The sequence below is a fragment of the Salvelinus namaycush genome, unplaced genomic scaffold, assembly GCF_016432855.1.
Source record: "Salvelinus namaycush isolate Seneca unplaced genomic scaffold, SaNama_1.0 Scaffold992, whole genome shotgun sequence".
NCBI classification, from domain to species: domain Eukaryota; kingdom Metazoa; phylum Chordata; class Actinopteri; order Salmoniformes; family Salmonidae; genus Salvelinus; species Salvelinus namaycush.
The window spans coordinates 17,417-89,505 of NW_024061744.1; the positions used below are offsets into that span (position 1 = coordinate 17,417).

General features: G+C 44.3%; 2 protein-coding genes across 2 annotated transcripts; both read left to right on the top strand.

Annotated features, from left to right (window-relative positions):
• The first annotated feature begins 14,696 nt into the window (after nt 1–14,696).
• Nucleotides 14,697–23,421, top strand: LOC120043674 (equistatin-like). The gene is made up of 10 exons (XM_038988229.1): nt 14,697–14,748; nt 15,415–15,546; nt 15,679–15,768; nt 17,319–17,450; nt 17,583–17,672; nt 19,222–19,353; nt 19,486–19,575; nt 21,126–21,257; nt 21,390–21,479; nt 23,285–23,421. The coding sequence occupies exons 1-10, from the start codon at nt 14,697–14,699 to the stop codon at nt 23,419–23,421; spliced, it is 1,077 nt and encodes a 358-aa protein (XP_038844157.1).
• Nucleotides 23,422–49,547: 26,126 nt separating this feature from the next.
• Nucleotides 49,548–56,571, top strand: LOC120043675 (equistatin-like; the record flags this gene model as incomplete). Its single annotated transcript, XM_038988230.1, has 7 exons — nt 49,548–49,599; nt 50,266–50,397; nt 50,519–50,608; nt 52,110–52,241; nt 52,374–52,463; nt 56,205–56,336; nt 56,469–56,571. Coding segments are annotated over exons 1-7 (731 nt in total), but the record flags the coding sequence as incomplete, so codon positions are not given.
• Between the last annotated feature and the right edge of the window lie 15,518 nt (nt 56,572–72,089).

Genomic DNA, 72,089 nt, shown 5'->3' on the forward strand with positions numbered 1-72,089 from the left:
TTTGCCGTGTTCTCCCCCGACCGTGTACACATTCTCCAAAACATGGACATTGTTCAGTTCCCCCAGTTCTATGATGGAGAAGAGGTTCCTTTGTTCTCCTGTGAAACCTCTCTGTCTATACAGCATGGCCCTGAGGAGAGAGACTCCTCTAGGAATGTATGACCTGCGATAACAGAGCCTGGGTGTAGGGGGAAGAGAGAGGTGGTGAGAGAGAGAGATGGTGCAGAGACAAGGGGATGGTACTCGCTATCCCCAAAGAGGGCCACGTCATGACACTGCAGTGAAGTCTAAAATGCTGTCCATTTCACCACCATAGATAGTAGACTACTAGGCCTACTATCTGTGTGTTCAGGGACCTCCTGATTTACAAATTAAACACTCTCTATAAGCGACTTTTTACCACTCATTCTATTAGAGTCGTTTTTTGTTTGTTTGAGGGATATCTGTAGACTATGCAGCAGTCTCAGGACGGTTTTAAAATTGCCTTTTCTCCGGCATCTCTCAAATACACTGAGTTGACTGCGAGCTGGTGTAGTTTGTTTCTCGGCCTGTTCCGCGAGAGGGTGGAGTTAGCCGTTTGAGAGAGTGGTGAAGATGCTGCTAAAGGTCAATCAGGAGGAGAACATAACACCACTGGTCAGGATTCACTAAGAGACAGGAGAACATAACACCATGGTCAGGATTCACTAAGAGACAGGAGAACATAACACCATGGTCAGGATTCACTAAGAGACAGGAGAACATAACACCATGGTCAGGATTCACTAAGAGACAGGAGAACATAACACCATGGTCAGGATTCACTAAGAGACAGGAGAACATAACACCACTGGTCAGGATTCACTAAGAGACAGGAGAACATAACACCACTGGTCAGGATTCACTAAGAGACAGGAGAACATAACACCACTGGTCAGGATTCACTAAGAGACAGGAGAACATAACACCATGGTCAGGATTCACTAAGAGACAGGAGAATATAACACCACTGGTCAGGATTCACTAAGAGACAGGAGAACATAACACCATGGTCAGGATTCACTAAGAGACAGGAGAACATAACACCACTGGTCAGGATTCACTAAGAGACAGGAGAATATAACACCACTGGTCAGGATTCACTAAGAGACAGGAGAACATAACACCACTGGTCAGGATTCACTAAGAGACAGGAGAACATAACACCACTGGTCAGGATTCACTAAGAGACAGGAGAACATAACACCACTGGTCAGGATTCACTAAGAGACAGGAGAATATAACACCACTGGTCAGGATTCACTAAGAGACAGGAGAACATAACACCACTGGTCAGGATTCACTAAGAGACAGGAGAACATAACACCACTGGTCAGGATTCACTAAGAGACAGGAGAACATAACACCACTGGTCAGGATTCACTAAGAGACAGGAGAACATAACACCATGGTCAGGATTCACTAAGAGACAGGAGAATATAACACCACTGGTCAGGATTCACTAAGAGACAGGAGAACATAACACCATGGTCAGGATTCACTAAGAGACAGGAGAACATAACACCACTGGTCAGGATTCACTAAGAGACAGGAGAACATAACACCACTGGTCAGGATTCACTAAGAGACAGGAGAACATAACACCACTGGTCAGGATTCACTAAGAGACAGGAGAACATAACACCACTGGTCAGGATTCACTAAGAGACAGGAGAACATAACACCATGGTCAGGATTCACTAAGAGACAGGAGAACATAACACCACTGGTCAGGATTCACTAAGAGACAGGAGAACATAACACCACTGGTCAGGATTCACTAAGAGACAGGAGAACATAACACCATGGTCAGGATTCACTAAGAGACAGGAGAACATAACACCACTGGTCAGGATTCACTAAGAGACAGGAGAACATAACACCATGGTCAGGATTCACTAAGAGACAGGAGAATATAACACCACTGGTCAGGATTCACTAAGAGACAGGAGAACATAACACCACTGGTCAGGATTCACTAAGAGGCAGGAGAACATAACACCATGGTCAGGATTCACTAAGAGACAGGAGAACATAACACCACTGGTCAGGATTCACTAAGAGACAGGAGAATATAACACCACTGGTCAGGATTCACTAAGAGACAGGAGAACATAACACCACTGGTCAGAATTCACTAAGAGACAGGAGAACATAACACCACTGGTCAGGATTCACTAAGAGACAGGAGAACATAACACCACTGGTCAGGATTCACTAAGAGACAGGAGAACATAACACCACTGGTCAGGATTCACTAAGAGACAGGAGAATATAACACCACTGGTCAGGATTCACTAAGAGACAGGAGAATATAACACCACTGGTCAGGATTCACTAAGAGACAGGAGAATATAACACCATGGTCAGGATTCACTAAGAGACAGGAGAACATAACACCACTGGTCAGGATTCACTAAGAGACAGGAGAACATAACACCACTGGTCAGGATTCACTAAGAGACAGGAGAATATAACACCACTGGTCAGGATTCACTAAGAGACAGGAGAATATAACACCACTGGTCAGGATTCACTAAGAGACAGGAGAACATAACACCACTGGTCAGGATTCACTAAGAGACAGGAGAACATAACACCACTGGTCAGGATTCACTAAGAGACAGGAGAATATAACACCACTGGTCAGGATTCACTAAGAGACAGGAGAACATAACACAATGGTCAGGATTCACTAAGAGACAGGAGAATATAACACCACTGGTCAGGATTCACTAAGAGACAGGAGAACATAACACCACTGGTCAGGATTCACTAAGAGACAGGAGAATATAACACCATGGTCAGGATTCACTAAGAGACAGGAGAATATAACACCATGGTCAGGATTCACTAAGAGACAGGAGAACATAACACCATGGTCAGGATTAACTAAGAGACAGGAGAACATAACACCACTGGTCAGGATTCACTAAGAGACAGGAGAATATAACACCACTGGTCAGGATTCACTAAGAGACAGGAGAACATAACACCACTGGTCAGGATTCACTAAGAGACAGGAGAATATAACACCACTGGTCAGGATTCACTAAGAGACAGGAGAACATAACACCACTGGTCAGGATTCACTAAGAGACAGGAGAACATAACACCACTGGTCAGGATTCACTAAGAGACAGGAGAGCATAACACCACTGGTCAGGATTCACTAAGAGACAGGAGAACATAACACCACTGGTCAGGATTCACTAAGAGACAGGAGAACATAAAACCATGGTCAGGATTCACTAATAGACAGGAGAACATAACACCACTGGTCAGGATTCACTAAGAGACAGGAGAACATAACACCACTGGTCAGGATTCACTAAGAGACAGGAGAATATAACACCATGGTCAGGATTCACTAAGAGACAGGAGAACATAACACCATGGTCAGGATTCACTAAGAGACAGGAGAACATAACACCATGGTCAGGATTCACTAAGAGACAGGAGAATATAACACCACTGGTCAGGATTCACTAAGAGACAGGAGAACATAACACCACTGGTCAGGATTCACTAAGAGACAGGAGAACATAACACCACTGGTCAGGATTCACTAAGAGACAGGAGAACATAACACCACTGGTCAGGATTCACTAAGAGACAGGAGAACATAACACCACTGGTCAGGATTCACTAAGAGACAGGAGAACATAACACCACTGGTCAGGATTCACTAAGAGACAGGAGAACATAACACCATGGTCAGGATTCACTAAGAGACAGGAGAACATAACACCACTGGTCAGGATTCACTAAGAGACAGGAGAACATAACACCACTGGTCAGGATTCACTAAGAGACAGGAGAACATAACACCACTGGTCAGGATTCACTAAGAGACAGGAGAACATAACACCACTGGTCAGGATTCACTAAGAGACAGGAGAACATAACACCACTGGTCAGGATTCACTAAGAGACAGGAGAACATAACACCACTGGTCAGGATTCACTAAGAGACAGGAGAACATAACACCACTGGTCAGGATTCACTAAGAGACAGGAGAACATAACACCACTGGTCAGGATTCACTAAGAGACAGGAGAACATAACACCACTGGTCAGGATTCACTAAGAGACAGGAGAATATAACACCACTGGTCAGGATTCACTAAGAGACAGGAGAACATAACACCACTGGTCAGGATTCACTAAGAGACAGGAGAATATAACACCATGGTCAGGATTCACTAAGAGACAGGAGAACATAACACCACTGGTCAGGATTCACTAAGAGACAGGAGAACATAACACCACTGGTCAGGATTCACTAAGAGACAGGAGAACATAACACCACTGGTCAGGATTCACTAAGAGACAGGAGAATATAACACCACTGGTCAGGATTCACTAAGAGACAGGAGAACATAAACACCACTGGTCAGGATTCACTAAGAGACAGGAGAACATAACACCATGGTCAGGATTCACTAAGAGACAGGAGAACATAACACCACTGGTCAGGATTCACTAAGAGACAGGAGAACATAACACCACTGGTCAGGATTCACTAAGAGACAGGAGAATATAACACCACTGGTCAGGATTCACTAAGAGACAGGAGAATATAACACCACTGGTCAGGATTCACTAAGAGACAGGAGAACATAACACCACTGGTCAGGATTCACTAAGAGACAGGAGAACATAACACCACTGGTCAGGATTCACTAAGAGACAGGAGAACATAACACCACTGGTCAGGATTCACTAAGAGACAGGAGAATATAACACCACTGGTCAGGATTCACTAAGAGACAGGAGAATATAACACCACTGGTCAGGATTCACTAAGAGACAGGAGAACATAACACCACTGGTCAGGATTCACTAAGAGACAGGAGAACATAACACCACTGGTCAGGATTCACTAAGAGACAGGAGAACATAACACCACTGGTCAGGATTCACTAAGAGACAGGAGAACATAACACCACTGGTCAGGATTCACTAAGAGACAGGAGAATATAACACCACTGGTCAGGATTCACTAAGAGACAGGAGAATATAACACCACTGGTCAGGATTCACTAAGAGACAGGAGAATATAACACCACTGGTCAGGATTCACTAAGAGACAGGAGAATATAACACCACTGGTCAGGATTCACTAAGAGACAGGAGAACATAACACCACTGGTCAGGATTCACTAAGAGACAGGAGAACATAACACCATGGTCAGGATTCACTAAGAGACAGGAGAATATAACACCACTGGTCAGGATTCACTAAGAGACAGGAGAATATAACACCACTGGTCAGGATTCACTAAGAGACAGGAGAATATAACACCACTGGTCAGGATTCACTAAGAGACAGGAGAACATAACACCACTGGTCAGGATTCACTAAGAGACAGGAGAACATAACACCACTGGTCAGGATTCACTAAGAGACAGGAGAACTATAACACCACTGGTCAGGATTCACTAAGAGACAGGAGAACATAACACCACTGGTCAGGATTCACTAAGAGACAGGAGAACATAACACCACTGGTCAGGATTCACTAAGAGACAGGAGAACTATAACACCATGGTCAGGATTCACTAAGAGACAGGAGAACATAACACCACTGGTCAGGATTCACTAAGAGACAGGAGAACATAACACCACTGGTCAGGATTCACTAAGAGACAGGAGAACATAACACCACTGGTCAGGATTCACTAAGAGACAGGAGAACATAACACCACTGGTCAGGATTCACTAAGAGACAGGAGAATATAACACCATGGTCAGGATTCACTAAGAGACAGGAGAACATAACACCACTGGTCAGGATTCACTAAGAGACAGGAGAACATAACACCACTGGTCAGGATTCACTAAGAGACAGGAGAATATAACACCACTGGTCAGGATTCACTAAGAGACAGGAGAATATAACACCACTGGTCAGGATTCACTAAGAGACAGGAGAATCATAACACCACTGGTCAGGATTCACTAAGAGACAGGAGAACATAACACCACTGGTCAGGATTCACTAAGAGACAGGAGAACTATAACACCACTGGTCAGGATTCACTAAGAGACAGGAGAATATAACACCACTGGTCAGGATTCACTAAGAGACAGGAGAATATAACACCACTGGTCAGGATTCACTAAGAGACAGGAGAACATAACACCACTGGTCAGGATTCACTAAGAGACAGGAGAACATAACACCATGGTCAGGATTCACTAAGAGACAGGAGAACATAACACCACTGGTCAGGATTCACTAAGAGACAGGAGAACATAACACCACTGGTCAGGATTCACTAAGAGACAGGAGAACATAACACCACTGGTCAGGATTCACTAAGAGACAGGAGAACATAACACCACTGGTCAGGATTCACTAAGAGACAGGAGAACTTAACACCATGGTCAGGATTCACTAAGAGACAGGAGAACATAACACCACTGGTCAGGATTCACTAAGAGACAGGAGAACATAACACCACTGGTCAGGATTCACTAAGAGACAGGAGAACATAACACCACTGGTCAGGATTCACTAAGAGACAGGAGAACATAACACCACTGGTCAGGATTCACTAAGAGACAGGAGAACATAACACCACTGGTCAGGATTCACTAAGAGACAGGAGAATATAACACCATGGTCAGGATTCACTAAGAGACAGGAGAACATAACACCACTGGTCAGGATTCACTAAGAGACAGGAGAACATAACACCATGGTCAGGATTCACTAAGAGACAGGAGAATATAACACCACTGGTCAGGATTCACTAAGAGACAGGAGAATATAACACCATGGTCAGGATTCACTAAGAGACAGGAGAATATAACACCACTGGTCAGGATTCACTAAGAGACAGGAGAATATAACACCATGGTCAGGATTCACTAAGAGACAGGAGAACATAACACCATGGTCAGGATTCACTAAGAGACAGGAGAACATAACACCACTGGTCAGGATTCACTAAGAGACAGGAGAACATAACACCATGGTCAGGATTCACTAAGAGACAGGAGAACATAACACCACTGGTCAGGATTCACTAAGAGACAGGAGAATATAACACCATGGTCAGGATTCACTAAGAGACAGGAGAACATAACACCACTGGTCAGGATTCACTAAGAGACAGGAGAATATAACACCACTGGTCAGGATTCACTAAGAGACAGGAGAACATAACACCATGGTCAGGATTCACTAAGAGACAGGAGAACATAACACCATGGTCAGGATTCACTAAGAGACAGGAGAACATAACACCACTGGTCAGGATTCACTAAGAGACAGGAGAATATAACACCACTGGTCAGGATTCACTAAGAGATCAGGAGAACATAACACCATGGTCAGGATTCACTAAGAGACAGGAGAACATAACACCACTGGTCAGGATTCACTAAGAGACAGGAGAACATAACACCACTGGTCAGGATTCACTAAGAGACAGGATAACATACACCATGGTCAGGATTCACTAAGAGACAGGAGAACATAACACCACTGGTCAGGATTCACTAAGAGACAGGAGAACATAACACCACTGGTCAGGATTCACTAAGAGACAGGAGAACATAACACCACTGGTCAGGATTCACTAAGAGACAGGAGAACATAACACCACTGGTCAGGATTCACTAAGAGACAGGAGAACATAACACCACTGGTCAGGATTCACTAAGAGACAGGAGAATATAACACCACTGGTCAGGATTCACTAAGAGACAGGAGAACATAACACCACTGGTCAGGATTCACTAAGAGACAGGAGAACATACACCACTGGTCAGGATTCACTAAGAGACAGGAGAACATAACACCACTGGTCAGGATTCACTAAGAGACAGGAGAACATAACACCACTGGTCAGGATTCACTAAGAGACAGGAGAATATAACACCACTGGTCAGGATTCACTAAGAGACAGGAGAATATAACACCACTGGTCAGGATTCACTAAGAGACAGGAGAACATAACACCACTGGTCAGGATTCACTAAGAGACAGGAGAACATAACACCACTGGTCAGGATTCACTAAGAGACAGGAGAACATAACACCATGGTCAGGATTCACTAAGAGACAGGAGAACATAACACCACTGGTCAGGATTCACTAAGAGACAGGAGAATATAACACCACTGGTCAGGATTCACTAAGAGACAGGAGAATATAACACCACTGGTCAGGATTCACTAAGAGACAGGAGAACTATAACACCACTGGTCAGGATTCACTAAGAGACAGGAGAACATAACACCACTGGTCAGGATTCACTAAGAGACAGGAGAACTTAACACCACTGGTCAGGATTCACTAAGAGACAGGAGAACATAACACCACTGGTCAGGATTCACTAAGAGGACAGGAGACATATAACACCACTGTCCAGGATTCACTAAGAGACAGGAGAATAGACACCACTGGTCAGGATTCACCTAAGAGACAGGAGAATATAACACCACTGGTCAGGATTCACTAAGAGACAGGAGAATATAACACCACTGGTCAGGATTCACTAAGAGACAGAGAGAACATAACACCACTGGTCAGGATTCACTAAGAGACAGGAGACACATAACACTAAGGAACACACCATGGTCAGGATTCACTAGAGACAGGAGAATATAACACCACTGGTCAGGATTCACTAAGAGACAGGAGAATATAACACCACTGGTCAGGATTCACTAAGAGACAGGAGAACATAACACCACTGGTCAGGATTCACTAAGAGACAGGAGAACATAACACCACTGGTCAGGATTCACTAAGAGACAGGGAGAACATAACACCACTGGTCAGGATCACTAAGAGACAGGAGAAATAACACCATGGTCAGGATTCACTAAGAGACAGGAGAACATAACACCACTGGTCAGGATTTCACTAAGAGACAGGAGAACACTAACACCACTGGTCAGGATTCACTAAGAGACAGGAGACATAACACCACTGGTCAGGATTCACTAGAGACAGGAGAACATAACACCACTGGTCAGGATTCACTAAGAGACAGGAGAACATAACACCACTGGTCAGGATTCACTAAGAGACAGGAGAACTAACACACCATGGTCAGGATTCACTAAGAGACAGGAGAACATAACACCACTGGTCAGGATTCACTAAGAGACAGGAGAATATAACACCACTGGTCAGGATTCACTAAGAGACAGGAGAATATAACACCATGGTCAGGATTCACTAAGAGACAGGAGAATATAACACCACTGGTCAGGATTCACTAAGAGACAGGAGAACATAACACCACTGGTCAGGATTCACTAAGAGACAGGAGAACATAACACCACTGGTCAGGATTCACTAAGAGACAGGAGAACATAACACCACTGGTCAGGATTCACTAAGAGACAGGAGAACATAACACCACTGGTCAGGATTCACTAAGAGACAGGAGAACATAACACCACTGGTCAGGATTCACTAAGAGACAGGAGACATAACACCACTGGTCAGGATTCACTAAGAGACAGGAGAACATAACACCACTGGTCAGGATTCACTAAGAGACAGGAGAACATAACACCACTGGTCAGGATTCACTAAGAGACAGGAGAACATAACACCACTGGTCAGGATTCACTAAGAGACAGGAGAATATAACACCACTGGTCAGGATTCACTAAGAGACAGGAGAATATAACACCACTGGTCAGGATTCACTAAGAGACAGGAGAACATAACACCACTGGTCAGGATTCACTAAGAGACAGGAGAACATAACACCACTGGTCAGGATTCACTAAGAGACAGGAGAACATAACACCACTGGTCAGATTCACTAAGAGAAGGAGAACATAACACCACTGGTCAGGATTCACTAAGAGACAGGAGAACATAACACCACTGGTCAGGATTCACTAAGAGACAGGAGAACATAACACCACTGGTCAGGATTCACTAAGAGACAGGAGAACATAACACCATGGTCAGGATTCACTAAGAGACAGGAGAACATAACACCACTGGTCAGGATTCACTAAGAGACAGGAGAACATAACACCACTGGTCAGGATTCACTAAGAGACAGGAGAACTATAACACCACTGGTCAGGATTCACTAAGAGACAGGAGAATATAACACCATGGTCAGGATTCACTAAGAGACAGGAGAATATAACACCACTGGTCAGGATTCACTAAGAGACAGGAGAATATAACACCATGGTCAGGATTCACTAAGAGACAGGAGAACATAACACCACTGGTCAGGATTCACTAAGAGACAGGAGAACATAACACCACTGGTCAGGATTCACTAAGAGACAGGAGAACATAACACCATGGTCAGGATTCACTAAGAGACAGGAGAACATAACACCACTGGTCAGGATTCACTAAGAGACAGGAGAAATAAGAGACAGGAGAACATAACACACTGGTCATGATTCACTAAGAGACAGGAGAATATAACACCACTGGTCAGGATTCACTAAGAGACAGGAGAACATAACACCACTGGTCAGGATTCACTAAGAGACAGGAGAACATAACACCACTGGTCAGGATTCACTAAGAGACAGGAGAATATAACACCACTGGTCAGGATTCACTAAGAGACAGGAGAATATAACACCACTGGTCAGGATTCACTAAGAGACAGGAGAACATAACACCACTGGTCAGGATTCACTAAGAGACAGGAGAACATAACACCATGGTCAGGATTCACTAAGAGACAGGAGAACATAACACCCTGGTCAGGATTCACTAAGAGACAGGAGAACATAACACCACTGGTCAGGATTCACTAAGAGACAGGAGAACATAACACCATGGTCAGGATTCACTAAGAGACAGGAGAACATAAACACCATGGTCAGGATTCACTAAGAGACACGAGAACATAACACCACTGGTCAGGATTCACTAAGAGACAGGAGAACATAACACCACTGGTCAGGATTCACTAAGAGACAGGAGAACATAACACCACTGGTCAGGATTCACTAAGAGACAGGAGAACATAACACCATGGTCAGGATTCACTACGAGACAGGAGAATATAACACCACTGGTCAGGATTCACTAAGAGACAGGAGAATATAACACCACTGGTCAGGATTCACTAAGAGACAGGAGAACATAACACCACTGGTCAGGATTCACTAAGAGACAGGAGAATATAACACCACTGGTCAGGATTCACTAAGAGACAGGAGAACATAACACCACTGGTCAGGATTCACTAAGAGACAGGAGAACATAACACCACTGGTCAGGATTCACTAAGAGACAGGAGAACATAACACCACTGGTCAGGATTCACTAAGAGACAGGAGAACATAACACCACTGGTCAGGATTCACTAAGAGACAGGAGAACATAACACCACTGGTCAGGATTCACTAAGAGACAGAAGAACATAACACCACTGGTCAGGATTCACTAAGAGACAGGAGAACATAACACCACTGGTCAGGATTCACTAAGAGACAGGAGAACATAACACCACTGGTCAGGATTCACTAAGAGACAGGAGAACATAACACCACTGGTCAGGATTCACTAAGAGACAAGAGAACATAACACCACTGGTCAGGATTCACTAAGAGACAGGAGAACATAACACCACTGGTCAGGATTCACTAAGAGACAGGAGAACATAACGAACAAACCACAAAATGTACATGTTGACCCATAATAGATTCGTTTAAAAACCCATCCATCTATTCCACTGTCCTGTTCTTCCATAAATACAGAAACTCCTTTCCCCTACCCTCTAACTCTCTTCTCTCCCCTCCACTCTCTCTTTCTCTCTCTCTTCTCCCTTCCCCCTCTCTCTCTTCTCTCCCCTCTTCTCATCCACACATTTGTCTCATATCTTATTTTCTTGTACCACGTCACTTCAGACTCCATCCATCTATTCCATTGTATTGTTCCTCCAGAAATACAGAAAGTCATTTTGATGACATGGTGTGGTGAGAGAGAGAGGCTTCACCTTCACAAAGAAAGGGATGCTAGCTAATCACCCTCCCCCCTTCTCTCCGCCTCACATCCCCTCATCTCCTCATAAAGGAATGCTGCTGGTCCTACAACATATTTCTCCTCCAATACATCAGCCTTAAGACATTGACCCATCACCTCTCCTCCTTCCCTCTCCTCTTCTCCTCTCCCCCCTCTCCTAACAACACAACCCTGGTCCTACTACATATCTCCCTTCCAGCCCTTCAGCCTTAAGACATTGACCCTTCACCTCACCTGTAATAGAATGAATAGAATGAAGACGTTGTAGAATTCGACAGTCATTCCTGTTCTATTTCAACGTTCCGTGCTGGCTGGACCGGACCGGCAGCCTTACAAGGTGTGATGTTAGGAATATCTATTTTATTGATGCATATTAGAAGCCTGGATAATACAAGTTACATTACGTTTTCTTCGATAGGTCCATTATGTAGTTTGGTGTATGACTGGACTCATTTCAGATAGAAAGTCACGTTATAGATCTGTCATTCCCATGGGAAGTGAGTCAATAAGTTGTAGATCTATTCTATTCTATGTGCACTATGGTCTCTCTAACCTTACTCTTTGACATTTTTGGTTATTGGAAATATACATTACAGTGGTTTAGATGGTACAGTGATTCTCTACATGTTACATTGATTGTTGTGTCACATCAACTGAAATCAGGAGGATATTTAAGAATATTAGAAACCAACCAACTTCCTACAAACTTCTGCTAACATTAGCCACCGCTACCCGAGAATGATTGGGAGTGGTGGGGCAGGCTGTGCCTGTACTCCTCTCCCTGTCTTGCATTTTCAACGGTCTGAAGGGTGCTGGAAATTATTATCTTGTTAATGCAAAGACCAGGAAACTCTGGAAAAAAATACAAGTCGATTCTTTAAATTCATTGTAAAATAAGGTTACAAACAGCAACACTGTAACACAGTAACATATGTTCTCAATTACATGGGTAGCATTACAAATCACAACTTCCTATCTTTATAGTGCCCTACTTTTGACCAAAGTCATATGGGCCCTGGTCAAAAGTAGGGCACAATATCATAGGCGATTGGGAGCCATTTGGGACAGCCTTGGTGGGTCCCTAAGGGGTGTAGTGGCCCATCTCTGATACAGTGATTTGGGGTGAATAAAGCTCATCATTAGCTAACAGACAGACAGCAGGGTTGGCACTTAATTCAAATAGAACACAGTTCATTCAAATGAATTAAAAATTCCAGAGTTAGCTGGTGACATCACAATGATGACAAGAGGTTTTCCTGCTCATTATTTATCTCCTTCTGAAATGTCATTGTGTTTCCAAGACATTGTAATGCACTTCAGACTACATCTTCATCAGCTTCAATTAGGTAGAATTAAGTATCTTCATAACCATATTGTGACCCAATATGCAGCACATGAATGTGTTACAAAAGTTCAATACCTTCTCTTTGAATTGACCCCAACCCTGTCAAACAAATAGATAGACAGGTCCAGCAGGTTTTGGGCTGGACAGAAAGTATGTGGAGGGTTGAAGGATGAGAGATTGAGAAAAATAGAGGGAGGGGTCTGACTGGACGGGTCCTTAAATAGGAGTTGAGGGAGAGGTAGAACTCAACTCACAGGCAGGACAGAGAGAGAGAGAGACCCAGTGAAGACCTTTGAAGATCTCTGAAGAAGTGAAGCTACAACTGAAGACTTCAGAAGGTGAGATTTCAACATCTGTTCATCTAATACTGTACCTGGCTGCGTCCCAACTGACCTCCTATTCCCTTTGTAGTGAGCTACTTTAGACAAGGGTCCATATTATCTTTGTGGCCCTGAGCTATTCTCTATTTAGTTCACTGTGGGCCCTGGTCCAAAGTAGTGCACTACATAGGGGATAAGAAGCCATTTGGGAAGCATCCATGTTCCTGTGTGCAAGGAGAATCTATTGTAAGTGGTTGAAGAGATGATACCTGGGATCACCAGGACCGAGTTGGGAAAATGCTGCCTTAGCAGTTGCATAAGTTTTGTAGCTTACACAGGGTTTCCTTAACCTCTCTGTCACGGATCCCTCCGGTACTGTTGCTCTTTCCGTGCACCGGCTTCGGAGGCCAACGTCACCGGCCTCTAGGAACTGAACTGTGTCATTACCCACACCTGGTCCACATATTCTCCCCTGAATAGTAATTGTATGTTTGTGCCCTTTGTTCTCAATTGGGCTGTCGATTTATTGTTCCAATGTCCGTCGGTTGTGTGAGTACCTGTGCCTTGTTGTGTTGGCTTTCGTGCCACTTGTATTGTGCATAGATGATTACGGGTCTCGTCCCGTGTTGTATCATTGTGCGCTTCTGTTTTCGGGTCTCCTCCTGTGTATTTATTCAAGGTACTCCTCGCTCTTTTGAATGGGTTTCAGCCCTGTGTTTTGTATATGTGATTTATGCTGCAGTAGTTTATGTGTCGGGGGGCTAGTGGTTAGAGTGTTGGACTAGTAACTGAAAGGTTGCAAGATCGAATCCCCGAGCTGACAAGGTACAAATCTGTCGTTCCTAGACCCATTAAAATCTCACCACTACCTCAGTACTGGGTTTAGAAAATTTCTGCTTTGGCAGTTGCTTAAGTTTTGCACCTTACAGTTGGTTTCCTTAACCTCTCCTCTAGTACCCACAGCCATTCCAGATTTAAAATGCTCAACTAATCTTACACTCTTTCTCTCTCAGGAGACGATCACCATGGCGATATTCACCATCATTCTGCTTGTCAGCACAGCTTTTGCTCTGGGAGGTAAGCGTGACATACCTCACACTTACTCACCTACATTTTAATAAAAACATTTGTTGGTGTTGCTCTGTCCTACTTCACACATGTAGGTATTAATACGCAGGTGTGATTTGGAAATGTGTTTCTATTCATAACCGGTTCTCCATGGGACACCCTCTGAGAGGTCAGCCATTATCAACCTTGACACTGGAGAAATGAAGGTTGTGCCTTGCTGAAGGGCACATAGACGGATATATCAACTAGTCAGCTCACTGATTTGAACTACTGGCCCAACTCTCAAACAGCAGGCTACCTGCCACTCCTCTAGTTCCAGAGATGTATATTGGTGTCTAGATGCGGGTCTGAGGTATTCTGATATGAATGGTTTGTTTGATTATATTGTCTAGCAACTAACAGGAAATAACACTGATACAATTTCCAGTCTCAGTTTCATCAGCTCTTCTACAAAACTGGAATTTGACTCTACAGGCCTTTTAAACAAGTAGCAGAACTTCAATATTTAGACAGGAAGTACCTAGGTTGCATCTGAAATGGAACCCTATTCCGTATAAACTACTTCTGAATAGGGCCCATAGTGGACGCACTCCAAGATTCCAGAATGTATGTCCAGAAATGTATATTGTCCTGCAATGTTATGTCCACATTACAATGTATGTTCCCTGTAACCAGATGCTACGATACGACCCAAGACCCCTTGTGAGCGTGCTAGAGATGCCGCGCTAAATGGCCCAATTGGAGCCTTCATACCCACGTGTGACGCCGCTGGACAATACACCCCTGAGCAATGTTCAGGCTCTACAGGTTAACACGCACACACATACAAGCCCACAGTAAATTATCCAATTCAGTTGAATGTGACAAATTCAATGTGTTACAGTAAAATGTGTAAATATTATATATTTAACAGGTTATTAACATGTCCATTTCTGGTAGGTTACTGTTGGTGTGTGAACAGTTCTGGACAGAAGATCCCGGGTACTGAGACTCCACCAGGCACTCCTAGAATCAACTGTATCACCCAGAGTAAGTGAGGCCCTGTGGTCTCATCCAACACCATCACCACTTTAAACTCCAACACATCACTACTCTTGCTTCCTACCTTGGATCTCTTTATGCTTTCTTTACAAGACGCTCCACTGATTTCTGTATCATGATCTCTCTTCTTCCTGTCTTTCTGTATCATGATCTCTCTTCTTCCTGTGTCTTTCTGTATCACGATCTCTCTTCTTCCTGTGTCTTTCTGTATCATGATCTCTCTTCTTCCTGTGTCTTTCTGTATCATGATCTCTCTTCTTCCTGTGTCTTTCTGTATCACGATCTCTCTTCTTCCTGTGTCTTTCTGTACTATGATCTCTCTTCTTCCTGTCTTTCAGTATCATGATCTCTCTTCTTCCTGTGTTTTTCCACTACCGACCATTCAGGTCATTAACCCTCATCCTCCCGCTACATTCCATCAGAACTGACAGCCATATTGTTCTCATTCCAGCACAGCTGTTGCTTCAACAACTCTTTCTTAATTTCCTGCATTTTTCCTGCACTACTCGCCGCCATTTCGGACCTCCAACTCTCCGTGCAGGGTTCCAGAGGGAGGGTTCTGACTGGACGGGTCCTTAAAAAGGAGAGGAGGGAGAGGTAGAATTTAATTCACAGGCAGGACAGAGAGAGAAAGAGACAGACCCAGTGAAGACCTTTGAAGATCTCTGAAGGAGTGAAGCAACAACTGAAGATTTCAGAAATGTACATCTGAAATGGCTTCCTATTCAGTATAGGGCACTGCTTCTGACCAGGGCCAATAGGGGAACAGGGTCCCATATAGGATGCAGTCTCCTGCCATGGCCAATAGGGGAACAGGGTCCCATATAGGATGCAGTCTCCTGACCAGGGCCCAAAGGGGAACAGGGTCCCATATAGGATGCAGTCTCCTGACCAGGGCCAATAGGGGAACAGGGTCCCTAATAGGATGCAGTCTCCTGACCAGGGCCCAAAGGGGAACAGGGTCCCTAATAGGATGCTGTCTCCTGACCAGGGCCCAAAGGGGAACAGGGTCCCTAATAGGATGCTGTCTCCTGACCAGGGCCCAAAGGGGAACAGGGTCCCATAGAGGATGCAGTCTCCTGACCAGGGCCCAAAGGGGAACAGGGTCCCATATAGGATGCAGTCTCCTGACCAGGGTCCAAAGGGGAACAGGGTCCCATATAGGATGCAGTCTCCTGACCAGGGCCAAAAGGGGAACAGGGTCCCATATAGAATACAGTCTCCTGACCAGGGCCCAAAAGGGAACAGGGTCCCATAGAGGATGCAGTCTCCTGACCAGGGCCCAAAAGGGAACAGGGTCCAATATAGGATGCAGTCTCCTGACCAGGGCCCAAAGGGGAACAGGGTCCCATATAGGATGCAGTCTCCTGACCAGGGCCCAAAGGGGAACAGGGTCCCATATAGGATGCAGTCTCCTGACCAGGGCCCAATAGGGGAACAGGGTCCCATATAGAATGCAGTCCATGATTCCAGAATGTATATCCGTCATTGTTATGTTATGTTATGTCCACATTACAATGTATGTTCCCTGTAACCAGATGCTACGATACGACCCAAGACCCCTTGTGAGCGTGCTAGAGATGCCGCGCTAAATGGCCCAATTGGAGCCTTCATCCCCACGTGTGACGCCGCTGGACAATACACCTCTGTTCAATGTTGGGGCTCTACAGGTTAACACGCACACACATACAAGCCCACAGTAAATTATCCAATTCAGTTGAATGTGACAAATTCAATGTGTTACAGTAAAATGTGTAAATATTATATATTTAACAGGTTATTAACATGTCCATTTCTGGTAGGTTCCTGTTGGTGTGTGAACAGTTCTGGACAGAAGATCCCGGGTACTGAGACTCCTCCAGGCACTCCTAGAATCAACTGTATCACCCAGAGTAAGTGAGGCCCTGTGGTCTCATCCAACACCATCACCACTTTAAACTCCAACACATCACTACTCTTGCTTCCTACCTTGGATCTCTTTATGCTTTCTTTACAAGACGCTCCACTGATTTCTGTATCATGATCTCTCTTCTTCCTGTCTTTCTGTATCATGATCTCTCTTCTTCCTGTGTCTTTCTGTATCACGATCTCTCTTCTTCCTGTGTCTTTCTGTATCATGATCTCTCTTCTTCCTGTGTCTTTCTGTATCATGATCTCTCTTCTTCCTGTGTCTTTCTGTATCACGATCTCTCTTCTTCCTGTGTCTTTCTGTACTATGATCTCTCTTCTTCCTGTCTTTCAGTATCATGATCTCTCTTCTTCCTGTGTTTTTCCACTACCGACCATTCAGGTCATTAACCCTCATCCTCCCGCTACATTCCATCAGAACTGACAGCCATATTGTTCTCATTCCAGCACAGCTGTTGCTTCAACAACTCTTTCTTAATTTCCTGCATTTTTCCTGCACTACTCGCCGCCATTTCGGACCTCCAACTCTCCGTGCAGGGTTCCAGAGGGAGGGTTCTGACTGGACGGGTCCTTAAAAAGGAGAGGAGGGAGAGGTAGAATTTAATTCACAGGCAGGACAGAGAGAGAAAGAGACAGACCCAGTGAAGACCTTTGAAGATCTCTGAAGGAGTGAAGCAACAACTGAAGATTTCAGAAATGTACATCTGAAATGGCTTCCTATTCAGTATAGGGCACTGCTTCTGACCAGGGCCAATAGGGGAACAGGGTCCCATATAGGATGCAGTCTCCTGCCATGGCCAATAGGGGAACAGGGTCCCATATAGGATGCAGTCTCCTGACCAGGGCCCAAAGGGGAACAGGGTCCCATATAGGATGCAGTCTCCTGACCAGGGCCAATAGGGGAACAGGGTCCCTAATAGGATGCTGTCTCCTGACCAGGGCCCAAAGGGGAACAGGGTCCCTAATAGGATGCTGTCTCCTGACCAGGGCCCAAAGGGGAACAGGGTCCCTAATAGGATGCTGTCTCCTGACCAGGGCCCAAAGGGGAACAGGGTCCCATAGAGGATGCAGTCTCCTGACCAGGGCCCAAAGGGGAACAGGGTCCCATATAGGATGCAGTCTCCTGACCAGGGTCCAAAGGGGAACAGGGTCCCATATAGGATGCAGTCTCCTGACCAGGGCCCAAAGGGGAACAGGGTCCCATATAGAATACAGTCTCCTGACCAGGGCCCAAAAGGGAACAGGGTCCCATAGAGGATGCAGTCTCCTGACCAGGGCCCAAAAGGGAACAGGGTCCAATATAGGATGCAGTCTCCTGACCAGGGCCCAAAGGGGAACAGGGTCCCATATAGGATGCAGTCTCCTGACCAGGGCCCAAAGGGGAACAGGGTCCCATATAGGATGCAGTCTCCTGACCAGGGCCAATAGGGGAACAGGGTCCCATATAGAATGCAGTCCATGATTCCAGAATGTATATCCGTCATTGTTATGTTATGTTATGTCCACATTACAATGTATGTTCCCTGTAACCAGATGCTACGATACGACCCAAGACCCCTTGTGAGCGTGCTAGAGATGCCGCGCTAAATGGCCCAATTGGAGCCTTCATCCCCACGTGTGACGCCGCTGGACAATACACCTCTGTTCAATGTTGGGGCTCTACAGGTTAACACGCACACACATACAAGCCCACAGTAAATTATCCAATTCAGTTGAATGTGACAAATTCAATGTGTTACAGTAAAATGTGTAAATATTATATATTTAACAGGTTATTAACATGTCCATTTCTGGTAGGTTCCTGTTGGTGTGTGAACAGTTCTGGACAGAAGATCCCGGGTACTGAGACTCCTCCAGGCACTCCTAGAATCAACTGTATCACCCAGAGTAAGTGAGGCCCTGTGGTCTCATCCAACACCATCACCACTTTAAACTCCAACACATCACTACTCTTGCTTCCTACCTTGGATCTCTTTATGCTTTCTTTACAAGACGCTCCACTGATTTCTGTATCATGATCTCTCTTCTTCCTGTCTTTCTGTATCATGATCTCTCTTCTTCCTGTGTCTTTCTGTATCACGATCTCTCTTCTTCCTGTGTCTTTCTGTATCATGATCTCTCTTCTTCCTGTGTCTTTCTGTATCATGATCTCTCTTCTTCCTGTGTCTTTCTGTATCACGATCTCTCTTCTTCCTGTGTCTTTCTGTACTATGATCTCTCTTCTTCCTGTCTTTCAGTATCATGATCTCTCTTCTTCCTGTGTTTTTCCACTACCGACCATTCAGGTCATTAACCCTCATCCTCCCGCTACATTCCATCAGAACTGACAGCCATATTGTTCTCATTCCAGCACAGCTGTTGCTTCAACAACTCTTTCTTAATTTCCTGCATTTTTCCTGCACTACTCGCCGCCATTTCGGACCTCCAACTCTCCGTGCAGGGTTCCAGAGGGAGGGTTCTGACTGGACGGGTCCTTAAAAAGGAGAGGAGGGAGAGGTAGAATTTAATTCACAGGCAGGACAGAGAGAGAAAGAGACAGACCCAGTGAAGACCTTTGAAGATCTCTGAAGGAGTGAAGCAACAACTGAAGATTTCAGAAATGTACATCTGAAATGGCTTCCTATTCAGTATAGGGCACTGCTTCTGACCAGGGCCAATAGGGGAACAGGGTCCCATATAGGATGCAGTCTCCTGCCATGGCCAATAGGGGAACAGGGTCCCATATAGGATGCAGTCTCCTGACCAGGGCCCAAAGGGGAACAGGGTCCCATATAGGATGCAGTCTCCTGACCAGGGCCAATAGGGGAACAGGGTCCCTAATAGGATGCTGTCTCCTGACCAGGGCCCAAAGGGGAACAGGGTCCCATATAGGATGCTGTCTCCTGACCAGGGCCCAAAGGGGAACAGGGTCCCTAATAGGATGCTGTCTCCTGACCAGGGCCCAAAGGGGAACAGGGTCCCATATAGGATGCAGTCTCCTGACCAGGGCCCAAAGGGGAACAGGGTCCCATATAGGATGCAGTCTCCTGACCAGGATCCAAAGGGGAACAGGGTCCCATATAGGATGCAGTCTCCTGACCAGGGCCCAAAGGGGAACAGGGTCCCATATAGGATACAGTCTCCTGACCAGGGCCCAAAAGGGAACAGGGTCCCATAGAGGATGCAGTCTCCTGACCAGGGCCCAAAAGGGAACAGGGTCCAATATAGGATGCAGTCTCCTGACCAGGGCCCAAAGGGGAACAGGGTCCCATATAGGATGCAGTCTCCTGACCAGGGCCCAAAGGGGAACAGGGTCCCATATAGGATGCAGTCTCCTGACCAGGGCCCAATAGGGGAACAGGGTCCCATATAGAATGCAGTCCATGATTCCAGAATGTATATCCGTCATTGTTTTGTTATGTTATGTCCACATTACAATGTATGTTCCCTGTAACCAGATGCTACGATACGACCCAAGACCCCTTGTGAGCGTGCTAGAGATGCCGCGCTAAATGGCCCAATTGGAGCCTTCATCCCCACGTGTGACGCCGCTGGACAATACACCTCTGTTCAATGTTGGGGCTCTACAGGTTAACACGCACACACATACAAGCCCACAGTAAATTATCCAATTCAGTTGAATGTGACAAATTCAATGTGTTACAGTAAAATGTGTAAATATTATATATTTAACAGGTTATTAACATGTCCATTTCTGGTAGGTTCCTGTTGGTGTGTGAACAGTTCTGGACAGAAGATCCCGGGTACTGAGACTCCTCCAGGCACTCCTAGAATCAACTGTATCACCCAGAGTAAGTGAGGCCCTGTGGTCTCATCCAACACCATCACCACTTTAAACTCCAACACATCACTACTCTTGCTTCCTACCTTGGATCTCTTTATGCTTTCTTTACAAGACGCTCCACTGATTTCTGTATCATGATCTCTCTTCTTCCTGTCTTTCTGTATCATGATCTCTCTTCTTCCTGTGTCTTTCTGTATCACGATCTCTCTTCTTCCTGTGTCTTTCTGTATCATGATCTCTCTTCTTCCTGTGTCTTTCTGTATCACGATCTCTCTTCTTCCTGTGTCTTTCTGTACTATGATCTCTCTTCTTCCTGTCTTTCAGTATCATGATCTCTCTTCTTCCTGTGTTTTTCCACTACCGACCATTCAGGTCATTAACCCTCATCCTCCCGCTACATACCATCAGAACTGACTGCCATATTGTCCTCAATCCAGCACAGCTGTTGCTTCAACAACTCTTTCTTAATTTCCTGCATTTTTTCTGCACTACTCGCTGCCATTTCGGACCTCCAACTCTCCGTGCAGGGTTCCAGAGGGAGGGTTCTGACTGGACGGGTCCTTAAAAAGGAGAGGAGGGAGAGGTAGAATTTAATTCACAGGCAGGACAGAGAGAGAAAGAGACAGACCCAGTGAAGACCTTTGAAGATCTCTGAAGGAGTGAAGCAACAACTGAAGATTTCAGAAATGTACATCTGAAATGGCTTCCTATTCAGTATAGGGCACTGCTTCTGACCAGGGCCAATAGGGGAACAGGGTCCCATATAGGATGCAGTCTCCTGCCATGGCCAATAGGGGAACAGGGTCCCATATAGGATGCAGTCTCCTGACCAGGGCCCAAAGGGGAACAGGGTCCCATATAGGATGCAGTCTCCTGACCAGGGCCAATAGGGGAACAGGGTCCCTAATAGGATGCTGTCTCCTGACCAGGGCCCAAAGGGGAACAGGGTCCCTAATAGGATGCTGTCTCCTGACCAGGGCCCAAAGGGGAACAGGGTCCCTAATAGGATGCTGTCTCCTGACCAGGGCCCAAAGGGGAACAGGGTCCCATAGAGGATGCAGTCTCCTGACCAGGGCCCAAAGGGGAACAGGGTCCCATATAGGATGCAGTCTCCTGACCAGGGTCCAAAGGGGAACAGGGTCCCATATAGGATGCAGTCTCCTGACCAGGGCCCAAAGGGGAACAGGGTCCCATATAGAATACAGTCTCCTGACCAGGGCCCAAAAGGGAACAGGGTCCCATAGAGGATGCAGTCTCCTGACCAGGGCCCAAAAGGGAACAGGGTCCAATATAGGATGCAGTCTCCTGACCAGGGCCCAAAGGGGAACAGGGTCCCATATAGGATGCAGTCTCCTGACCAGGGCCCAAAGGGGAACAGGGTCCCATAGAGGATGCAGTCTCCTGACCAGGGCCCAAAGGGGAACAGGGTCCCATATAGGATGCAGTCTCCTGACCAGGGTCCAAAGGGGAACAGGGTCCCATATAGGATGCAGTCTCCTGACCAGGGCCCAAAGGGGAACAGGGTCCCATATAGAATACAGTCTCCTGACCAGGGCCCAAAAGGGAACAGGGTCCAATATAGGATGCAGTCTCCTGACCAGGGCCCAAAGGGGAACAGGGTCCCATATAGGATGCAGTCTCCTGACCAGGGCCCAAAGGGGAACAGGGTCCCATATAGGATGCAGTCTCCTGACCAGGGCCCAATAGGGGAACAGGGTCCCATATAGAATGCAGTCCATGATTCCAGAATGTATATCCGTCATTGTTATGTTATGTTATGTCCACATTACAATGTATGTTCCCTGTAACCAGATGCTACGATACGACCCAAGACCCCTTGTGAGCGTGCTAGAGATGCCGCGCTAAATGGCCCAATTGGAGCCTTCATCCCCACGTGTGACGCCGCTGGACAATACACCTCTGTTCAATGTTCAGGCTCTACAGGTTAACACGCACACACATACAAGCCCACAGTAAATTATCCAATTCAGTTGAACGTGACAAATTCAATGTGTTACAGTAAAATGTGTAAATATTATATATTTAACAGGTTATTAACATGTCCATTTCTGGTAGGTTACTGTTGGTGTGTGAACAGTTCTGGACAGAAGATCCCGGGTACTGAGACTCCACCAGGCACTGCTACCAACTGCTACCAACTAGACATTTGTCCACCAAGGTATATACACACAAAAACACACACACTCTCACTCATTCACTAAATGTTATTTCTTTGCAGCTGGTTCTGGATGTTGTTAATGTTTTTGTTGTGTCTATAATTCTAGATGTGGACCGAGATGAAAGGAGTTGGAACGAAGACGTTGAAGACTTTGACAGTTGTCTTTACTGTACTACAGGACCTGATTCACATTCTATACAAATAAATGAAGAAATCCAGAGATTAAACTGTTGATTTACTTTCTTTCTTGTTGGTGTGATATGCTGAACAATGTATCTGAACCAGTTCATTTCTGGGAAATGGAGGAAGGAGTAGGACTGTTATGGTGACTGTATTACCACCACACCGGCAGTTACAGGACATGAAGGCAGTTAAATTCCACGTGACCATGTAGTAATTAGGCTTCTCCAAGCTCTGATGCTGGTGATGGTCATTAGTAGTCTACCACACTTGTTAACTGCCTGGTACTCAGCACTCTATTGTCCCTCTAATCATTCTGACATCAACTCTGATTGGTGGAAATCAGAAAGATTGACAGCTGAGAAGGGGGTTGTGGGGTTTAGTCACGTGCACAGGCAAGGCCTTCCTAATGCCTGTGGATCTTGGGTCCATGATATGGGGCATCAGCCTACTCAGTGACACCCACGGAACACAACTGAAAGAGTTTACAAATATTCACATCCTAACTCTGACTGCAGGACTTGGACTGTGGAATCAAATCTGTCAGTATTTCCTTTGTGTGGATTTCTCTTAATACATTAATTGTAATTATGGCAGCTTTGGTCCTTCATAGACATCGAAATGTCATTCCAATATACATACAGGAGTTCAGCAGAGTCCACAATCAGAACCATGCTACTCTGAGGCTGAAGAATTGTTCCAGGCCACAGAGGGATGAAAGACCCCTTTACTGAGTCTACAGCTTCACATTTCACTAAATCATTCCATTGTTTGCTTCATGCATTATATCATCCTGTAAAATAAAGTACATGCTCTTCATCTTTACATGAGTAAATGTATTAGAAGTTGTAGGATGACTTGATGATTCATATCTCCTGGTTGTGTTACATGTTGATGCCATCTGATCTTTTAGGGCCAGAATGATCTATTCATGTTCAGGGTACTTCATGTTCATACCCATATTTGGAGGCAGGGAGGAAACTTGCCTGAACATGGTCAGTACAGTATTAGCTAGCTAGAATGGGTGATTCACATCATTGCCCTCTGAACAGGACATCCAAAAAGTGAAATTAATAACTTTAGTGGGGTAAGTAAATGTTCAGCCTATAATTTGCTAACTAGTTAATTTTATAACTAAAACGCACACCACATGATCAAAAGTATGTGGGCACCTGCTTGTCAAACATTTCATTCCAAAATCATGGAGTTGGTCCCCCCTTTGCTATAACAGCCTCCACTCTTATGTGAAGGCTCTGCACTAGATGTCGGAACATTGCTGTGGTGGACGTGCTTCCATTATGCCACAACAGCATTAGTGAGGTCGGGCACTGATTTTAGGCGATTAGGCCTGGCTCACAGTTGGCGTTCCAATTATCCCAAAAGTATTCGATGGGGTTGAGGTCAGGGCTCTGTGCAGTCCAGTCAAGTTTTTCCACGCCAATCTCATCAAACCATTTCTGTATAAACCTGCACGGGGGGATTGTCATGCTGAAACAGGAAAGGGCCTTCCCCAAACTGATGCCACAAATTGGAAGCACAGAATCGTCTACAATGTCATAGTACGCAGTAGCATTAAGATTTCCCTTCACTGGAACTAAGGGGCCCAAACCAAGAACAACAGCACCAGACCCTTATTCCTTCTCCACCAAACTTTAGTTGGCACTATGCATTCGGGCAGGTCGCATTCTCCTGGCATCTGCCAAATCCAGATACGTCAGTCGGACTGCCAGATGGTGACTCATCACTCCTGAGATCGCATTTCCACTGCTCCAATTGCGGTGAGTTTCACACCGCTCCAGTCGACTCCTGCAATTGAGCATGGTGATCTTAGGGTTGTGTGCGGCTGCTCGGCCATGCAAACCCATTTCTTAAGCTCCCGACGAACAGTTATTGTGCTGACGTTGCTTCCAGAGGCAGTTCTAAACTCGGTAGTGAGTGTTGCAACCAAGGACATACGATTTATACTTAGCAGTGGAAACGCGCTTCAGCACTCGACGATCCAAATCTGTGAGCTTGTGTGAAGTACCACTTCATGGCTGAGCCGCTGTTGGGCTTTTCCACTTCACAATAACAGCACTTACATTTACAAACTGACTTGTTGAAAAGGTGGCTTCCTATGATGGTGCCACATTGAAAGTCACTGAGCTCTTCTGTAAGGCAATTCTCCTGCCACTGTTTGTCTATGGAGATTGCATGGCTGCGTGCTCGATTTTATACACCTGTAAGCAAGGGGAATGGTGCGACAAACAAAAAACATCCAGTCAGTGGCAGTTCTTTATGGTGAAAACAGCTCGTTGATGAAATAGAATGGCAGGTATCATGCAAGCTGGACAATTGAGGAGTGGAAAACATCGCCTGGCCCGATGAATCCTAGTTCCTGTTGCGTCATGCTGATGGCAGAGTCAGGATTTGGCGTAAGCTGCATCAGTCCACGGCTACAACCTACCTGGTGTCAACGTTACAGGCTGGTGGCGTAGGTGTAATGATGTTTCCCTGGTACACGTTAAGCCCCTTGATACCAATTGAGCAATGTTTCCAAGCCCTGAAGAATTCAGGCTTTTCTGGAGGAAATGGGGGTGGGGGGGGGGGGGGGGGGGGTCCAACCCAGTACTAGATGGGTGTACCAAATAAACTGTATATGTCTATTCATTTTTTAAACTGGTCTACCTTCAGACTAGTCTTTTGAGGCTTGTGTGTAAAGCAAAACAACCGCCATATTGTCTTTTGATGGTGGGGTCATATTAGTGTCTATTGATGGTGGGGTCATAGTGTATATTGATGGTGGGGTCATATTAGTGTATATTGATGGTGGGGTCATATTAGTGTATATTGATGGTGGGGTCATATTAGTGTCTATTGATGGTGGGGTCATATTAGTGTCTATTGATGGTGGGGTCAAATTAGTGTATTGATGGTGGGGTCATATTAGTGTATTGATGGTGGGGTCAAATTAGTGTCTATTGATGGTGGGGTCATATCAGTGTATTGATGGTGGGGTCAAATTAGTGTATTGATGGTGGGGTCATATTAGTGTATATTGATGGTGGGGTCATATTAGTGTATTGATGGTGGGGTCATATTAGTGTATTGATGGTGGGGTCATATTAGTGTATTGATGGTGGGGTCATATTAGTGTCTATTGATGGTGGGGTCATATTAGTGTCTATTGATGGTGGGGTCATATTAGTGTATTGATGGTGGGGTCATATTAGTGTCTATTGATGGTGGGGTCATATTAGTGTCTATTGATGGTGGGGTCATATTAGTCTATTGATGGTGGGGTCATATTAGTGTATTGATGGTGGGGTCATATTAGTGTCTATTGATGGTGGGGTCATATTAGTGTATTGATGGTGGGGTCAAATTAGTGTATTGATGGTGGGGTCATATCAGTCTATTGATGGTGGGGTCATATTAGTGTATTGATGGTGGGGTCATATTAGTGTATTGATGGTGGGGTCATAGTGTATATTGATGGTGGGGTCATATTAGTGTATTGATGGTGGGGTCATATTAGTGTATTGATGGTGGGGTCATATCAGTGTATTGATGGTGGGGTCATATTAGTGTATTGATGGTGGGGTTATATTAGTGTCTATTGATGGTGGGGTCATATTAGTGTCTATTGATGGTGGGGTTATATTAGTGTCTATTGATGGTGGGGTCATATCAGTGTATTGATGGTGGGGTCATATTAGTGTATTGATGGTGGGGTTATATTAGTGTCTATTGATGGTGGGGTCATATTAGTGTATTGATGGTGGGGTCATATTAGTGTCTATTGATGGTGGGGTCATATTAGTGTCTATTGATGGTGGGGTCAAATTAGTGTATTGATGGTGGGGTCATATTAGTGTATTGATGGTGGGGTCAAATTAGTGTCTATTGATGGTGGGGTCATATCAGTGTATTGATGGTGGGGTTAAATTAGTGTATTGATGGTGGGGTCATATTAGTGTATATTGATGGTGGGGTTATATTAGTGTCTATTGATGGTGGGGTCATATCAGTGTATTGATGGTGGGGTCATATTAGTGTATTGATGGTGGGGTTATATTAGTGTCTATTGATGGTGGGGTCATATTAGTGTATTGATGGTGGGGTCATATCAGTGTATTGATGGTGGGGTCATATGAGTATATTGATGGTGGGGTCATATTAGTGTATATTGATGGTGGGGTCATATCAGTGTATTGATGGTGGGGTCATATCAGTCTATTGATGGTGGGGTCATATCAGTGTATTGATGGTGGGGTCATATTAGTGTATTGATGGTGGGGTCATATTAGTGTATTGATGGTGGGGTCATATCAGTCTATTGATGGTGGGGTCATATTAGTGTATTGATGGTGGGGTCATATTAGTATCTATTGATGGTGGGGTCATATTAGTGTCTATTGATGGTGGGGTCATATTAGTGTCTATTGATGGTGGGGTCATATTAGTCTATTGATGGTGGGGTCATATTAGTGTCTATTGATGGTGGGGTCATATTAGTGTATTGATGGTGGGGTCATATTAGTGTCTATTGATGGTGGGGTCATATTAGTGTATTGATGGTGGGGTCATATTAGTGTCTATTGATGGTGGGGTCATATTAGTGTATTGATGGTGGGGTCATATTAGTGTATTGATGGTGGGGTCATATTAGTGTCTATTGATGGTGGGGTCATTGATGGTGGGGTCATATTAGTGTATTGATGGTGGGGTCATATCAGTGTATTGATGGTGGGGTCATATCAGTGTATTGATGGTGGGGTCATATTAGTGTCTATTGATGGTGGGGTCATATTAGTGTATTGATGGTGGGGTCATATTAGTGTATTGATGGTGGGGTCATATTAGTGTATTGATGATGGGGTTATATTAGTGTCTATTGATGGTGGGGTCATATTAGTGTCTTCTGATATATATTTTTTTAGATCTTTCCACCTTCTATGGGGTTCTTGGAAGAACCTTTTGGGGGGCATTTTCAGTGCCAAGAACCGTAAGGTTCTAAAAAGAACTGCGGACCTTAGATCTCGTTGAACCCCACATTTTTAGAGTGTACTTGGACTAGGATTCAGAAGGCACTCGCACATCTGAGCTATCTTTGTTGCAGATGCATGATTACAGTTGAATAAGATAGGTGGGGTTCATCATTGAACCTCCTTAGCTGGTGGGGGTCCTTACAGGAACCTACCTGCCCAACAAACATTTAGATAAGGACAGTAGAAGCAGGCTCTTAACTGAAAAATGGAATGATGAAGGTGAGGTTTGTCCCTTGTATGACAAATATTGTTTGATACCATCTTTTCCTGTGTCAATCTTAAACAGAACATGGACACAATTCAATGGATAAGGTTAGCTGTATTGCGTGCAGAAGACTTGTGTCCGCAGGTATACAGACGAGGTACGTCAATTGGTATTGGTATGTTATGCAGAGCACATTCATCCTCCCTTACCTCTTCAATTAACTTTTTAGGGATAGGGGCAGCATTTTCACTTTGGATGAATCGTGTGCCCATAGTGAACTGCCTCCTACTCTGTCCCAGATGCTAATATATGCATAGTATTATTACTATTGGATAGAAAACACTCTGAAGTTTCTAAAACTGTTTGAATTATGTCTGTGATTATAACAGAACTCATATGGCAGGCAAAATTCCAAACAGGAAGTGGAAATTCTGGGCGCTGGTTGATGTTAAACTCATTGTCTATTCACATCCCAGTAAGATATGGATCTGACGGCACTTCCTACGCCTTCCACTAGATGTCAACAGTCAGTAGAACGTGGAAGGAAGCCTCTAGTGTGATGTGGGGCCGGATGGCAGCTATTTGAGTCAGTGGTCTGGCAGAATGCTAGTTCCTGGTCACGCGCACTAGTCATGATATGGCCATGTGTTCCATTGCTCTGTAGACAAAAACGAACGCTCCGGTTGGAACGTTATTGGAGATATATAACATCCTGAAGATTGATTCTCTACTTAATTTGACCAGTTTATTCGACCTGGAATATAACTTTTTTAAGTTTTCGTCCGAGTTCAACTGGACCGTCGCAAGAGTTTGGACATGTGAACTAAACGTGCTAGCAAAAGTAGCTAATTGGACACTAGTAATGGACATTATCAAACAAATCAACGATTTGTGGAACTAGGATTCCTGGCACTGCATTCTGATGAAAGATCAAGGGGAATATTTATGTAATTTGTTGACTCCAACATGGCGGAGAAATGTTGTGTATTTCTGAGCACCGTCTCAGATTATTGCATGGTAAGCTTTTTCCTAAAGTTTTTTAAAAATCTGACAGCTGTTGCATTAAGAACAAGTGTATTTTTAATTATATGTAAAACATGTATCTTTCATCAAAGTTTGAATATTTGTTATTTGACGTGGCTCTAATTACTCCGGATATTTTGGAGGCATTTCTGAACATAGCGCCAATGTAAACCGAGATTTGTGGATATAAATATGCACATTATCGAACAAAACAAATGTATTGTTTAACATGTCCTATGAGTGTCATCTGATGAAGATTAGTGATTCATTTTCTCTATTTCGGCTTTGACTATCTTTGGCTGGGAAAAATGGCTGTGTGTTTTTTGGATTTGGTGATCTAGCATAAATGTTGATCTCGCTGTACATTTTTTATTATCAGACACCATGGGTATATTAACAAGATGTTTCTTTAATTTGCTGTATTGGATTTGTTAAGGTGTGAAAATATTTTCTAAAAAATATTTTTTAATTTCGCGCGCTGCCTTTTCAGCGGAATGTTGTGAGGGGAAACGTGTGTCCTAGAAAGGTTAATACCCTATAGGACTCTACATTATGGACAAGGTATGAGAACTTTTAGCAAAAGTCATTCACCGAGGTATGAATTCTGTCGTGCCCTTGTTTTGTTCATCTGTATAATAAAAATGTTCAGACTTCAACCTCCCTACACGACTGATGAATGTAACTGGAATCCTGGTTGATGTTGCAGTGCATGGTGAGCATTCTGGCTACGGATAGAGAACATCAACACCCCAGATATAAAACATTGGACTTGAAGCTCCTCTGCATTTCACCTCATGATTTAATTTTTTCTTCAAGGAACACTTACAAGGGGTTCTCTGAACATAGGGGTTCCCCCTAGTTACAATTTTAAGAAACCCTAAAAGATACTCCAGGAACCTGTGACTGAGTGGCACAGCAGTAAAAGGCACTGCATCTCAGTGCAAGAGTCGCTACAGTACCTGGTTCAAATCCAGGCTGTGGCACATTCAGCCGTGATTGAGTCCCAAAAGGAAGCGCACAATCAGCCTAGCGCCATCCAGAGTAGGTTGTCATTGTAAACAAGTGGACTTGCCTATGTGAATAAAAACCACCTATTTTTAGAGTGGTGACAAAGGACAGGTATAATGACATTGTTCTTTAAAACGCAACTTAAGAAACAAACATTTAACAAATAACCTTCATGACAGGTTAAACATGTCTTTTGAACCTTCAGTATCCTAAACATACTGCGTCATTTCACAGGTAAACATTTACAAAAAGTTAAGCACAACGACAGTTATATGTCCTGGTGACACAGTCGAGCATGGCACATCCAACATCAGGGTTGTGGGTTTGAGTCCCACAGGGGACCAGTAAGAAAGAATACTAACTACAACGTATCATTCATGTTCAATAACTCATGAGACAAAATAGTGTACACATTTTATTGGCTGCAAACAATTCCTCAATATTTGTGTAGTAAATGAGACTTCATTTAACAGCAACAAAGTATGACGTTACCATGAAGTATTGATGCAGAACTACGGAATAGCATTGCTGCTTTTAATGCATAGTCTGACGAAGAGGCAGAAGTCTCAGGGAGCACACCGAGGGCAAGCTCATTACACATAATTCATTGTTCCAGCGGTGTTCCCCTGAAGACGAAACACAACCGAAATATTCAGCTGTACACAGACTACAGTAGGAAGGTCTACATGAGAGATTATTCTAGGTCATTTAACTATTTAAAGTTTAATTTGATGACTCAGTGAATGATACTGGGCTTACTGTACCTCCAAAGTTGATATGAATACAAGTGTCTCTGGCACCAGCAGAGTCAGGCCTTCCTTTTGCCCAGTTCTGGTGATCAAAGTTGGAGCCATCGCTCCAGAACCACCGCCTGTCCTGAGGGGGGAAAAGTGGGGTTTCAGAATAAACTTAATGTAGTCTTTCTTCGACGACCTGAAACTAAGCTACCACAACACACCGACTGATGCTTGTGTAAAGAACGTGGAGCCTACTCCTCACATTTTCAATCATCCCAATGCATTTCAAAGACCATAACTGGTCTACAACTTGAAGCTAGAAACCCCATACACATGCTTACAAGCAGACTGCCTGGAATATATTACTTCGATCGCATTTATACTTAACTAGAACCGTTTTACATGTGTATAAAAGCCTCCTACTGAAGTTGACAGTTAAATGCATTAAAGTAATTTAGTAGATTCATCTAGAATGACTTACAGGATCATTTAGGGTTAAGGGTGTTGCTCAAGGGCACGTCAGATTTCACGCTGTGAGCTCTGGGATTCAAACTACCAACCTTGCCTTTAATGACCCCATGGTCTTAACGGCGAGGCTACCTGTCACCTGGGTAATCTTGACATTTTATTAGGAACCCATTTGAGTATCTGTTAAAAAAAAGCAGCTACTCTTCCTGGGGTCCACACAAAATCACATTAGAACATCACACAACTCAGACAGAACTATATAAACAAATTACAGGTAGCCTACATGCCAAACCTCACATTTTTAACAAGGTTTGCTTTTCACTTGCGAAAGATGATGGAACAGAGTTCCTTGCAATAATGGCCATATAACACCGTACGTTTAATGGTCCCACCTTAACAGAATAAAATCCGCCAATCCAGGTAGGAGGGAAACGAACAGTCTTCAGCAAGACCAACGCCTATAGAAACTGATCCTCCTCGGAGCTGTGCACAGATGCCAGGTTTGCGCCAAGGTACTTCACAACGTTGGGTACAGACACCAGTTGATCACCAAGGGACACACAGTGCCTCTAGAGAAGAAAGTCTTTATTTAACTAGGCAAGTCAGTTTAGAAAAATATTATCTACAATAATAGCCAAGCAATTAACAAAGACATTTCATCTATTAGTCAGTCGGCCAGCCTAGCTGAGAATTTGTCTTCTGGACTCTCAACCAAATATTGACCATCGCAACAATTTTTTTTTAAAACATTCTTTTAAAGATACTAGTTTATCTCCGTCTTAATAACTTCTTGTCAATAGGGGGGGCGCTGTTTTCACTTTGGAAAAAATCGTGCCCAAATTAAACGGCCTCGTACTCTGTTCTAGATCATACAATATGCATATTATTATTACTATTGGATAGAAAACACTCTGAAGTTTCTAAAACTGTTTGAATTATATCTGTGAGTGAAACAGAACTCATTTGGCAGCAAACTTCCATACAGGAAGTGAAAAATCTGAAAACGAGGCTCTGTTTCAGGGCCTGCCTATTCAACTGGCTTTTATTTATCGATATGTATGCACTTCATACGCCTTCCACTAGATGTCAACAGGCAGTGGAAGTTGGAATGGGGTGTCTATCTTGATCTGAGGCCGAACAAGAGCTTTTGGAGTGACAGGTCAGGGATTTCTTTGTCTTCGACGGCGCGCGGGGGACCTCGACATTGTCTTCTGAAAAGCGTTCGGTACTCAGCACTCTATTGTCCTTCTAATCACTCTGACATCAACTCTGATTGGTGGAAATCAAAGATGGACAGCTGAGAAGTGGGTTGACCTATACGATATAGTAGGTCACTTTCTCAGTTTAGGTCTTTAGGTTCTACTCTGTCTGCCCCTTAGATAGCACCCTATCCCCTCCGTAGTGCACTAGTGTTGACCTATACCCTACGTAGTGCACTACCGTTGACCAGAGCCCTATGTCAGAAGTTGTGCACTATATAGGGTGCCATTTGGGAGACAAGCCTATGTAATATATATATATAATGGTTACGATCACTCCTCTTAATCCTGGTCCATGGGACCCACAGGGGGTGCAGGGATTAGTTCCAACCCAGCACTAACATACCCGTTAACAGCTATAGTCAAGGTTTGATGATTAGTTGATCAGCTGTAGCCAGTCTGTTAGTTAGTGCTGGGATGGCTCTAAACTCTGCACAGGACCAGGGTCGTCCACCACTGATGACATCACTTCCTTGTTGACCTTGACCTTCAACCCTTGTTTTCTTGGTACAAACGTGACACAGAAATAAAGCATTGATTCAAGACTTTGTCTGTGTGAGTGATTTGATTGTTTTTTCACAAACCGATGCTGTTCACAACAACCACTAGATGGAAGCAGAGAGAAGGCAAAGAACCCTGAAAACCTTGACATGACTGGGAAAGGGAAAGGGAAAGGGAAAGGGAAAGGCAAAGGCAAAGAACCCTGAAAACCTTGACATGACTGGGAAAGGGAAAGGGAAAGGGGGATACCTAGTCAGTGTTACAACCTAGTCATTCAACTGAAATGTGTCTTCCTGCATTTAACCAACCCCTCTGAATCAGAGAGCGGGGGGCTGCCATAATTGACATCCATGTCTTCGGAGCCCAGGGAACAGTGGCAAGACAGGCGGTATATAGTGACGTTACCCATAGATGCTGATCTGGGGTCAGTTTTGCATTTCCCCCACTAATGGTTAAGGTTAGGATTGGGGGAGAGGAAGCTGATTCTAGATCTGTATGTTGGGGGGAGGGGGGGGACTTCAACATGGAAAAGATGTATAGTATAAGAATCTAATCAGATTCCTGTATGTTCTACCTGGAACTTGTCAAATACAAATGGCAGCAAATACACTATCAAGAATCATACAATATTATTTTAATGGCTGACGTAGAGTGAGTCACATTTAGACTTCACCGAAGTGTTGCATGTATTGTATGAAAACACACGAGAGACTTATCAGCTCAGCCTTCTAAGGTGTCAGATACAGACTGTGCATAGACCTTTTCAGGTGGCAGATGCTCTGAACCCCCCCCCCCCCCCCCCTGCATTTCATCACAAATTGTCAGCAAGCCTTCAAAAAACGTGATTGACATAGGGAAAAGAGGGTGGGCTATCAAATCTGGTCACATCTGTTTAGCGGGTGAAATGCTTTTGTTTCTTGATCCGACATCACGGTAATACCTATATCAGCTGGTCATTGATAACCTACATTTTACTAGGCAAGTCAGTTAATAACTTCTTATGGCTGGGGGCAGTATTGAGTAGCTTGGATGAATAAGGTGCCCAGAGGTGCCCAGAGTAAACTGCCTGCTACTCAGGCCCAGAAGCTAGAATATGAATTATATTATTAGTAGATTTGGATAGAAAACACTTTGAAGTTTCTAAAACTGTTTGAATGATGTCTGTGAGTATAACAGAACTCATTTGGCAGGCAAAAACCTGAGAAAGAATCCAACCAGGAAGTGGGAAATCTGAGGTTTGTAGGTTTTCAAGTCTTTGCCTATCCAATATACAGTGGAAATTTGGTCTGATTGCACTTCCTAAGGCATCCACTAGATGTCAACAGTCTTTAGAACCTTGTTTCAGGCTTCTACTGTGAAGGAAGAGAGAATAAGAGCTGATTGAGTAAGGGGTCTGCCAGAAGGCCATGAGCTCACTCAGGCGCGCTCCCGTGAGAGTTAGCTGCGTTCCAATGCATTTCTAAAGACAAAGGAATTCTCCGGTTGAAACATTATTGAAGATTTATGTATAACTTTTTATGGCTGCAGGGGCAGTATTGAGTAGCTCTGATTAAAGGTGCCCATTTCAAACGGCCTCGTACTCAATTCTTGCTCGTACAATATGCATATTATTATTACTATTGGATAGAAAACACTCTCTAGTTTCTAAAACCGTTTGAATTATATCTGTGAGTCAAACAGAACTCATTTGGCACAAACTTCCTGACCAGGAAGTGGAAAGTCTGAAATCGATGCTCTGTTCTACTTCCTGCCTATACATGGGCATGATACGTAAGAGTATACGTGCACTTCATACACCTTCCCCTGGATGTCAAGAGGCGGTGAGAGAAGAAATTTCGTGTTTATCTTGGTCTGAGGTGGAATACAAGCTCTTTGTATGACGTGTCCCTCATTTCCGGTTTTCTGGAGAGCGCGCAGGGAGACATGGATTTGCCTTCTGTTTAGCTGCCGTTATAGTCGACTAATATCTCCGGCTTTGATTTTATTTGATACATGTGACCATATCATCGTAAAGTATGTTTTTTCAATATAGTTTCATCAGATTACTGAAAATTTTTCGGGAGTTTTGCCGTGTTCTCCCCCGACCGTGTACACATTCTCCAAAACATGGACATTGTTCAGTTCCCCCAGTTCTATGATGGAGAAGAGGTTCCTTTGTTCTCCTGTGAAACCTCTCTGTCTATACAGCATGGCCCTGAGGAGAGAGACTCCTCTAGGAATGTATGACCTGCGATAACAGAGCCTGGGTGTAGGGGGAAGAGAGAGGTGGTGAGAGAGAGAGATGGTGCAGAGACAAGGGGATGGTACTCGCTATCCCCAAAGAGGGCCACGTCATGACACTGCAGTGAAGTCTAAAATGCTGTCCATTTCACCACCATAGATAGTAGGCTACTAGGCCTACTATCTGTGTGTTCAGGGACCTCCTGATTTACAAATTAAACACTCTCTATAAGCGACTTTTTACCACTCATTCTATTAGAGTCGTTTTTTGTTTGTTTGAGGGATATCTGTAGACTATGCAGCAGTCTCAGGACGGTTTTAAAATTGCCTTTTCTCCGGCATCTCTCAAATACACTGAGTTGACAGCGAGCTGGTGTAGTTTGTTTCTCGGCCTGTTCCGCGAGAGGGTGGAGTTAGCCGTTTGAGAGAGTGGTGAAGATGCTGCTAAAGGTCAATCAGGAGGAGAACATAACACCACTGGTCAGGATTCACTAAGAGGCAGGAGAACATAACACCACTGGTCAGGATTCACTAAGAGACAGGAGAACATAACACCACTGGTCAGGATTCACTAAGAGACAGGAGAACATAACACCACTGGTCAGGATTCACTAAGAGACAGGAGAATATAACACCATGGTCAGGATTCACTAAGAGACAGGAGAACATAACACCACTGGTCAGGATTCACTAAGAGACAGGAGAATATAACACCACTGGTCAGGATTCATTAAGAGACAGGAGAAAATAACACCATGGTCAGGATTCACTAAGAGACAGGAGAATATAACACCATGGTCAGGATTCACTAAGAGACAGGAGAACATAACACCACTGGTCAGGATTCACTAAGAGACAGGAGAACATAACACCACTGGTCAGGATTCACTAAGAGACAGGAGAATATAACACCACTGGTCAGGATTCACTAAGAGACAGGAGAACATAACACCACTGGTCAGGATTCACTAAGAGACAGGAGAACATAACACCACTGGTCAGGATTCACTAAGAGACAGGAGAACATAACACCATGGTCAGGATTCACTAAGAGACAGGAGAACATAACACCACTGGTCAGGATTCACTAAGAGACAGGAGAACATAACACCACTGGTCAGGATTCACTAAGAGACAGGAGAACATAACACCACTGGTCAGGATTCACTAAGAGACAGGAGAACATAACACCATGGTCAGGATTCACTAAGAGACAGGAGAACATAACACCACTGGTCAGGATTCACTAAGAGACAGGAGAACATAACACCACTGGTCAGGATTCACTAAGAGACAGGAGAACATAACACCACTGGTCAGGATTCACTAAGAGACAGGAGAACATAACACCACTGGTCAGGATTCACTAAGAGACAGGAGAATATAACACCACTGGTCAGGATTCACTAAGAGACAGGAGAACATAACACCACTGGTCAGGATTCACTAAGAGACAGGAGAACATAACACCACTGGTCAGGATTCACTAAGAGACAGGAGAACATAACACCACTGGTCAGGATTCACTAAGAGACAGGAGAACATAACACCACTGGTTCAGGATTCACTAAGAGACAGGAGAACATAACACCACTGGTCAGGATTCACTAAGAGACAGGAGAACATAACACCACTGGTCAGGATTCACTAAGAGACAGGAGAACATAACACCACTGGTCAGGATTCACTAAGAGACAGGAGAACATAACACCACTGGTCAGGATTCACTAAGAGACAGGAGAACATAACACCACTGGTCAGGATTCACTAAGAGACAGGAGAACATAACACCACTGGTCAGGATTCACTAAGAGACAGGAGAACATAACACCACTGGTCAGGATTCACTAAGAGACAGGAGAACATAACACCACTGGTCAGGATTCACTAAGAGACAGGAGAATATAACACCACTGGTCAGGATTCACTAAGAGACAGGAGATATAACACCACTGGTCAGGATTCACTAAGAGACAGGAGAACATAACACCACTGGTCAGGATTCACTAAGAGACAGGAGAATATAACACCACTGGTCAGGATTCACTAAGAGACAGGAGAATATAACACCACTGGTCAGGATTCACTAAGAGACAGGAGAACATAACACCACTGGTCAGGATTCACTAAGAGACAGGAGAACATAACACCACTGGTCAGGATTCACTAAGAGACAGGAGAATATAACACCACTGGTCAGGATTCACTAAGAGACAGGAGAACATAACACCACTGGTCAGGATTCACTAAGAGACAGGAGAACATAACACCACTGGTCAGGATTCACTAAGAGACAGGAGAACATAACGCCACTGGTCAGGATTCACTAAGAGACAGGAGAACATAACACCACTGGTCAGGATTCACTAAGAGACAGGAGAACATAACACCACTGGTCAGGATTCACTAAGAGACAGGAGAACATAACACCACTGGTCAGGATTCACTAAGAGACAGGAGAACATAACACCACTGGTCAGGATTCACTAAGAGACAGGAGAACATAACACCACTGGTCAGGATTCACCAAGAGACAGGAGAATATAACACCACTGGGCAGGATTCACTAAGAGACAGGAGAACATAACACCATGGTCAGGATTCACTAAGAGACAGGAGAACATAACACCACTGGTCAGGATTCACTAAGAGACAGGAGAACATAACACCACTGGTCAGGATTCACCAAGAGACAGGAGAATATAACACCACTGGTCAGGATTCACTAAGAGACAGGAGAACATAACACCACTGGTCAGGATTCACTAAGAGACAGGAGAACATAACACCACTGGTCAGGATTCACTAAGAGACAGGAGAACATAACACCACTGGTCAGGATTCACTAAGAGACAGGAGAACATAACACCACTGGTCAGGATTCACTAAGAGACAGGAGAATATAACACCACTGGTCAGGATTCACTAAGAGACAGGAGATTATAACACCACTGGTCAGGATTCACTAAGAGACAGGAGAACATAACACCACTGGTCAGGATTCACTAAGAGACAGGAGAACTTAACACCATGGTCAGGATTCACTAAGAGACAGGAGAATATAACACCACTGGTCAGGATTCACTAAGAGACAGGAGAACATAACACCACTGGTCAGGATTCACTAAGAGACAGGAGAACATAACACCACTGGTCAGGATTCACTAAGAGACAGGAGAATATAACACCACTGGTCAGGATTCACTGAGAGACAGGAGAACATAACACCACTGGTCAGGATTCACTAAGAGACAGGAGAACATAACACCACTGGTCAGGATTCACTAAGAGACAGGAGAACATAACGCCACTGGTCAGGATTCACTAAGAGACAGGAGAACATAACACCACTGGTCAGGATTCACTAAGAGACAGGAGAACATAACACCACTGGTCAGGATTCACTAAGAGACAGGAGAACATAACACCACTGGTCAGGATTCACTAAGAGACAGGAGAACATAACACCACTGGTCAGGATTCACTAAGAGACAGGAGAACATAACACAACTGGTCAGGATTCACTAAGAGACAGGAGAACATAACACCATGGTCAGGATTCACTAAGAGACAGGAGAACATAACACCACTGGTCAGGATTCACTAAGAGACAGGAGAACATAACACCACTGGTCAGGATTCACTAAGAGACAGGAGAACACAACACCACTGGTCAGGATTCACTAAGAGACAGGAGAATATAACACCACTGGTCAGGATTCACTAAGAGACAGGAGAACATAACACCACTGGTCAGGATTCACTAAGAGACAGGAGAACATAACACCACTGGTCAGGATTCACTAAGAGACAGGAGAACATAACACCACTGGTCAGGATTCACTAAGAGACAGGAGAACATAACACCACTGGTCAGGATTCACTAAGAGACAGGAGAATATAACACCACTGGTCAGGATTCACTAAGAGACAGGAGATTATAACACCACTGGTCAGGATTCACTAAGAGACAGGAGAACATAACACCACTGGTCAGGATTCACTAAGAGACAGGAGAACTTAACACCATGGTCAGGATTCACTAAGAGACAGGAGAACATAACACCACTGGTCAGGATTCACTAAGAGACAGGAGAACATAACACCACTGGTCAGGATTCACTAAGAGACAGGAGAATATAACACCACTGGTCAGGATTCACTAAGAGACAGGAGAACATAACACCACTGGTCAGGATTCACTAAGAGACAGGAGAAAATAACACCACTGGTCAGGATTCACTAAGAGACAGGAGAATATAACACCACTGGTCAGGATTCACTAAGAGACAGGAGAACATAACACCACTGGTCAGGATTCACTAAGAGACAGGAGAACATAACACCACTGGTCAGGATTCACTAAGAGACAGGATAACATAACACCACTGGTCAGGATTCACTAAGAGACAGGAGAACATAACACCACTGGTCAGGATTCACTAAGAGACAGGAGAATATAACACCACTGGTCAGGATTCACTAAGAGACAGGAGAATATAACACCACTGGTCAGGATTCACTAAGAGACAGGAGAACATAACACCACTGGTCAGGATTCACTAAGAGACAGGAGAATATAACACCACTGGTCAGGATTCACTAAGAGACAGGAGAAAATAACACCACTGGTCAGGATTCACTAAGAGACAGGAGAACATAACACCACTGGTCAGGATTCACTAAGAGACAGGAGAACATAACACCACTGGTCAGGATTCACTAAGAGACAGGAGAACATAACACCACTGGTCAGGATTCACTAAGAGACAGGAGAACATAACACCACTGGTCAGGATTCACTAAGAGACAGGAGAACATAACACCACTGGTCAGGATTCACTAAGAGACAGGAGAACATAACACCACTGGTCAGGATTCACTAAGAGACAGGATAACATAACACCACTGGTCAGGATTCACTAAGAGACAGGAGAACATAACACCACTGGTCAGGATTCACTAAGAGACAGGAGAATATAACACCACTGGTCAGGATTCACTAAGAGACAGGAGAATATAACACCACTGGTCAGGATTCACTAAGAGACAGGAGAACATAACACCACTGGTCAGGATTCACTAAGAGACAGGAGAATATAACACCACTGGTCAGGATTCACTAAGAGACAGGAGAACATAACACCACTGGTCAGGATTCACTAAGAGACAGGAGAACATAACACCACTGGTCAGGATTCACTAAGAGACAGGAGAACATAACACCATGGTCAGGATTCACTAAGAGACAGGAGAACATAACACCACTGGTCAGGATTCACTAAGAGACAGGAGAATATAACACCACTGGTCAGGATTCACTAAGAGACAGGAGAACATAACACCACTGGTCAGGATTCACTAAGAGACAGGAGAATATAACACCACTGGTCAGGATTCACTAAGAGACAGGAGAACATAACACCACTGGTCAGGATTCACTAAGAGACAGGAGAACATAACACCACTGGTCAGGATTCACTAAGAGACAGGAGAACATAACACCACTGGTCAGGATTCACTAAGAGACAGGAGAATATAACACCACTGGTCAGGATTCACTAAGAGACAGGAGAACATAACACCACTGGTCAGGATTCACTAAGAGACAGGAGAACATAACACCACTGGTCAGGATTCACTAAGAGACAGGAGAACATAACACACTGGTCAGGATTCACTAAGAGACAGGAGAATATAACACCACTGGTCAGGATTCACTAAGAGACAGGAGAACATAACACCACTGGTCAGGATTCACTAAGAGACAGGAGAATATAACACCACTGGTCAGGATTCACTAAGAGACAGGAGAATATAACACCACTGGTCAGGATTCACTAAGAGACAGGAGAACATAACACCACTGGTCAGGATTCACTAAGAGACAGGAGAACATAACACCACTGGTCAGGATTCACAAAGAGACAGGAGAATATAACACCACTGGTCAGGATTCACTAAGAGACAGGAGATTATAACACCACTGGTCAGGATTCACTAAGAGACAGGAGAACATAACACCACTGGTCAGGATTCACTAAGAGACAGGAGAACATAACACCACTGGTCAGGATTCACTAAGAGACAGGAGAACATAACACCACTGGTCAGGATTCACTAAGAGACAGGAGAACATAACACCACTGGTCAGGATTCACTAAGAGACAGGAGAACATAACACCACTGGTCAGGATTCACTAAGAGACAGGAGAACATAACACCACTGGTCAGGATTCACTAAGAGACAGGAGAACATAACACCACTGGTCAGGATTCACTAAGAGACAGGAGAACATAACACCACTGGTCAGGATTCACTAAGAGACAGGAGAATATAACACCACTGGTCAGGATTCACTAAGAGACAGGAGAACATAACACCACTGGTCAGGATTCACTAAGAGACAGGAGAAAATAACACCACTGGTCAGGATTCACTAAGAGACAGGAGAATATAACACCACTGGTCAGGATTCACTAAGAGACAGGAGAACATAACACCACTGGTCAGGATTCACTAAGAGACAGGAGAACATAACACCACTGGTCAGGATTCACTAAGAGACAGGAGAACATAACACCACTGGTCAGGATTCACTAAGAGACAGGAGAACATAACACCACTGGTCAGGATTCACTAAGAGACAGGAGAACATAACACCACTGGTCAGGATTCACTAAGAGACAGGAGAACATAACACCACTGGTCAGGATTCACTAAGAGACAGGAGAACATAACACCACTGGTCAGGATTCACTAAGAGACAGGAGAACATAACACCACTGGTCAGGATTCACTAAGAGACAGGAGAACATAACACCACTGGTCAGGATTCACTAAGAGACAGGAGAACATAACACCACTGGTCAGGATTCACTAAGAGACAGGAGAACATAACACCACTGGTCAGGATTCACTAAGAGACAGGAGAACATAACACCACTGGTCAGGATTCACCAAGAGACAGAAGAATATAACACCACTGGTCAGGATTCACTAAGAGACAGGAGAACATAACACCACTGGTCAGGATTCACTAAGAGACAGGAGAACATAACACCACTGGTCAGGATTCACTAAGAGACAGGAGAACATAACACCACTGGTCAGGATTCACTAAGAGACAGGAGAACACAACACCACTGGTCAGGATTCACTAAGAGACAGGAGAATATAACACCACTGGTCAGGATTCACTAAGAGACAGGAGAACATAACACCACTGGTCAGGATTCACTAAGAGACAGGAGAACATAACACCACTGGTCAGGATTCACTAAGAGACAGGAGAACATAACACCACTGGTCAGGATTCACTAAGAGACAGGAGAACATAACACCACTGGTCAGGATTCACTAAGAGACAGGAGAATATAACACCACTGGTCAGGATTCACTAAGAGACAGGAGATTATAACACCACTGGTCAGGATTCACTAAGAGACAGGAGAACATAACACCACTGGTCAGGATTCACTAAGAGACAGGAGAACTTAACACCATGGTCAGGATTCACTAAGAGACAGGAGAATATAACACCATGGTCAGGATTCACTAAGAGACAGGAGAACATAACACCACTGGTCAGGATTCACTAAGAGACAGGAGAACATAACACCACTGGTCAGGATTCACTAAGAGACAGGAGAACATAACACCACTGGTCAGGATTCACTAAGAGACAGGATAACATAACACCACTGGTCAGGATTCACTAAGAGACAGGAGAACATAACACCACTGGTCAGGATTCACTAAGAGACAGGAGAATATAACACCACTGGTCAGGATTCACTAAGAGACAGGAGAATATAACACCACTGGTCAGGATTCACTAAGAGACAGGAGAACATAACACCACTGGTCAGGATTCACTAAGAGACAGGAGAATATAACACCACTGGTCAGGATTCACTAAGAGACAGGAGAAAATAACACCACTGGTCAGGATTCACTAAGAGACAGGAGAACATAACACCACTGGTCAGGATTCACTAAGAGACAGGAGAACATAACACCACTGGTCAGGATTCACTAAGAGACAGGAGAACATAACACCACTGGTCAGGATTCACTAAGAGACAGGAGAACATAACACCACTGGTCAGGATTCACTAAGAGACAGGAGAACATAACACACTGGTCAGGATTCACTAAGAGACAGGAGAAACATAACACCACTGGTCAGGATTCACTAAGAGACAGGAGAACATAACACCACTGGTCAGGATTCACTAAGAGACAGGAGAACATAACACCACTGGTCAGGATTCACTAAGAGACAGGAGAATATAACACCACTGGTCAGGATTCACTAAGAGACAGGAGAACACAACACCACTGGTCAGGATTCACTAAGAGACAGGAGAACATAACACCACTGGTCAGGATTCACTAAGAGACAGGAGAATATAACACCACTGGTCAGGATTCACTAAGAGACAGGAGAATATAACACCACTGGTCAGGATTCACTAAGAGCAGGAGAATATAACACCACTGGTCAGGATTCACTAAGAGACAGGAGAATATAACACCACTGGTCAGGATTCACTAAGAGACAGGAGAACATAACACCACTGGTCAGGATTCACTAAGAGACAGGGAGAACATAACACACTGGTCAGGATTCACTAAGAGACAGGATAACATAACACCACTGGTCAGGATTCACTAAGAGACAGGAGAACATAACACCACTGGTCAGGATTCACTAAGAGACAGGAGAACATAACACCACTGGTCAGGATTCACTAAGAGACAGGAGAACATAACACCACTGGTCAGGATTCACTAAGAGACAGGAGAATATAACACCACTGGTCAGGATTCACTAAGAGACAGGAGAACATAACACCACTGGTCAGGATTCACTAAGAGACAGGAGAACATAACACCACTGGTCAGGATTCACTAAGAGACAGGAGAACATAACACCACTGGTCAGGATTCACTAAGAGACAGGAGAATATAACACCACTGGTCAGGATTCACTAAGAGACAGGAGAACATAACACCACTGGTCAGGATTCACTAAGAGACAGGAGAACATAACACCACTGGTCAGGATTCACTAAGAGACAGGAGAACATAACACCACTGGTCAGGATTCACTAAGAGACAGGAGAATATAACACCACTGGTCAGGATTCACTAAGAGACAGGAGAACATAACACCACTGGTCAGGATTCACTAAGAGACAGGAGAATATAACACCACTGGTCAGGATTCACTAAGAGACAGGAGAATATAACACCACTGGTCAGGATTCACTAAGAGACAGGAGAACATAACACCACTGGTCAGGATTCACTGAGAGACAGGAGAACATAACACCACTGGTCAGGATTCACTTAGAGACAGGAGAATATAACACCACTGGTCAGGATTCACTAAGAGACAGGAGATTATAACACCACTGGTCAGGATTCACTAAGAGACAGGAGAACATAACACCACTGGTCAGGATTCACTAAGAGACAGGAGAACATAACACCACTGGTCAGGATTCACTAAGAGACAGGAGAACATAACACCATGGTCAGGATTCACTAAGAGACAGGAGAACATAACACCACTGGTCAGGATTCACTAAGAGACAGGAGAACATAACACCACTGGTCAGGATTCACTAAGAGACAGGAGAACATAACACCACTGGTCAGGATTCACTAAGAGACAGGAGAACATAACACCACTTGTCAGGATTCACTAAGAGACAGGAGAACATAACACCACTGGTCAGGATTCACTAAGAGACAGGAGAATATAACACCACTGGTCAGGATTCACTAAGAGACAGGAGAACATAACACCACTGGTCAGGATTCACTAAGAGACAGGAGAAAATAACACCACTGGTCAGGATTCACTAAGAGACAGGAGAATATAACACCACTGGTCAGGATTCACTAAGAGACAGGAGAACATAACACCACTGGTCAGGATTCACTAAGAGACAGGAGAACATAACACCACTGGTCAGGATTCACTAAGAGACAGGAGAACATAACACCACTGGTCAGGATTCACTAAGAGACAGGAGAACATAACACCACTGGTCAGGATTCACTAAGAGACAGGAGAACATAACACCACTGGTCAGGATTCACTAAGAGACAGGAGAACATAACACCACTGGTCAGGATTCACTAAGAGACAGGAGAATATAACACCACTGGTCAGGATTCACTAAGAGACAGGAGAACATAACGAACAAACCACAAAATGTACACGTTGACCCATAATAGATTCGTTTAAAAACCCATCCATCTATTCCACTGTCCTGTTCTTCCATAAATACAGAAACTCCTTTCCCCTACCCTCTAACTCTCTTCTCTCCCCTCCACTCTCTCTTTCTCTCTCTCTTCTCCCTTCCCCCTCTCTCTCTTCTCTCCCCTCTTCTCATCCACACATTTGTCTCATATCTTATTTTCTTGTACCACGTCACTTCAGACTCCATCCATCTATTCCATTGTATTGTTCCTCCAGAAATACAGAAAGTCATTTTGATGACATGGTGTGGTGAGAGAGAGAGGCTTCACCTTCACAAAGAAAGGGATGCTAGCTAATCACCCTCCCCCCTTCTCTCCGCCTCACATCCCCTCATCTCCTCATAAAGGAATGCTGCTGGTCCTACAACATATTTCTCCTCCAATACATCAGCCTTAAGACATTGACCCATCACCTCTCCTCCTTCCCTCTCCTCTTCTCCTCTCCCCCCTCTCCTAACAACACAACCCTGGTCCTACTACATATCTCCCTTCCAGCCCTTCAGCCTTAAGACATTGACCCTTCACCTCACCTGTAATAGAATGAATAGAATGAAGACGTTGTAGAATTCGACAGTCATTCCTGTTCTATTTCAACGTTCCGTGCTGGCTGGACCGGACCGGCAGCCTTACAAGGTGTGATGTTAGGAATATCTATTTTATTGATGCATATTAGAAGCCTGGATAATACAAGTTACATTACGTTTTCTTCGATAGGTCCATTATGTAGTTTGGTGTATGACTGGACTCATTTCAGATAGAAAGTCACGTTATAGATCTGTCATTCCCATGGGAAGTGAGTCAATAAGTTGTAGATCTATTCTATTCTATGTGCACTATGGTCTCTCTAACCTTACTCTTTGACATTTTTGGTTATTGGAAATATACATTACAGTGGTTTAGATGGTACAGTGATTCTCTACATGTTACATTGATTGTTGTGTCACATCAACTGAAATCAGGAGGATATTTAAGAATATTAGAAACCAACCAACTTCCTACAAACTTCTGCTAACATTAGCCACCGCTACCCGAGAATGATTGGGAGTGGTGGGGCAGGCTGTGCCTGTACTCCTCTCCCTGTCTTGCATTTTCAACGGTCTGAAGGGTGCTGGAAATTATTATCTTGTTAATGCAAAGACCAGGAAACTCTGGAAAAAAATACAAGTCGATTCTTTAAATTCATTGTAAAATAAGGTTACAAACAGCAACACTGTAACACAGTAACATATGTTCTCAATTACATGGGTAGCATTACAAATCACAACTTCCTATCTTTATAGTGCCCTACTTTTGACCAAAGTCATATGGGCCCTGGTCAAAAGTAGGGCACAATATCATAGGCGATTGGGAGCCATTTGGGACAGCCTTGGTGGGTCCCTAAGGGGTGTAGTGGCCCATCTCTGATACAGTGATTTGGGGTGAATAAAGCTCATCATTAGCTAACAGACAGACAGCAGGGTTGGCACTTAATTCAAATAGAACACAGTTCATTCAAATGAATTAAAAATTCCAGAGTTAGCTGGTGACATCACAATGATGACAAGAGGTTTTCCTGCTCATTATTTATCTCCTTCTGAAATGTCATTGTGTTTCCAAGACATTGTAATGCACTTCAGACTACATCTTCATCAGCTTCAATTAGGTAGAATTAAGTATCTTCATAACCATATTGTGACCCAATATGCAGCACATGAATGTGTTACAAAAGTTCAATACCTTCTCTTTGAATTGACCCCAACCCTGTCAAACAAATAGATAGACAGGTCCAGCAGGTTTTGGGCTGGACAGAAAGTATGTGGAGGGTTGAAGGATGAGAGATTGAGAAAAATAGAGGGAGGGGTCTGACTGGACGGGTCCTTAAATAGGAGTTGAGGGAGAGGTAGAACTCAACTCACAGGCAGGACAGAGAGAGAGAGAGACCCAGTGAAGACCTTTGAAGATCTCTGAAGAAGTGAAGCTACAACTGAAGACTTCAGAAGGTGAGATTTCAACATCTGTTCATCTAATACTGTACCTGGCTGCGTCCCAACTGACCTCCTATTCCCTTTGTAGTGAGCTACTTTAGACAAGGGTCCATATTATCTTTGTGGCCCTGAGCTATTCTCTATTTAGTTCACTGTGGGCCCTGGTCCAAAGTAGTGCACTACATAGGGGATAAGAAGCCATTTGGGAAGCATCCATGTTCCTGTGTGCAAGGAGAATCTATTGTAAGTGGTTGAAGAGATGATACCTGGGATCACCAGGACCGAGTTGGGAAAATGCTGCCTTAGCAGTTGCATAAGTTTTGTAGCTTACACAGGGTTTCCTTAACCTCTCTGTCACGGATCCCTCCGGTACTGTTGCTCTTTCCGTGCACCGGCTTCGGAGGCCAACGTCACCGGCCTCTAGGAACTGAACTGTGTCATTACCCACACCTGGTCCACATATTCTCCCCTGAATAGTAATTGTATGTTTGTGCCCTTTGTTCTCAATTGGGCTGTCGATTTATTGTTCCAATGTCCGTCGGTTGTGTGAGTACCTGTGCCTTGTTGTGTTGGCTTTCGTGCCACTTGTATTGTGCATAGATGATTACGGGTCTCGTCCCGTGTTGTATCATTGTGCGCTTCTGTTTTCGGGTCTCCTCCTGTGTATTTATTCGAGGTACTCCTCGCTCTTTTGAATGGGTTTCAGCCCTGTGTTTTGTATATGTGATTTATGCTGCAGTAGTTTATGTGTCGGGGGGCTAGTGGTTAGAGTGTTGGACTAGTAACTGAAAGGTTGCAAGATCGAATCCCCGAGCTGACAAGGTACAAATCTGTCGTTCCTAGACCCATTAAAATCTCACCACTACCTCAGTACTGGGTTTAGAAAATTTCTGCTTTGGCAGTTGCTTAAGTTTTGCACCTTACAGTTGGTTTCCTTAACCTCTCCTCTAGTACCCACAGCCATTCCAGATTTAAAATGCTCAACTAATCTTACACTCTTTCTCTCTCAGGAGACGATCACCATGGCGATATTCACCATCATTCTGCTTGTCAGCACAGCTTTTGCTCTGGGAGGTAAGCGTGACATACCTCACACTTACTCACCTACATTTTAATAAAAACATTTGTTGGTGTTGCTCTGTCCTACTTCACACATGTAGGTATTAATACGCAGGTGTGATTTGGAAATGTGTTTCTATTCATAACCGGTTCTCCATGGGACACCCTCTGAGAGGTCAGCCATTATCAACCTTGACACTGGAGAAATGAAGGTTGTGCCTTGCTGAAGGGCACATAGACGGATATATCAACTAGTCAGCTCACTGATTTGAACTACTGGCCCAACTCTCAAACAGCAGGCTACCTGCCACTCCTCTAGTTCCAGAGATGTATATTGGTGTCTAGATGCGGGTCTGAGGTATTCTGATATGAATGGTTTGTTTGATTATATTGTCTAGCAACTAACAGGAAATAACACTGATACAATTTCCAGTCTTAGTTTCATCAGCTCTTCTACAAAACTGGAATTTGACTCTACAGGCCTTTTAAACAAGTAGCAGAACTTCAATATTTAGACAGGAAGTACCTAGGTTGCATCTGAAATGGAACCCTATTCCGTATAAACTACTTCTGAATAGGGCCCATAGTGGACGCACTCCAAGATTCCAGAATGTATGTCCAGAAATGTATATTGTCCTGCAATGTTATGTCCACATTACAATGTATGTTCCCTGTAACCAGATGCTACGATACGACCCAAGACCCCTTGTGAGCGTGCTAGAGATGCCGCGCTAAATGGCCCAATTGGAGCCTTCATACCCACGTGTGACGCCGCTGGACAATACACCCCTGAGCAATGTTCAGGCTCTACAGGTTAACACGCACACACATACAAGCCCACAGTAAATTATCCAATTCAGTTGAATGTGACAAATTCAATGTGTTACAGTAAAATGTGTAAATATTATATATTTAACATGTCCATTTCTGGTAGGTTACTGTTGGTGTGTGAACAGTTCTGGACAGAAGATCCCGGGTACTGAGACTCCTCCAGGCACTCCTAGAATCAACTGTATCACCCAGAGTAAGTGAGGCCCTGTGGTCTCATCCAACACCATCACCACTTTAAACTCCAACACATCACTACTCTTGCTTCCTACCTTGGATCTCTTTATGCTTTCTTTACAAGACGCTCCACTGATTTCTGTATCATGATCTCTCTTCTTCCTGTCTTTCTGTATCATGATCTCTCTTCTTCCTGTGTCTTTCTGTATCACGATCTCTCTTCTTCCTGTGTCTTTCTGTATCATGATCTCTCTTCTTCCTGTGTCTTTCTGTATCATGATCTCTCTTCTTCCTGTGTCTTTCTGTATCACGATCTCTCTTCTTCCTGTGTCTTTCTGTACTATGATCTCTCTTCTTCCTGTCTTTCAGTATCATGATCTCTCTTCTTCCTGTGTTTTTCCACTACCGACCATTCAGGTCATTAACCCTCATCCTCCCGCTACATTCCATCAGAACTGACAGCCATATTGTTCTCATTCCAGCACAGCTGTTGCTTCAACAACTCTTTCTTAATTTCCTGCATTTTTCCTGCACTACTCGCCGCCATTTCGGACCTCCAACTCTCCGTGCAGGGTTCCAGAGGGAGGGTTCTGACTGGACGGGTCCTTAAAAAGGAGAGGAGGGAGAGGTAGAATTTAATTCACAGGCAGGACAGAGAGAGAAAGAGACAGACCCAGTGAAGACCTTTGAAGATCTCTGAAGGAGTGAAGCAACAACTGAAGATTTCAGAAATGTACATCTGAAATGGCTTCCTATTCAGTATAGGGCACTGCTTCTGACCAGGGCCAATAGGGGAACAGGGTCCAATATAGGATGCAGTCTCCTGCCATGGCCAATAGGGGAACAGGGTCCCATATAGGATGCAGTCTCCTGACCAGGGCCCAAAGGGGAACAGGGTCCCATATAGGATGCAGTCTCCTGACCAGGGCCAATAGGGGAACAGGGTCCCTAATAGGATGCTGTCTCCTGACCAGGGCCCAAAGGGGAACAGGGTCCCTAATAGGATGCTGTCTCCTGACCAGGGCCCAAAGGGGAACAGGGTCCCTAATAGGATGCTGTCTCCTGACCAGGGCCCAAAGGGGAACAGGGTCCCATAGAGGATGCAGTCTCCTGACCAGGGTCCAAAGGGGAACAGGGTCCCATATAGGATGCAGTCTCCTGACCAGGGCCCAAAGGGGAACAGGGTCCCATATAGAATACAGTCTCCTGACCAGGGCCCAAAAGGGAACAGGGTCCCATAGAGGATGCAGTCTCCTGACCAGGGCCCAAAAGGGAACAGGGTCCAATATAGGATGCAGTCTCCTGACCAGGGCCCAAAGGGGAACAGGGTCCCATATAGGATGCAGTCTCCTGACCAGGGCCCAAAGGGGAACAGGGTCCCATATAGGATGCAGTCTCCTGACCAGGGCCCAATGGGGAACAGGGTCCCATATAGAATGCAGTCCATGATTCCAGAATGTATATCCGTCATTGTTATGTTATGTTATGTCCACATTACAATGTATGTTCCCTGTAACCAGATGCTACGATACGACCCAAGACCCCTTGTGAGCGTGCTAGAGATGCCGCGCTAAATGGCCCAATTGGAGCCTTCATCCCCACGTGTGACGCCGCTGGACAATACACCTCTGTTCAATGTTGGGGCTCTACAGGTTAACACGCACACACATACAAGCCCACAGTAAATTATCCAATTCAGTTGAATGTGACAAATTCAATGTGTTACAGTAAAATGTGTAAATATTATATATTTAACAGGTTATTAACATGTCCATTTCTGGTAGGTTACTGTTGGTGTGTGAACAGTTCTGGACAGAAGATCCCGGGTACTGAGACTCCACCAGGCACTCCTAGAATCAACTGTATCACCCAGAGTAAGTGAGGCCCTGTGGTCTCATCCAACACCATCACCACTTTAAACTCCAACACATCACTACTCTTGCTTCCTACCTTGGATCTCTTTATGCTTTCTTTACAAGACGCTCCACTGATTTCTGTATCATGATCTCTCTTCTTCCTGTCTTTCTGTATCATGATCTCTCTTCTTCCTGTGTCTTTCTGTATCACGATCTCTCTTCTTCCTGTGTCTTTCTGTATCATGATCTCTCTTCTTCCTGTGTCTTTCTGTATCATGATCTCTCTTCTTCCTGTGTCTTTCTGTATCACGATCTCTCTTCTTCCTGTGTCTTTCTGTACTATGATCTCTCTTCTTCCTGTCTTTCAGTATCATGATCTCTCTTCTTCCTGTGTTTTTCCACTACCGACCATTCAGGTCATTAACCCTCATCCTCCCGCTACATTCCATCAGAACTGACAGCCATATTGTTCTCATTCCAGCACAGCTGTTGCTTCAACAACTCTTTCTTAATTTCCTGCATTTTTCCTGCACTACTCGCCGCCATTTCGGACCTCCAACTCTCCGTGCAGGGTTCCAGAGGGAGGGTTCTGACTGGACGGGTCCTTAAAAAGGAGAGGAGGGAGAGGTAGAATTTAATTCACAGGCAGGACAGAGAGAGAAAGAGACAGACCCAGTGAAGACCTTTGAAGATCTCTGAAGGAGTGAAGCAACAACTGAAGATTTCAGAAATGTACATCTGAAATGGCTTCCTATTCAGTATAGGGCACTGCTTCTGACCAGGGCCAATAGGGGAACAGGGTCCCATATAGGATGCAGTCTCCTGCCATGGCCAATAGGGGAACAGGGTCCCATATAGGATGCAGTCTCCTGACCAGGGCCCAAAGGGGAACAGGGTCCCATATAGGATGCAGTCTCCTGACCAGGGCCAATAGGGGAACAGGGTCCCTAATAGGATGCTGTCTCCTGACCAGGGCCCAAAGGGGAACAGGGTCCCTAATAGGATGCTGTCTCCTGACCAGGGCCCAAAGGGGAACAGGGTCCCTAATAGGATGCTGTCTCCTGACCAGGGCCCAAAGGGGAACAGGGTCCCATAGAGGATGCAGTCTCCTGACCAGGGCCCAAAGGGGAACAGGGTCCCATATAGGATGCAGTCTCCTGACCAGGGTCCAAAGGGGAACAGGGTCCCATATAGGATGCAGTCTCCTGACCAGGGCCCAAAGGGGAACAGGGTCCCATATAGAATACAGTCTCCTGACCAGGGCCCAAAAGGGAACAGGGTCCCATAGAGGATGCAGTCTCCTGACCAGGGCCCAAAAGGGAACAGGGTCCAATATAGGATGCAGTCTCCTGACCAGGGCCCAAAGGGGAACAGGGTCCCATATAGGATGCAGTCTCCTGACCAGGGCCCAAAGGGGAACAGGGTCCCATATAGGATGCAGTCTCCTGACCAGGGCCCAATAGGGGAACAGGGTCCCATTTAGAATGCAGTCCATGATTCCAGAATGTATATCCGTCATTGTTATGTTATGTTATGTCCACATTACAATGTATGTTCCCTGTAACCAGATGCTACGATACGACCCAAGACCCCTTGTGAGCGTGCTAGAGATGCCGCGCTAAATGGCCCAATTGGAGCCTTCATCCCCACGTGTGACGCCGCTGGACAATACACCTCTGTTCAATGTTCAGGCTCTACAGGTTAACACGCACACACATACAAGCCCACAGTAAATTATCCAATTCAGTTGAATGTGACAAATTCAATGTGTTACAGTAAAATGTGTAAATATTATATATTTAACAGGTTATTAACATGTCCATTTCTGGTAGGTTACTGTTGGTGTGTGAACAGTTCTGGACAGAAGATCCCGGGTACTGAGACTCCACCAGGCACTCCTAGAATCAACTGTATCACCCAGAGTAAGTGAGGCCCTGTGGTCTCATCCAACACCATCACCACTTTAACCTCCAACACATCACTACTCTTGCTTCCTACCTTGGATCTCTTTATGCTTTCTTTACAAGACGCTCCACTGATTTCTGTATCATGATCTCTCTTCTTCCTGTCTTTCTGTATCATGATCTCTCTTCTTCCTGTGTCTTTCTGTATCACGATCTCTCTTCTTCCTGTGTCTTTCTGTATCATGATCTCTCTTCTTCCTGTGTCTTTCTGTATCATGATCTCTCTTCTTCCTGTGTCTTTCTGTATCACGATCTCTCTTCTTCCTGTGTCTTTCTGTACTATGATCTCTCTTCTTCCTGTCTTTCAGTATCATGATCTCTCTTCTTCCTGTGTTTTTCCACTACCGACCATTCAGGTCATTAACCCTCATCCTCCCGCTACATTCCATCAGAACTGACAGCCATATTGTTCTCATTCCAGCACAGCTGTTGCTTCAACAACTCTTTCTTAATTTCCTGCATTTTTCCTGCACTACTCGCCGCCATTTCGGACCTCCAACTCTCCGTGCAGGGTTCCAGAGGGAGGGTTCTGACTGGACGGGTCCTTAAAAAGGAGAGGAGGGAGAGGTAGAATTTAATTCACAGGCAGGACAGAGAGAGAAAGAGACAGACCCAGTGAAGACCTTTGAAGATCTCTGAAGGAGTGAAGCAACAACTGAAGATTTCAGAAATGTACATCTGAAATGGCTTCCTATTCAGTATAGGGCACTGCTTCTGACCAGGGCCAATAGGGGAACAGGGTCCCATATAGGATGCAGTCTCCTGCCATGGCCAATAGGGGAACAGGGTCCCATATAGGATGCAGTCTCCTGACCAGGGCCCAAAGGGGAACAGGGTCCCATATAGGATGCAGTCTCCTGACCAGGGCCAATAGGGGAACAGGGTCCCTAATAGGATGCTGTCTCCTGACCAGGGCCCAAAGGGGAACAGGGTCCCTAATAGGATGCTGTCTCCTGACCAGGGCCCAAAGGGGAACAGGGTCCCTAATAGGATGCTGTCTCCTGACCAGGGCCCAAAGGGGAACAGGGTCCCATAGAGGATGCAGTCTCCTGACCAGGGCCCAAAGGGGAACAGGGTCCCATATAGGATGCAGTCTCCTGACCAGGGTCCAAAGGGGAACAGGGTCCCATATAGGATGCAGTCTCCTGACCAGGGCCCAAAGGGGAACAGGGTCCCATATAGAATACAGTCTCCTGACCAGGGCCCAAAAGGGAACAGGGTCCCATAGAGGATGCAGTCTCCTGACCAGGGCCCAAAAGGGAACAGGGTCCAATATAGGATGCAGTCTCCTGACCAGGGCCCAAAGGGGAACAGGGTCCCATATAGGATGCAGTCTCCTGACCAGGGCCCAAAGGGGAACAGGGTCCCATAGAGGATGCAGTCTCCTGACCAGGGCCCAAAGGGGAACAGGGTCCCATATAGGATGCAGTCTCCTGACCAGGGTCCAAAGGGGAACAGGGTCCCATATAGGATGCAGTCTCCTGACCAGGGCCCAAAGGGGAACAGGGTCCCATATAGAATACAGTCTCCTGACCAGGGCCCAAAAGGGAACAGGGTCCAATATAGGATGCAGTCTCCTGACCAGGGCCCAAAGGGGAACAGGGTCCCATATAGGATGCAGTCTCCTGACCAGGGCCCAAAGGGGAACAGGGTCCCATATAGGATGCAGTCTCCTGACCAGGGCCCAATGGGGAACAGGGTCCCATATAGAATGCAGTCCATGATTCCAGAATGTATATCCATCATTGTTATGTTATGTTATGTCCACATTACAATGTATGTTCCCTTTATCCAGATGCTACGATACGACCCAAGACCCCTTGTGAGCGTGCTAGAGATGCCGCGCTAAATGGCCCAATTGGAGCCTTCATCCCCACGTGTGACGCCGCTGGACAATACACCCCTGAGCAATGTTCAGGCTCTACAGGTTAACACGCACACACATACAAGCCCACAGTAAATTATCCAATTCAGTTGAACGTGACAAATTCAATGTGTTACAGTAAAATGTGTAAATATTGTTTATGTAACAGGTTATTAACATGTCTATTTCTGGTAGGTTACTGTTGGTGTGTCACCAGAACAGGACAGAAGATCCCGGGTACTGAGACTCCACCAGGCACTGCTACCAACTGCTACCATCTAGCCATTTGTCCACCAATGTATATACACACAAAAACACACACACTCTCACTCATTCACTAAATGTTATTTCTTTGCAGCTGGTTCTGGATGTTGTCAATGTTTTTGTTGTGTCTGTAATTGTAGATGTGGACCGAGATGAAAGGAGTTGGAACGAAGACGTTGAAGACTTTGACAGTTGTCTTTACTGTACTACAGGACCTGATTCACATTCTATACAAATAAATGAAGAAATCCAGAGATTAAACTGTTGATTTACTTTCTTTCTTGTTGGTGTGATATGCTGAACAATGTATCTGAACCAGTTCATTTCTGGGAAATGGAGGAAGGAGTAGGACTGTTATGGTGACTGTATTACCACCACACCGGCAGTTACAGGACATGAAGGCAGTTAAATTCCACGTGACCATGTAGTAATTAGGCTTCTCCAAGCTCTGATGCTGGTGATGGTCATTAGTAGTCTACCACACTTGTTAACTGCCTGGTACTCAGCACTCTATTGTCCCTCTAATCATTCTGACATCAACTCTGATTGGTGGAAATCAGAAAGATTGACAGCTGAGAAGGGGGTTGTGGGGTTTAGTCACGTGCACAGGCAAGGCCTTCCTAATGCCTGTGGATCTTGGGTCCATGATATGGGGCATCAGCCTACTCAGTGACACCCACGGAACACAACTGAAAGAGTTTACAAATATTCACATCCTAACTCTGACTGCAGGACTTGGACTGTGGAATCAAATCTGTCAGTATTTCCTTTGTGTGGATTTCTCTTAATACATTAATTGTAATTATGGCAGCTTTGGTCCTTCATAGACATCGAAATGTCATTCCAATATACATACAGGAGTTCAGCAGAGTCCACAATCAGAACCATGCTACTCTGAGGCTGAAGAATTGTTCCAGGCCACAGAGGGATGAAAGACCCCTTTACTGAGTCTACAGCTTCACATTTCACTAAATCATTCCATTGTTTGCTTCATGCATTATATCATCCTGTAAAATAAAGTACATGCTCTTCATCTTTACATGAGTAAATGTATTAGAAGTTGTAGGATGACTTGATGATTCATATCTCCTGGTTGTGTTACATGTTGATGCCATCTGATCTTTTAGGGCCAGAATGATCTATTCATGTTCAGGGTACTTCATGTTCATACCCATATTTGGAGGCAGGGAGGAAACTTGCCTGAACATGGTCAGTACAGTATTAGCTAGCTAGAATGGGTGATTCACATCATTGCCCTCTGAACAGGACATCCAAAAAGTGAAATTAATAACTTTAGTGGGGTAAGTAAATGTTCAGCCTATAATTTGCTAACTAGTTAATTTTATAACTAAAACGCACACCACATGATCAAAAGTATGTGGGCACCTGCTTGTCAAACATTTCATTCCAAAATCATGGAGTTGGTCCCCCCTTTGCTATAACAGCCTCCACTCTTATGTGAAGGCTCTGCACTAGATGTCGGAACATTGCTGTGGTGGACGTGCTTCCATTATGCCACAACAGCATTAGTGAGGTCGGGCACTGATTTTAGGCGATTAGGCCTGGCTCACAGTTGGCGTTCCAATTATCCCAAAAGTATTCGATGGGGTTGAGGTCAGGGCTCTGTGCAGTCCAGTCAAGTTTTTCCACGCCAATCTCATCAAACCATTTCTGTATAAACCTGCACGGGGGGATTGTCATGCTGAAACAGGAAAGGGCCTTCCCCAAACTGATGCCACAAATTGGAAGCACAGAATCGTCTACAATGTCATAGTACGCAGTAGCATTAAGATTTCCCTTCACTGGAACTAAGGGGCCCAAACCAAGAACAACAGCACCAGACCCTTATTCCTTCTCCACCAAACTTTAGTTGGCACTATGCATTCGGGCAGGTCGCATTCTCCTGGCATCTGCCAAATCCAGATACGTCAGTCGGACTGCCAGATGGTGACTCATCACTCCTGAGATCGCATTTCCACTGCTCCAATTGCGGTGAGTTTCACACCGCTCCAGTCGACTCCTGCAATTGAGCATGGTGATCTTAGGGTTGTGTGCGGCTGCTCGGCCATGCAAACCCATTTCTTAAGCTCCCGACGAACAGTTATTGTGCTGACGTTGCTTCCAGAGGCAGTTCTAAACTCGGTAGTGAGTGTTGCAACCAAGGACATACGATTTATACTTAGCAGTGGAAACGCGCTTCAGCACTCGACGATCCAAATCTGTGAGCTTGTGTGAAGTACCACTTCATGGCTGAGCCGCTGTTGGGCTTTTCCACTTCACAATAACAGCACTTACATTTACAAACTGACTTGTTGAAAAGGTGGCTTCCTATGATGGTGCCACATTGAAAGTCACTGAGCTCTTCTGTAAGGCAATTCTCCTGCCACTGTTTGTCTATGGAGATTGCATGGCTGCGTGTTCGATTTTATACACCTGTAAGCAAGGGGAATGGTGCGACAAACAAAAAACATCCAGTCAGTGGCAGTTCTTTATGGTGAAAACAGCTCGTTGATGAAATAGAATGGCAGGTATCATGCAAGCTGGACAATTGAGGAGTGGAAAACATCGCCTGGCCCGATGAATCCTAGTTCCTGTTGCGTCATGCTGATGGCAGAGTCAGGATTTGGCGTAAGCTGCATCAGTCCACGGCTACAACCTACCTGGTGTCAACGTTACAGGCTGGTGGCGGAGGTGTAATGATGTTTCCCTGGTACACGTTAAGCCCCTTGATACCAATTGAGCAATGTTTCCAAGCCCTGAAGAATTCAGGCTTTTCTGGAGGAAATGGGGGTGGGGGGGGGGGGGGGGGGGGGGTCCAACCCAGTACTAGATGGGTGTACCAAATAAACTGTATATGTCTATTCATTTTTTAAACTGGTCTACCTTCAGACTAGTCTTTTGAGGCTTGTGTGTAAAGCAAAACAACCGCCATATTGTCTTTTGATGGTGGGGTCATATTAGTGTCTATTGATGGTGGGGTCATAGTGTATATTGATGGTGGGGTCATATTAGTGTATATTGATGGTGGGGTCATATTAGTGTATATTGATGGTGGGGTCATATTAGTGTCTATTGATGGTGGGGTCATATTAGTGTCTATTGATGGTGGGGTCAAATTAGTGTATTGATGGTGGGGTCATATTAGTGTATTGATGGTGGGGTCAAATTAGTGTCTATTGATGGTGGGGTCATATCAGTGTATTGATGGTGGGGTCAAATTAGTGTATTGATGGTGGGGTCATATTAGTGTATATTGATGGTGGGGTCATATTAGTGTATTGATGGTGGGGTCATATTAGTGTATTGATGGTGGGGTCATATTAGTGTATTGATGGTGGGGTCATATTAGTGTCTATTGATGGTGGGGTCATATTAGTGTCTATTGATGGTGGGGTCATATTAGTGTATTGATGGTGGGGTCATATTAGTGTCTATTGATGGTGGGGTCATATTAGTGTCTATTGATGGTGGGGTCATTATTGATGGTGGGTCTATTGGTGGGGTCATATTAGTGTATTGATGGTGGGGTCATATTAGTGTCTATTGATGGTGGGGTCATATTAGTGTATTGATGGTGGGGTCAAATTAGTGTATTGATGGTGGGGGTCATATCAGTCTATTGATGGTGGGGTCATATTAGTGTATTGATGGTGGGGTCATATTAGTGTATTGATGGTGGGGTCATAGTGTATATTGATGGTGGGGTCATATTAGTGTATTGATGGTGGGGTCATATTAGTGTATTGATGGTGGGGTCATATCAGTGTATTGATGGTGGGGTCATATTAGTGTATTGATGGTGGGGTTATATTAGTGTCTATTGATGGTGGGGTCATATTAGTGTCTATTGATGGTGGGGTTATATTAGTGTCTATTGATGGTGGGGTCATATCAGTGTATTGATGGTGGGGTCATATTAGTGTATTGATGGTGGGGTTATATTAGTGTCTATTGATGGTGGGGTCATATTAGTGTATTGATGGTGGGGTCATATTAGTGTCTATTGATGGTGGGGTCATATTAGTGTCTATTGATGGTGGGGTCAAATTAGTGTATTGATGGTGGGGTCATATTAGTGTATTGATGGTGGGGTCAAATTAGTGTCTATTGATGGTGGGGTCATATCAGTGTATTGATGGTGGGGTTAAATTAGTGTATTGATGGTGGGGTCATATTAGTGTATATTGATGGTGGGGTTATATTAGTGTCTATTGATGGTGGGGTCATATCAGTGTATTGATGGTGGGGTCATATTAGTGTATTGATGGTGGGGTTATATTAGTGTCTATTGATGGTGGGGTCATATTAGTGTATTGATGGTGGGGTCATATCAGTGTATTGATGGTGGGGTCATATGAGTATATTGATGGTGGGGTCATATTAGTGTATATTGATGGTGGGGTCATATCAGTGTATTGATGGTGGGGTCATATCAGTCTATTGATGGTGGGGTCATATCAGTGTATTGATGGTGGGGTCATATTAGTGTATTGATGGTGGGGTCATATTAGTGTATTGATGGTGGGGTCATATCAGTCTATTGATGGTGGGGTCATATTAGTGTATTGATGGTGGGGTCATATTAGTATCTATTGATGGTGGGGTCATATTAGTGTCTATTGATGGTGGGGTCATATTAGTGTCTATTGATGGTGGGGTCATATTAGTCTATTGATGGTGGGGTCATATTAGTGTCTATTGATGGTGGGGTCATATTAGTGTATTGATGGTGGGGTCATATTAGTGTCTATTGATGGTGGGGTCATATTAGTGTATTGATGGTGGGGTCATATTAGTGTCTATTGATGGTGGGGTCATATTAGTGTATTGATGGTGGGGTCATATTAGTGTATTGATGGTGGGGTCATATTAGTGTCTATTGATGGTGGGGTCATTGATGGTGGGGTCATATTAGTGTATTGATGGTGGGGTCATATCAGTGTATTGATGGTGGGGTCATATCAGTGTATTGATGGTGGGGTCATATTAGTGTCTATTGATGGTGGGGTCATATTAGTGTATTGATGGTGGGGTCATATTAGTGTATTGATGGTGGGGTCATATTAGTGTATTGATGGTGGGGTTATATTAGTGTCTATTGATGGTGGGGTCATATTAGTGTCTTCTGATATATATTTTTTTAGATCTTTCCACCTTCTATGGGGTTCTTGGAAGAACCTTTTGGGGGGCATTTTCAGTGCCAAGAACCGTAAGGTTCTAAAAAGAACTGCGGACCTTAGATCTCGTTGAACCCCACATTTTTAGAGTGTACTTGGACTAGGATTCAGAAGGCACTCGCACATCTGAGCTATCTTTGTTGCAGATGCATGATTACAGTTGAATAAGATAGGTGGGGTTCATCATTGAACCTCCTTAGCTGGTGGGGGTCCTTACAGGAACCTACCTGCCCAACAAACATTTAGATAAGGACAGTAGAAGCAGGCTCTTAACTGAAAAATGGAATGATGAAGGTGAGGTTTGTCCCTTGTATGACAAATATTGTTTGATACCATCTTTTCCTGTGTCAATCTTAAACAGAACATGGACACAATTCAATGGATAAGGTTAGCTGTATTGCGTGCAGAAGACTTGTGTCCGCAGGTATACAGACGAGGTACGTCAATTGGTATTGGTATGTTATGCAGAGCACATTCATCCTCCCTTACCTCTTCAATTAACTTTTTAGGGATAGGGGCAGCATTTTCACTTTGGATGAATCGTGTGCCCATAGTGAACTGCCTCCTACTCTGTCCCAGATGCTAATATATGCATAGTATTATTACTATTGGATAGAAAACACTCTGAAGTTTCTAAAACTGTTTGAATTATGTCTGTGATTATAACAGAACTCATATGGCAGGCAAAATTCCAAACAGGAAGTGGAAATTCTGGCGCTGGTTGATGTTAAACTCATTGTCTATTCACATCCCAGTAAGATATGGATCTGACGGCACTTCCTACGCCTTCCACTAGATGTCAACAGTCAGTAGAACGTGGAAGGAAGCCTCTAGTGTGATGTGGGGCCGGATGGCAGCTATTTGAGTCAGTGGTCTGGCAGAATGCTAGTTCCTGGTCACGGGCACTAGTCATGATATGGCCATGTGTTCCATTGCTCTGTAGACAAAAACGAACGCTCCGGTTGGAACGTTATTGGAGATATATAACATCCTGAAGATTGATTCTCTACTTAATTTGACCAGTTTATTCGACCTGGAATATAACTTTTTTAAGTTTTCGTCCGAGTTCAACTGGACCGTCGCAAGAGTTTGGACATGTGAACTAAACGTGCTAGCAAAAGTAGCTAATTGGACACTAGTAATGGACATTATCAAACAAATCAACGATTTGTGGAACTAGGATTCCTGGCACTGCATTCTGATGAAAGATCAAGGGGAATATTTATGTAATTTGTTGACTCCAACATGGCGGAGAAATGTTGTGTATTTCTGAGCACCGTCTCAGATTATTGCATGGTAAGCTTTTTCCTAAAGTTTTTTAAAAATCTGACAGCTGTTGCATTAAGAACAAGTGTATTTTTAATTATATGTAAAACATGTATCTTTCATCAAAGTTTGAATATTTGTTATTTGACGTGGCTCTAATTACTCCGGATATTTTGGAGGCATTTCTGAACATAGCGCCAATGTAAACCGAGATTTGTGGATATAAATATGCACATTATCGAACAAAACAAATGTATTGTTTAACATGTCCTATGAGTGTCATCTGATGAAGATTAGTGATTCATTTTCTCTATTTCGGCTTTGACTATCTTTGGCTGGGAAAAATGGCTGTGTGTTTTTTGGATTTGGTGATCTAGCATAAATGTTGATCTCGCTGTACATTTTTTATTATCAGACACCATGGGTATATTAACAAGATGTTTCTTTCATTTGCTGTATTGGACTTGTTAAGGTGTGAAAATATTTTCTAAAAAATATTTTTTAATTTCGCGCGCTGCCTTTTCAGCGGAATGTTGTGGGGGGAAACGTGTGTCCTAGAAAGGTTAATACCCTATAGGACTCTACATTATGGACAAGGTATGAGAACTTTTAGCAAAAGTCATTCACCGAGGTATGAATTCTGTCGTGCCCTTGTTTTGTTCATCTGTATAATAAAAATGTTCAGACTTCAACCTCCCTACACGACTGATGAATGTAACTGGAATCCTGGTTGATGTTGCAGTGCATGGTGAGCATTCTGGCTACGGATAGAGAACATCAACACCCCAGATATAAAACATTGGACTTGAAGCTCCTCTGGCATTTCACCTCATGATTTAATTTTTTCTTCAAGGAACACTTACAAGGGGTTCTCTGAACATAGGGGTTCCCCCTAGTTACAATTTTAAGAAACCCTAAAAGATTCTCCAGGAACCTGTGACTGAGTGGCACAGCAGTAAAAGGCACTGCATCTCAGTGCAAGAGTCGCTACAGTACCTGGTTCAAATCCAGGCTGTGGCACATTCAGCCGTGATTGAGTCCCAAAAGGAAGCGCACAATCAGCCTAGCGCCATCCAGAGTAGGTTGTCATTGTAAACAAGTGGACTTGCCTATGTGAATAAAAACCACCTATTTTTAGAGTGGTGACAAAGGACAGGTATAATGACATTGTTCTTTAAAACGCAACTTAAGAAACAAACATTTAAAATAACCTTCATGACAGGTTAAACATGTCTTTTGACCTTCAGTATCCTAAACATACTGCGTCATTTCGCAGGTAAACATTTACAAAAAGTTAAGCACAACGACAGTTATGTCCTGGGGGCACAGTCGAACATGGCACTTCCAACATCAGGGTTGTGGGTTTGAGTCCCACAGGGGACCCGTAAGAAAGAATACTATCTTCAACGTATCATTCATGTTCAATAACTCATGAGACAAAATAGTGTCCACATTTTATTGGCTGCAAACTATTCCTCAACATTTGTGTAGTAAATGAGACTTCATTTAACAGCAACAAAGTATGACATTACCATGAAGTATTGATGTAGAACTACAGAATAGCATTGCTGCTTTTAATGTATAGTCTGGTGAAGAGGCAGGAGTCTCAGGGAGCACACCGAGGGCAAGCTCATTACACATAATTCATTGTTCCAGCGGTGTTCCCCTGAAGACGAAACACAACCGAAATATTCAGCTGTACACAGACTACAGTAGGAAGGTCTACATGAGAGATTATTCTAGGTCATTTAACTATTTAAAGTTTAATTTGATGACTCAGTGAATGATACTGGGCTTACTGTACCTCCAAAGTTGATATGAATACAAGTGTCTCTGGCACCAGCAGAGTCAGGCCTTCCTTTTGCCCAGTTCTGGTGATCAAAGTTGGAGCCATCGCTCCAGAACCACCGCCTGTCCTGAGGGGGGAAAAGTGGGGTTTCAGAATAAACTTAATGTAGTCTTTCTTCGACGACCTGAAACTAAGCTACCACAACACACCGACTGATGCTTGTGTAAAGAACGTGGAGCCTACTCCTCACATTTTCAATCATCCCAATGCATTTCAAAGACCATAACTGGTCTACAACTTGAAGCTAGAAACCCCATACACATGCTTACAAGCAGACTGCCTGGAATATATTACTTTGATCGCATTTATACTTAACTAGAACCGTTTTACATGTGTATAAAAGCCTCCTACTGAAGTTGACAGTTAAATGCATTAAAGTAATTTAGTAGATTCATCTAGAATGACTTACAGGATCAATTAGGCTCAGGGTGTTGCTCAAGGGCACGTCAGATTTCACGCTGTGAGCTCTGGGATTCAAACTACCAACCTTGCCTTTAATGGCCCCATGGTCTTAACGGCGAGGCTACCTGTCACCTGGGTAATCTTGACATTTTATTAGGAACCCATTTGAGTATCTGTTAAAAAAAAGCAGCTACTCTTCCTGGGGTCCACACAAAATCACATTAGAACATCACACAACTCAGACAGAACTATATAAACAAATTACAGGTAGCCTACATGCCAAACCTCACATTTTTAACAAGGTTTGCTTTTCACTTGCGAAAGATGATGGAACAGAGTTCCTTGCAATAATGGCCATATAACACCGTACGTTTAATGGTCCCACCTTAACAGAATAAAATCCGCCAATCCAGGTAGGAGGGAAACGAACAGTCTTCAGCAAGACCAACGCCTGTAGAAACTGATCCTCCTCGGAGCTGTGCACAGATGCCAGGTTTGCGCCAAGGTACTTCACAACGTTGGGTACAGACACCAGTTGATCACCAAGGGACACACAGTGCCTCTAGAGAAGAAAGTCTTTATTTAACTAGGCAAGTCAGTTTAGAAAAATATTATCTACAATAATAGCCAAGCAATTAACAAAGACATTTCATCTATTAGTCAGTCGGCCAGCCTAGCTGAGAATTTGTCTTCTGGACTCTCAACCAAATATTGACCATCGCAACAATTTTTTTTTAAAACATTCTTTTAAAGATACTAGTTTATCTCCGTCTTAATAACTTCTTGTCAATAGGGGGGGCGCTGTTTTCACTTTGGAAAAAATCGTGCCCAAATTAAACGGCCTCGTACTCTGTTCTAGATCATACAATATGCATATTATTATTACTATTGGATAGAAAACACTCTGAAGTTTCTAAAACTGTTTGAATTATATCTGTGAGTGAAACAGAACTCATTTGGCAGCAAACTTCCATACAGGAAGTGAAAAATCTGAAAACGAGGCTCTGTTTCAGGGCCTGCCTATTCAACTGGCTTTTATTTATCGATATGTATGCACTTCATACGCCTTCCACTAGATGTCAACAGGCAGTGGAAGTTGGAATGGGGTGTCTATCTTGATCTGAGGCCGAACAAGAGCTTTTGGAGTGACAGGTCAGGGATTTCTTTGTCTTCGACGGCGCGCGGGGGACCTCGACATTGTCTTCTGAAAAGCGTTCGGTACTCAGCACTCTATTGTCCTTCTAATCACTCTGACATCAACTCTGATTGGTGGAAATCAAAGATGGACAGCTGAGAAGTGGGTTGACCTATACGATATAGTAGGTCACTTTCTCAGTTTAGGTCTTTAGGTTCTACTCTGTCTGCCCCTTAGATAGCACCCTATCCCCTCCGTAGTGCACTAGTGTTGACCTATACCCTACGTAGTGCACTACCGTTGACCAGAGCCCTATGTCAAAAGTTGTGCACTATATAGGGTGCCATTTGGGAGACAAGCCTATGTAATATATATATATATAATGGTTACGATCACTCCTCTTAATCCTGGTCCATGGGACCCACAGGGGGTGCAGGGATTAGTTCCAACCCAGCACTAACATACCCGTTAACAGCTATAGTCAAGGTTTGATGATTAGTTGATCAGCTGTAGCCAGTCTGTTAGTTAGTGCTGGGATGGCTCTAAACTCTGCACAGGACCAGGGTCGTCCACCACTGATGACATCACTTCCTTGTTGACCTTGACCTTCAACCCTTGTTTTCTTGGTACAAACGTGACACAGAAATAAAGCATTGATTCAAGACTTTGTCTGTGTGAGTGATTTGATTGTTTTATCACAAACCGATGCTGTTCACAACAACCACTAGATGGAAGCAGAGAGAAGGCAAAGAACCCTGAAAACCTTGACATGACTGGGAAAGGGAAAGGGGAAGGGAAAGGGAAAGGGAAAGGGAAAGGCAAAGGCAAAGAACCCTGAAAACCTTGACATGACTGGGAAAGGGAAAGGGAAAGGGGGATACCTAGTCAGTGTTACAACCTAGTCATTCAACTGAAATGTGTCTTCCTGCATTTAACCAACCCCTCTGAATCAGAGAGCGGGGGGCTGCCATAATTGACATCCATGTCTTCGGAGCCCAGGGAACAGTGGCAAGACAGGCGGTATATAGTGACGTTACCCATAGATGCTGATCTGGGGTCAGTTTTGCATTTCCCCCACTAATGGTTAAGGTTAGGATTGGGGGAGAGGAAGCTGATTCTAGATCTGTATGTTGGGGGGAGGGGGGGGACTTCAACATGGAAAAGATGTATAGTATAAGAATCTAATCAGATTCCTGTATGTTCTACCTGGAACTTGTCAAATACAAATGGCAGCAAATACACTATCAAGAATCATACAATATTATTTTAATGGCTGACGTAGAGTGAGTCACATTTAGACTTCACCGAAGTGTTGCATGTATTGTATGAAAACACACGAGAGACTTATCAGCTCAGCCTTCTAAGGTGTCAGATACAGACTGTGCATAGACCTTTTCAGGTGGCAGAGGCTCTGATTCCCCCCCCCCCCCCCCCCCCCTGCATTTCATCACAAATTGTCAGCAAGCCTTCTAAAAACGTGATTGACATAGGGAAAAGAGGGTGGGCTATCAAATCTGGTCACATCTGTTTAGCGGGTGAAATGCTTTTGTTTCTTGATCCGACATCACGGTAATACCTATATCAGCTGGTAATTGATAACCTACATTTTACTAGGCAAGTCAGTTAATAACTTCTTATGGCTGGGGGCAGTATTGAGTAGCTTGGATGAATAAGGTGCCCAGAGGTGCCCAGAGTAAACTGCCTGCTACTCAGGCCCAGAAGCTAGAATATGAATTATATTATTAGTAGATTTGGATAGAAAACACTTTGAAGTTTCTAAAACTGTTTGAATGATGTCTGTGAGTATAACAGAACTCATTTGGCAGGCAAAAACCTGAGAAAGAATCCAACCAGGAAGTGGGAAATCTGAGGTTTGTAGGTTTTCAAGTCTTTGCCTATCCAATATACAGTGGAAATTTGGTCTGATTGCACTTCCTAAGGCATCCACTAGATGTCAACAGTCTTTAGAACCTTGTTTCAGGCTTCTACTGTGAAGGAAGAGAGAATAAGAGCTGATTGAGTAAGGGGTCTGCCAGAAGGCCATGAGCTCACTCAGGCGCGCTCCCGTGAGAGTTAGCTGCGTTCCAATGCATTTCTAAAGACAAAGGAATTCTCCGGTTGAAACATTATTGAAGATTTATGTATAACTTTTTATGGCTGCAGGGGCAGTATTGAGTAGCTCTGATTAAAGGTGCCCATTTCAAACGGCCTCGTACTCAATTCTTGCTCGTACAATATGCATATTATTATTACTATTGGATAGAAAACACTCTCTAGTTTCTAAAACCGTTTGAATTATATCTGTGAGTCAAACAGAACTCATTTGGCACAAACTTCCTGACCAGGAAGTGGAAAGTCTGAAATCGATGCTCTGTTCTACTTCCTGCCTATACATGGGCATGATACGTAAGAGTATACGTGCACTTCATACACCTTCCCCTGGATGTCAAGAGGCGGTGAGAGAAGAAATTTCGTGTTTATCTTGGTCTGAGGTGGAATACAAGCTCTTTGTATGACGTGTCCCTCATTTCCGGTTTTCTGGAGAGCGCGCAGGGAGACATGGATTTGCCTTCTGTTTAGCTGCCGTTATAGTCGACTAATATCTCCGGCTTTGATTTTATTTGATACATGTGACCATATCATCGTAAAGTATGTTTTTTCAATATAGTTTCATCAGATTACTGAAAAAATTTCGGGAGTCTTGCCGTGTTCTCCCCCGACCGTGTACACATTCTCCAAAACATGGACATTGTTCAGTTCCCCCAGTTCTATGATGGAGAAGAGGTTCCTTTGTTCTCCTGTGAAACCTCTCTGTCTATACAGCATGGCCCTGAGGAGAGAGACTCCTCTAGGAATGTATGACCTGCGATAACAGAGCCTGGGTGTAGGGGGAAGAGAGAGGTGGTGAGAGAGAGAGATGGTGCAGAGACAAGGGGATGGTACTCGCTATCCCCAAAGAGGGCCACGTCATGACACTGCAGTGAAGTCTAAAATGCTGTCCATTTCACCACCATAGATAGTAGACTACTAGGCCTACTATCTGTGTGTTCAGGGACCTCCTGATTTACAAATTAAACACTCTCTATAAGCGACTTTTTACCACTCATTCTATTAGAGTCGTTTTTTGTTTGTTTGAGGGATATCTGTAGACTATGCAGCAGTCTCAGGACGGTTTTAAAATTGCCTTTTCTCCGGCATCTCTCAAATACACTGAGTTGACTGCGAGCTGGTGTAGTTTGTTTCTCGGCCTGTTCCGCGAGAGGGTGGAGTTAGCCGTTTGAGAGAGTGGTGAAGATGCTGCTAAAGGTCAATCAGGAGGAGAACATAACACCACTGGTCAGGATTCACTAAGAGACAGGAGAACATAACACCATGGTCAGGATTCACTAAGAGACAGGAGAATATAACACCACTGGTCAGGATTCACTAAGAGACAGGAGAACATAACACCACTGGTCAGGATTCACTAAGAGACAGGAGAACATAACACCACTGGTCAGGATTCACTAAGAGACAGGAGAACATAACACCACTGGTCAGGATTCACTAAGAGACAGGAGAACATAACACCATGGTCAGGATTCACTAAGAGACAGGAGAATATAACACCACTGGTCAGGATTCACTAAGAGGCAGGAGAATATAACACCACTGGTCAGGATTCACTAAGAGACAGGAGAACATAACACCACTGGTCAGGATTCACTAAGAGACAGGAGAACATAACACCACTGGTCAGGATTCACTAAGAGACAGGAGAACATAACACCACTGGTCAGGATTCACTAAGAGACAGGAGAACATAACACCACTGGTCAGGATTCACTAAGAGACAGGAGAATATAACACCACTGGTCAGGATTCACTAAGAGACAGGAGAATATAACACCATGGTCAGGATTCACTAAGAGACAGGAGAATATAACACCATGGTCAGGATTCACTAAGAGACAGGAGAACATAACACCACTGGTCAGGATTCACTAAGAGACAGGAGAACATAACACCACTGGTCAGGATTCACTAAGAGACAGGAGAATATAACACCACTGGTCAGGATTCACTAAGAGACAGGAGAATATAACACCACTGGTCAGGATTCACTAAGAGACAGGAGAATATAACACCACTGGTCAGGATTCACTAAGAGACAGGAGAATATAACACCACTGGTCAGGATTCACTAAGAGACAGGAGAACTATAACACCACTGGTCAGGATTCACTAAGAGACAGGAGAACATAACACCACTGGTCAGGATTCACTAAGAGACAGGAGAACATAACACCACTGGTCAGGATTCACTAAGAGACAGGAGAACATAACACCACTGGTCAGGATTCACTAAGAGACAGGAGAACATAACACCACTGGTCAGGATTCACTAAGAGACAGGAGAACATAACACCATGGTCAGGATTCACTAAGAGACAGGAGAACATAACACCACTGGTCAGGATTCACTAAGAGACAGGAGAACATAACACCACTGGTCAGGATTCACTAAGAGACAGGAGAACATAACACCACTGGTCAGGATTCACTAAGAGACAGGAGAACATAACACCATGGTCAGGATTCACTAAGAGACAGGAGAACATAACACCATGGTCAGGATTCACTAAGAGACAGGAGAATATAACACCACTGGTCAGGATTCACTAAGAGACAGGAGAACATAACACCACTGGTCAGGATTCACTAAGAGACAGGAGAACATAACACCACTGGTCAGGATTCACTAAGAGACAGGAGAACATAACACCATGGTCAGGATTCACTAAGAGACAGGAGAACATAACACCACTGGTCAGGATTCACTAAGAGACAGGAGAACATAACACCACTGGTCAGGATTCACTAAGAGACAGGAGAACATAACACCACTGGTCAGGATTCACTAAGAGACAGGAGAACATAACACCACTGGTCAGGATTCACTAAGAGACAGGAGAATATAACACCACTGGTCAGGATTCACTAAGAGACAGGAGAACATAACACCACTGGTCAGGATTCACTAAGAGACAGGAGAATATAACACCATGGTCAGGATTCACTAAGAGACAGGAGAACATAACACCACTGGTCAGGATTCACTAAGAGACAGGAGAACTATAACACCATGGTCAGGATTCACTAAGAGACAGGAGAACATAACACCACTGGTCAGGATTCACTAAGAGACAGGAGAACATAACACCACTGGTCAGGATTCACTAAGAGACAGGAGAACATAACACCACTGGTCAGGATTCACTAAGAGACAGGAGAACATAACACCACTGGTCAGGATTCACTAAGAGACAGGAGAACATAACACCACTGGTCAGGATTCACTAAGAGACAGGAGAACATAACACCACTGGTCAGGATTCACTAAGAGACAGGAGAACTATAACACCACTGGTCAGGATTCACTAAGAGACAGGAGAATATAACACCACTGGTCAGGATTCACTAAGAGACAGGAGAATATAACACCACTGGTCAGGATTCACTAAGAGACAGGAGAACATAACACCACTGGTCAGGATTCACTAAGAGACAGGAGAACATAACACCACTGGTCAGGATTCACTAAGAGACAGGAGAACATAACACCACTGGTCAGGATTCACTAAGAGACAGGAGAATATAACACCACTGGTCAGGATTCACTAAGAGACAGGAGAATATAACACCACTGGTCAGGATTCACTAAGAGACAGGAGAATAGTAAC

Bases quoted from the DNA above. Each gene is read 5' to 3' on its own strand.
- LOC120043674 (XM_038988229.1), top strand. From the start codon at position 14,697: ATGGCGATATTCACCATCATTCTGCTTGTCAGCACAGCTTTTGCTCTG. The intron at 14,749-15,414 runs GTAAGCGTGACA...CCCTGTAACCAG, and splicing joins CACAGCTTTTGCTCTGGGAG to ATGCTACGATACGACCCAAG. The intron at 15,547-15,678 runs GTTAACACGCAC...CATTTCTGGTAG, and splicing joins GCAATGTTCAGGCTCTACAG to GTTACTGTTGGTGTGTGAAC.